Source organism: Apodemus sylvaticus, chromosome 2 (genome assembly GCF_947179515.1).
Source record: "Apodemus sylvaticus chromosome 2, mApoSyl1.1, whole genome shotgun sequence".
Lineage (NCBI taxonomy): Eukaryota > Metazoa > Chordata > Mammalia > Rodentia > Muridae > Apodemus > Apodemus sylvaticus.
Genome location: NC_067473.1, coordinates 157,571,836 through 157,643,924, shown reverse-complemented (window position 1 = coordinate 157,643,924; position 72,089 = coordinate 157,571,836). Strand labels below are relative to the sequence as shown.

General features: G+C 37.5%; 1 protein-coding gene across 1 annotated transcript; it reads left to right on the top strand.

Annotated features, from left to right (window-relative positions):
* The first annotated feature begins 32,199 nt into the window (after positions 1–32,199).
* Positions 32,200–66,244, top strand: LOC127677641 (vomeronasal type-2 receptor 26-like). The gene is made up of 6 exons (XM_052172680.1): positions 32,200–32,414; positions 33,549–33,846; positions 40,352–41,161; positions 51,117–51,341; positions 54,585–54,708; positions 65,352–66,244. The coding sequence occupies exons 1-6, from the start codon at positions 32,200–32,202 to the stop codon at positions 66,242–66,244; spliced, it is 2,565 nt and encodes an 854-aa protein (XP_052028640.1).
* Positions 66,245–72,089: the final 5,845 nt, after the last annotated feature.

Sequence of the window (72,089 nt, the reverse complement as noted above, 5' to 3'; positions counted from 1 at the left end):
ATACAGGGGAACATGAATAAGTTAGAAGCCCTTACAATGGAAACAGAAAAATCACTTAAGGAGATTCAGAAGAATATGGTTGAACAGCCAGAAGCCAATATAGAGGAAATGCAAAAGTCACTTAATGAAATTCAGGATAAATTGAGTCAACAGGCAGAAGTCATGAAAGGGGAAACACTAAAATATATTAAAGAATTACAGGAAAACACAAACAAGTGAAGGAACTGAGCAAAACCATGTAGGATCTAAAAACAGAAGTAGAAACGACTAAGAAATCACAAAGGGAGACAACTTTGGAGATAGAAAACCTTGGGAAGAAATCAGGGGCCATAGATGCAAATATTAACAACAGAATACAAGAGATGGAAAAATCTCAGATGTGGAAGATACCATAGAAACCATTGAGTCAACTGTGAAAGCAAATACAAAAAGCAAAAAGCTTATAACCCAAAACATTCCAGAAAATCCAGGACACAAGAGAAGGCCAAACCTAAGGATTATAGGTATAGATGAGAGTGAAGATTTACAAATAATAGGGCCAGCAATTATCCTCAACAAAATTATGGAAGAAAACTTCCCTAACCTAAAGAGAGAGTTGCCCATGAACATACAAGAAGCCTACAGAACTCCAAAGAGCATGGACCAGAAAAGAAATGCCTCCTGTCACATAATAATCAAAACCCCGAGTCCAGAGGCCTCTGGCAGTAGCCCTCAGACCTATCTGCTTCCAGATCCACATCAGCCTGGGCGGCAACACCACATCTCAAGGTCCTGCAAGAGGCAAGAGGGGCTTCTGGGCAGTCATCGGGGAGAAGTAGGTGTGCTCCAGTGAATCCAGCAGGCCCCAGCAGGAGCTTTCAGGTGCCTGCTTTGGGATCTGAAAGGCCTGGGCCACAGCACTCGGTCTCCAGGAAGTGCGGGAGACCTGGTGTGCACCCAGAGGCAGTCTGGGAGCTCACAGCACAGCGTGCTCCTGTGGCGCGGAGCTTGGGTTCTAGTCCTGAGGCCTCTGGTGGTAGCCCTCAGACCTCTCTGCTTCCGCATCCAGATCAGCCTGGGCAGCAACACCACATCTCCACGTCCTACAAGAGGCAAGAGGGGATTCCTGGTGGCCAGCGGGGAGAAGTCGGTGTGCTCCGGTGGTGAATCCATCAGGCCCCAGTGGGAGCCTTCAGGTGTCTGCTTCAGGATCTGAACAGCCTGGGCAACAGCACCCTGTCTCCAGGCAGTGCAGGAGGTAAGCTGTGCACCAGTGGCCACCTGGGAAGGGGCAACTTGCACTGGTGAGTCCAGCATTGACAAGACCAACTAACACCTGTGAGAACTAGATGGCAAAAGGTAAACGCAGGAAAGTCACTAACAGAAATCAAGGCAATATGGCAACATCTGAACCCAATTCTCCTTTACCAGCATGTCCTGGATACTCCATCACACCAGTAAAACAAGATTTGGATTTAAAATCACTGGTCATGATGCTGGTACAGGAACACATGAAGGACATACTTAAAGAAATTCAGGAGAAAATGGATCAAAAGTTAGAAGCCCTTGCAAGGGAAACACAAAAATCATTGAAAGAAATCCAGGAGAATACAAAAGCCAATAATGAGGAAATGCAAAAAACACTTAAAGAAATACAGGAGAACTTTGGTCAACAGGCTGAGGTCATGAAAGAGGAAACACAAAAATCTCTTAAAGAATTACAGGAAAGCACAAACAAGCAAGTGAAGGAGCTAAGCAAAACCATCCAGGATCTAAAATCAGAAGTAGAAACAACTAAGAAAACTCAAAGGGAGACAACTGGGAGATAGAAAGCCTTGGGAAGAAATCAGGGGACAGAGATGCAAATATCAACAACAGAATACAAGAGATAGAAGAAAGAATCTCAGATGCTGAAGATACCATAGAAACCATGGACTCAACAGTTAAAGAAAATGCAAAATGCAAAAAGCTTGTAACCCAAAATATCCAGGAAATCCAGGGACACAATGAGGAGACCAAACCTAAGGATTATAGGCATAGATGAGAGTGAAGATTTACAACTTAAAGGGCCAGCAAATATCTTCAATAAAATTATGGAAGAAAACTTCCCTAACCTAAAGAGTGAGAGATGCCCATGAATATACAAGAAGCCTACAGAACTTCAAACAGACTGGACCAGAACAGAAATACTTTCCGTCACATGATAATCAAAACACCAAATGTACTAAACAAAGAAAGAATATTAAAGGCAGTAAGAGAAAAAGGCCAAGTAACATATAAAGGAAGACCTATCAGAATCACAGCAGACTTTTCACCTGAGACTATGAAGGCTAGAAGATCCTGGGCAGATCTCATACAGACTCTAAGAGAGCACAAATGCCAGCCAAAACTACTATATCCACCAAAAACTCTCAATCACCGTAGATGGAGAAACTAAGATATTCCATGACAAAACCAAGTTTACCCAATATCTATTCACAAACCCAGCCGTACAAAGGATAATAGGAGGAAAACACCAATACAAGTAGGGAAATTCACCCTGGAAAAAGGAAGATAGTATCCTTTCATCAAACCCAAAAGAAGTTAACCAATAAAATTAAAAAAAAAAACGTCAAAAATGACAGGAAGTAACAATCACTATTCCTTAATATCTCTTAACATCAATGGACTGAATGCCCCAATAAAAAGATAAAGACTAATTGACTGGATACGTAAACAGGACCCTACATTTTGCTGCTTACAGGAAACACACCTCAGGGCCAAAGACAAACACTACCTCAGAGTAAAAGGCTGGAAAACAATTTTACAAGCCAATGGTCTCAGGAAACAAGCCGGAGTAGCCATTCTAACATTGGCTTTCAACCTAAAGTCATCAAAAGAGACAGGGATGGACATTTCCTATTGGTCAAAGGAAAAATCCACCAAGAAGAACTCTCCATTCTGAAAATCTATGCTCCAAATGCAAGTGTACCCTCATTTGTCATAGGAACTTTACTAAAGCTCAGAGCACACATTGCTTCTACCACAATAATTGTGGGTGACTACAATGCTCCACTCTCCCCAAAGGACAGATCAAGAAAAGAGAAACTAAGCAGGGACACAGTGAAACTAATTGAAGCATTGGACCAATTGGCTTTAACATATATATATATATTCAAATTAATTCAAATTTATTCAAATTTATTCAAATTAATTTGAATTCAAAATTCAAATTAATATATATATATATATATATATATATATATATATATATATATATATATATATATAAATTTCAACCTAAAGCAAAAGAATATACCTTTTTCTCAGCACCTCATGGTACCTTCTCCAAAATCAACCATATAATTGGTCACAAGACATACCTGAACAAATATAAAAGGATCAAAATACTCCCTTGTCTCCTTTCAGATCATTATGGAATAAGAGTATTCTTCAATAGCAATAAGAACATCAGAAAGCCCACATACCCATACCCAGTTGGAGGCTGACCAACACTCTACTCAATGATACATTGACCAAAGAAGAAATAAAGAAAGAAATCAAAAACTTTTTAGAATTTAATGAAAATGAAGGTACAACATACCAAAATTTATGGGACACAATGTAAGCAGTGCTAAGAGGAAAGTTTATAGCTCTGAGTGCCGGCAAAACGAAACTAGAGAGAGCATACACTAGCAGCTTAATGGCATACCTGAAAGCCCTGGAACAAAAAGAAGCTAGTTCACCCAGGAGGAGTAGAAGACAGGAAATCATCAAACTCGGGACTGAAATCAATCAAGGGGAAGCAAAAAGAACCATACAAAGAATCAACAAAACCAGGAGCTGGTTCATTGAGAAAATCAACAAGATAGATAAACTCTTATCCAGACTAACCAAAGGGCACAAAGATAGCATCTGAATTAACAAAATTAGAAATGAAAAGGAAGATAATAACAACAGAAAGTGAGGAAATTCAAAAAATCCTCAGATCCTACCTCAAAAGTATATACTCAACACAACTGGTAAATCTGGAGGAAATACTTAATTTCCTAGACAGATACCAAATACCAAACTTAAATCAGGATCAAGTAGATCAACTAAAAACAGTTCCATAACCCCTCAAGAAATAAAAGGGGTCATAGAAAGTCTTCCAATGAAAAAAAGCACAGTATCTGATGGTTTTAGTGCAGAATTCTATCAGGTCTTCAAAGAAGATATAACACCAATACTCTTCAAATTATTCCACAAAATAGAAAGAGAAAGAACACTACCCAACTTGTTTTATGAAGCCACAAATAATTTCATCTCAAAACCACACAAAGATCCAACAACGAAGGAAAACTACAGGCCAATATCCCTTATGAATATCGATGCAAAAATACTCAATAAAATTCTTGCCAATCAAATCTAAGAACACATCAAAATGATTATTCATTATGATCAAGTAGGCTTCATCCCAGGGATGCAGGGATGGTTCAATATATGGAAATCCATCAATGTGATCCACTACATAAACAAACTCAAAGAAAAAAATAACTGGTCAGTTCATTAGATGCTGAAAAAGCATTTGACAAAATTCAGCATCCTTTCATGCTAAAAGTCTTGGAAAGGACAGGAATTCAAGGCCCATATCTAAACATAGTAAAAGCAATATACAGCAAACAGGTAGCCAACATCAAACTAAATGGAGAGAAACTTGAAGCAATCCCACTAAAATCAGGGACTAGACAAGGCTGCCCCCTCTCTCCATATCTTTTTAATAGAGTATTTGAAGTTCTAGCTAGAGCAATTAGACAACATAAGGAGGTTAAAGGGATACAAATTGGAAAGGAAGAATTCAAACCATCACTATTTGCAGATGATATGATAGTATACTTACACAACCCAAAAAACTACACCAGAGAACTCCTACAGCTGATAAGTTCAGCAAAGTGGCTGGTTATAAAATAAACTCAAACAAATCAGTAGCCTTCCTATACTCAAAGGATAAGCAGGCTAAGAAAGAAATGACACCCTTCCCAATAGCCACAAACAATATAAAGTATTTTGGGGTGACTCTAACAAAGCAAGTGAAAGATCTGTATGAGATGAATTTCCTGTCTGTGAAGAAGGAAATTGAAGACCTAGAAAATGGACAAATCTTCCATTCTCGTTGCAGGAGATTGGCAGGATTAATATAGTAAAAATGGCCATCTTTTTTTTGGCCAATCTACAGATCTACAGATTCAATGCTATCCCCATCAAAATCCCAACTAATTTCTTCATCCAGTTAAAAAGAGCAATTTCCAAATTCATCTGTAATAACAAAAAACCAAGGATAGCAAAAACTATTCTCAACAGTAAAAGAACTTCCCAGGGAATCAGGATACAGGACCTCAAGCAGTACTATAGAGCAATATTGTTAAAAATTGCATGGTATTGGTACAGTGACAGGCAGGTAGATCATTGCCATAGCATTGAAGATGCAGAAATGGACCCACACACCTATGGTCACTTGATCTTTGCCAAAGGACCTGAAACTTTCCAGTGGAAAAAGGATAGCCTTTTCAACAGATGATGCTGGCTCAATTGGACGTCAGCTTTCAGAAGAATGTGAATTGATCCATTCTTATCTCCTCGTACTACACTCAACTCCAAGTGGATCAAGGACCTCCACATAAAATAAGATACACTGAAACTAATGGAAAAGAACCTGGGGAAGACCCTCGGGGACATGGGAACAGGGGAAAAGTTCCTGAATAGAACACCAAGAGTTATGCTCTAAGATTAAGAATTGACAAATGGGACCTCATAAAATTACAAAGTTTCTGTAAGGCGAATAACACTGTCAAGTAGACAAAACGGCAACCAACAAATTGGGAAAGGATCTTCACCAACCCTACATGTGACAGAGGGCTAATATCCAATATATACAAAGAACTGAAGAAGTTAGAGGCCAGAGAACCAAATAACCGTATTAAAAATGGGGTACAGAGCTAAACAAAGAATTTTCACATGAAGAACTTCAAATGGATGAGAAGTACCTTAAAAAATGTTCAACATCATTAGTCATTAGGGAAATACAAATCAAAACAACCCAGAGATTTCACCTTACACCAGTCAGAAAGGCTAACATTAAAAATTCAGGAGACAGTAGGTGTTGGGCTGGATGTGGAGAAAGAGGAACACTCCTCCACTGCTGTTGGCAATGAAATTTGGTACAGCCACTCTGGAAATCAGTCTGACTGTTCCTCAGAAAACTTGGCATAACACCTCCTGAGGACCCTGCATTACCACTCCTAGAATATCAGAGTTGTTTTGATTTGCATTTCCCAGATGATTTTAAACCCAGTGGATTCCCTGGCATGCAATAAGTACACATGCTCCACTATGTTCGTAGCAGCACTGATTATATTAGCCCAGAAGCTGGAAAGAACCCAGATGTCCCTAAATGGAGGTATGGATTCAGTAAATGTGGTATATTTACACAATGGATTACTACTCAGCATTAAAAAGCAATGAATTCATGAAATTCTTAGGCAAATGGTTGGATCTGGGAAAAATCATCTTAAGTGAGGTAACCCAATCAGAAAACACACATGGAATACAGTCACGGATAAGTGGATATTAGCTCAGAAATTCTGAATATCCAAGACACAATTCAAGTGTCAAATGATGCCCAAGAAGAAGGAAGGAAAAGTCCCATATCATGAAAAGGCTTGTTCCAGCATTGTAGGGGAGTACCAGGACAGAGAAGTAGGAGGGGGTGATGTGAGAATGGGGGAAAGGAAGAGGGCTTAGGGAACGTATTGGGAGGGGGGAACCAGGAAAAGGAAAATCATTTGGAACATAGAATATAGAAAATAAAAAATTATAATAAAAATAAATAAAAATAAAAAAAAGAAATAAACCGTCACAAATATGGACACAGGAGTTTTGATAAAAAAAAAAATGTCAAAACCATACAATGGAAAAAAAAGCATCTTGAACAAATGCTCTAACTTAATGTTTCCATGTTGAGGATGAAAATAGATCCAGGTTTATCATACTTCAGAAAACTCAAGTCCAATTGAATGAAGGATCTTCACATAAAACTGGGTAAATGAAATTCGATAGAAGTGATATACCCTTAAAGCAATGGTACAGTAGACAATTTTTTGAGTAGAACACTAATGACTCTCGCTCTAAGATCACCAAATGACTATTATAAGAAGGTTGCTATGAACATAGTGGAGCATGTGTCCTTATTACCCGTTGCAGTGTATTCTTGATATATGCCAAGAAGTGGTATAGCTGGGTGTTTGGGTAGTACTTTGTTTAATTTTGGGGGAATTACCAAACTGATTTCCAGAGCAGTTTTTTCCAGCTTGCAATCCCACCAACAATGGAGGAGTGTTACTCTTTGTCCACATCCTTACCAGCACTTGCTTTCACCTGAGTTTTTGTTCTTAGTCATTCTGACTGGTGTGAGTTAGAATATCAGAGTTGTTTTGATTTGCATTTCCCAGATGATTTTAAACATTTCATTAGGTACTTTTTAGCCTTTCCTAATTTCTCAGTTGAGAATTCTTTGTTATGCTTCTTACCCCATTTTTAATAGGGTAAGTTTGTTCTCTGGAGTCTAACTTCTTGGATTCTTTATATATACTGAATATTAGACCTTGATCCGAGTTAGCATTGGTACATATCTTTTCGTGATATGTTGGTTGCTGTTTTGCCCTATTGACAGTGTCATTTGCCTTACAGAAGCTTTGTGATTTTTTGAGGTCCCATTTGTTAGTTCTTGATTTTAGAGCACAAGCTATTGGTATTCTGTTCCAGAAAATTTCCCCTGTTCCCATGTGTTCAAAGCTCTTTGCCAATTTCTATGTTCATTGCAGCTTTATTTATAATAATCAGAAGCTGGAAAGAACTCAGATGTCCCTCAACAGAGAAATAGATACAGAAACTGTAGTACATTTACACAATGGAATATTACTCAGCTATTAAAAACAATGAATTCACAATGAAATACTACTCACTTATTAAAAACATTGAATCCATGAAATTCTTAGGCAAATGGATGGAAATAGAAATATCATCCTGAGTGAAGTAACCCAATCAAAAAATAGCACACATGGTATACACTCACTAATAAGTGGACACTAGCCCAGAAGTTCAGAATTCCCAAGCTACAAATGAAAGACCAAACGAGGCTCAAGAAGAAGGAAGAAAAAGTTATGGATACTTTGGTCCTTCTTAGAGTGGGTACAAATACCCATGGGATGAGACATGCACAGTGTGTATTCAGTTATAAGTAGATATTAGGTATAAAATACAGGTACCATGCTATACTTGTTTGCATCAGAAGCTGTTTACAATTAGCCTCAGAATCAGTTGATATTGACTGGGTTGTGTCTGTTACCATGGCAACTGCCTCTCTTTCCTGGGCACTATTGACCCCCATCATGGGTGTATGGTAGTCTGCACCTATACCTGTGACATATATCTATGTCACAGCCCAAATAAAACACAGAGACTTGCTCTCTTTTTACTCTTCTTTGCTTCTCCCTTTTGGTAAAGAATGGGAATTGTGCTGGCCTGGTGCTCCAGCTAAAAAATATTTCATAGACTTGAAGAAGCTAAAATTATAAGAAGGTACAAGAAAATATGCATGAGTTTCATTTAGAAATGTGAATAATAGTCATGAGAGACAGATCATCAACGAGTATGGGAAGGAGCAGGATGTGGTGGACAATGAGGAACTTTAGGAACAGGTATGGGGAGTGACAGGAGAGAAGGTTAGATGGCCACAAAACTGTGTGAAAATATGTGACTTATATGGATGAGGTGGTAGTGGGAATTTTCTGGTGATGACATAGAACTGGTATAAGAAAGGTGCCCAACTATCAATGGTAGTGAAGTTGCCTTTGATTAACAACACTAAGAATATGGAAACTGAAGAGGCTACCTATTGTAGCCAGGCAGGATTTCTAATGAAATAATAAAGACACCAACCATCCACAAAATTTTCAACCTTTAATTTAGCCTGTCTACATTTAATTCAGGCATGGGGAATGAAGCAAAGCCTGCTGGAATGACCAAACATTAATCATTCCATCTTTACACCCAAGCCATGGGCAAAGACTAATCCCTGACATTGTTAATGAAACACTTTTCTGCATTCATGGAAGAGTCTAGCAAGGCTATCCTCTAAGAGACATGGCTTCCTAAATTGTGGGTCATTAGTGTCTAAGACAATTATGTTTCTCTCTCTTCATTACTCCTTCTTCCCTCCCACTCTTCCTCCTTCCCACCATCCTTTATTCCCTCCCTCCCTCTTCTACTGCTACCCTTCCCCTCTTCTACTGCTACACTTCCCCTCTTCTGTGTACAATGCTGGAGTAACTGGCAGTATTCATGTAAAAAGAATGGAAATTGATCCAGTTTTATACCCTTGTAGAAAGCTCAAGTCCAAGTGGATCAAGGACCTCCACATAAAAACAAATATACTGAAACTAATAGAAAAAAAATGGGTAAGAGCCTCAAAACACAGCCACAGGGGAAATTTTCCTGAACAGAACATCAATGGCTCAGACTCTAAGATCAACAAATGACAAAGGGGACCTCTTGAATCTGAAAAGCATCTCTAAGGCAAAGGACACTGTCAATAGGACCAAAAGGCTAACTACAGATTGGGCAAAGATCTTTACTAACCCTACATCTGAAAAAGGGGTAATATCCAAAATATACAAGAACTCAAGATGTTAGACTTCAGAAAACCAAATAACCCAATTAAAAATGGGGTACAGAGCTAAACAGAAAAATATCTACTGATGCATTGTGAATGGCTGAGTAGCATCTAAAGCAATGTTTAACATCCTTTAGTCATCAGGTAAATTCAAATCAAAACAAGGCTGAGATCCAATTTTACACCAATCATAATTTCTACGATCAAAAACTCAAGCTAGTGAGTATGTGGATTAAGAGAAACACTCTTCCTTTTCTGGTAGATTTGAAACCTGGTAGAACCATTTTGTAAATCAATCTGACAGTTTCTCAGAAAGTTGAAAATAGTTCAACCTGAAGACCTAGGAATGTAACACCTGAGCTTATACCCAAAAGGTGCTATAACATATGACAAGGACACATGGTCCTCTATATTCTTAGAAATATTTATAATAGGCAGAAGCTAGACACAACCAAGATGTTCCTCAAAAGAAGATTGGATACAGGAAATATGGTACATTGACACAATGAAATACAAATCGGCTATTAAAAAACGAGCACATCACAAAATTTGCAGGCCGATAGGTGGAACTATAAAAATAGACCTGAGTAAGGTAACCCATAGCTTATAGAACATACATGGTATGTACTTTCTGATAAGTGGTTATTAGGCAAAAAGTACAGAATACCCATGATACAAATAAAAGACCACATGAAACTTGACAGGAAGGAAGACACAAGTCTGGATGTTTCAATGCCATTTTCAAGGGGGGACCAAATAATCACAAGAGGAAGAGGGAGAGAAGGACCTTAGTGGGAGGAAGAGTAAGAAGCAACAAAAAAGGACAGATCAGGTATGGAGTGTGTTGGGGGACAGTAGAGAGTCCCAGAACACCATGAGATTAAATAGAAATATGTAGGATTATGGACTGAGGAATGAGAGAAACTACTAGATCACACCAGACATCAGGAATGAGGGAGGCTCCCAGGACCCAATAGAGATTTCCTTAGCCAAAATGCCTAACAGCAGAAAGAGTACCTGTAGAGACCACTTCCAATAGATAAACATGGCTACCAGTTGAGGGATGGGGCTACCCACTCATCTTCAAGATTTTTAACCCAGAACTGTTCTTTTTCTAAGTGAAATGCAGGAGCAAGAAATGGAGGAGAGACCGAGGAAAGACCAACCAGACACAACTCTCCACTGGAACAGACACTGTTTCATCCCAGCACAGACACCAAACCCAGACACTATTGCAGATGCCAAAATGTGCTTGCAGTCTGAGCCTGGCATTTCTGTCCTGTGAGGGGCTCTAACAGCAACTGCCTAAGACACAAGCGGATACTTACAGCCAGCCATTGTACTGAACTCAATTATTCTAATAGAGGAGTTAGGGGAGGGACTGAAGGGGTTGAAGGGGATAGCAATTGTGTAGGAAGAACAACAGTGTCAAGTAATTGGACCGCTGAGAGCTGGCAGGGACTAAGCCACCAACCAAGTATTATACCCGTTCAGGTCTGTGGTCCCAGAAGCATATGTAACAGAGGACTGACTTGTAAGGCCTCACTGGGAGGGGATACACTTAGTCCTGTAGAGGATTGATGCCTCCAGAGAAATGAATGGTAGACTGATGAGATAGGATTGTGGGTGGGGAAACATCCTCTTTGAGGCGAAAAGTACAAGGGATTAGGTGGTAGGGCTCATGAATGGGAGAAACTATGAAGGGGGACAATATTTGCAAGGTAAATAAATAAAAGAGATAATAAAAAGAATATTTGTATACACATCAGAGCTGTCTCTCCCAAGGAACGATTCATGAGACCAACCTTGAGCCATTTTATATTCCCTTTATATTTATTGGGCAATACCACATCATTGGAGATCCTTTCATGTAAGTCTGCTTACAGAAGCAAGACCAGGCAGTTAGTATTTTAAAAAGCAGTTAAGGAATATTTTCTGGAGTGTTTGTTACAGAACATTTCATGTTTACAGTGTAGGGTGCAGCTCAAATTCCCAAACAACCTTTGTTATTGCCCAGACAGTAGGTTGCTCTCCACAAACATTGACAGCAGACCACACTCACACAACTCATTGAGCACAGAGAAGATAATCAGGTGCCTACAGAAAGCAGTACCTTTTTGGCAAATTCTCAAAAGGGAATCCAAACTCGCCACAAACCCATTTACTCTACAGTGGTGTCTTACATGTAAGATATGTAAGGGCAATATTGGAACAAAACTTGTTGGTGTGACTAAGAAAGATTTGATTTAAGGTCTCCACTCCAAGATGAAATCCATACCTAACACTGCTTGTGTGACCAAATTTCTGAGACTAGATGGCCCAGGGGACTAAAGAAAAACAAAACCAAATAACAGTGCTCTAAACAAACAAGAGGCAAAAATCACTATTCCTTAATGTCTCTTAACATCAACGGAATCAGTCCCCCAATAAAAAGTCATAGACTAACACAAAAGTCATAGACTAACATAGACTGGATACATAAACAGATTCCAGCATTTTTCTGCCTGCAGAAAAAGCCCCTCAGTGTTAAAGACAAATACTACTGCCAGGAGGCATCCTCACTTAGATCTCAGTGCCAAGAGCTCTCCATCCCAGTAGCCATCCTCACCTAGATCTCAATGCCAGGAGATCTTGATACGAGGAGTCATTCTCACTTATATCTTCTTGCCAGGAATCATTCTTATGTAGATCTCAAAACCCTGTCCTTTTGAAGTTCATCTGTGGATAGATTACCAAAGCAACTCCTTTCCACTTCACCTCCTCATGACACCCTTTTATCATGCCAAAATTCCAGCAGTAATAACTAGCTTTACCCAGAAATTATGAGAAACTGTTCCTTAGACATGATGCCAACCCCTTGAGCTTGTTCCCCCTTTACCTTTCCCAAACCTTGTAAGCTTCTCTTTATATTGACTTGTGTAAAATAAAAATTTGACAGCTTGATCAGAATCAGATTTGCTGTCCGTTGTCTCGTGTCTCTTGCCCTCTCGCCTTCTTCTTAGGTACTTCGAGGAAACCTGCTGACTGTCCTGCGGGTCAGAACAATCTGGTGCCCAACAGTTAGGTACCTATGATGCGAATAAGAAGAAGGATGCCATAGGAAAGGAGGGCCCTTCGCATACAGTTCCTGGAGCAGATTTGGTCAGAGCATGGTTGACCTGTTGATGTGCTTGGCCAGGGGAAAATCTCCATGGCAACAATGTCTCTAGGAAGGTGAGACCCCATGGGACAAGAATTTATTCAGCCTGTTTTAAGGCTCAAGACACAAGGGACAGGGTTAAGAAAAAGAGATCTAATATACTTCTTTGAGAAGTACTTAGGGTCTTAAGTATTATGTTGGATAAATTGTCCTGGTTCCCAGAGGAAGGAACCATAGATAAGAAAACATGGTCTTGAGTAAGTAATTGTTTTGGAGATTAATATGCAACTTTTGGTCCGGGGGGGGGAGAGGGGGGAAAAGTTCCAATTACTGTCTTTAACTACTGGTCTCTGATTAATGACATTGTTCAGAATTTTTCCCACTTTCAGGATCTAGGTCTCTGAAAAACCATTTATCTGGACACTGTCTCTGTGCTCTCTTATCCATCCTGCCTCTGATAGTTATGGAGAAGGGATATTTAAAATGGTCTCTGTCTATGTCTGCTCGTTTCCCTAATTTCTCAAAAAGACCAAAGTCTATCCTTCTTTACAAACTCTGAAATCTAGTCATAATCATGTGCTGACACTATCTCTTCGGGAGGAAGCCAACTTGGAGGAGAAAGCTGCCAGCAGGAGAGCCACTGAAAAAAGTTCTTCTCTTTGCCAAATGATTGCTGCAGGGAGCAAATAGCCCTCTTAAAGGAGCTATGAGACTAAGAGGTACAAATGGACACTCTAACTTCAGTATTTATTTCAAAGACAAATACCTAGAAAAATCCAGAGCCAAAACAAGCCCCTTGCCTTTAAAATTTTAGAAAAAGTAAAGTCCACAGTCACAGCCTATGGGCAGAGTGCTCCCTTCCCTTTGGCACTTAAAATCTTCCAAGTGCTGGCTCACACCGGAGGAATTTATCCAGCTTTATTCTATACCATGTCTGTGTGTGTCTACCTAGGCAACCCCTTCCTCACATTCTCTAAACATTTCTCTTTTTATGAACCCAACAGTGGTTAAAAAAGCAGGTCGTTGAGGTGTAACTATCAGGAACTACCAGTGGATGCCACTGTGCTTCCCCTCCCTTCTCTGGCAGAAATCCCAGAAGAAAAAGAAGATAAGGAGTTAAACCTTAAACAAGAGAATAAAACAGATTTCAGAAAAGCAATTTTTCCATTTGCAGGACTTGGTATCAAAAAAAGAAAAAATTGTTAAAAGCTATTCCAAAACTTTCCCGGGTAAGAGAGGAAAATGTGAGACTTCTTGGTTCCTCTCTGAATCCTACTGGAGATATCCTTAATTCTGGTTAAGATATTTGGATCTCTTTGAGACATCACATTCCCTCTCTGTCTGGTGTCCACCTTTGGTGCACCAAAACCTGTCCATATGTGTGTCAATTTATGTTTGCCTATTGTTTTCATTGGGTAAATGATTGTTTTTATGTTTCATGTTGAAAAGAAAAAAATGGTAAAAAAATTTGTTATCTGCTGGCCGGCCTGCCAGTTGCAGTTTACACAGGGGGGGCTGATTTAAGGTGCCTCACATTCTTAACTAGGAGTCAAACACAGCTGGAGAAAAAAACTGCTTCTTAAAGGGCCAGCAGTTCTGAGGTAAATGGACTAACAGATATTTCTCCTAATTTTTTTTTTTTTCTACAACAGTGAAGATTGGGTTCCAAAAATTTCTTCCATTGGGGGAAAATGTATTTGTTTTAAATTTATGAGATTCGTGTGATCGCTTCATCTTTATTTCTAATTGGTCTTAAAGGTATAAATGTTTTACATGTCTTGACTATAGAGTATTGGCTCACAAGTCATTGGACATGATTTAAAAAATATAATGATGGTAACAAAAGGTAAGTTTCAAACTGATAATTCAGAGTTACAGCTATCTTAAGCAGCACGTGACATGACACAACCCAAGAAAAACAGACATCTAAGACATTTCTAAATTGGCATAATGTTTTATGTTGTTCTTATCCTAAAAATTAGACTTATAAAAATAAGATTTAAAATAATGTCTCTTCAGTAAGTTACACTGTCATGCATTCAAACATACAAGATGCTGGACAAACTTTGCAATGTGACAGTAATGTGTTTGCCATTAATTTTAGAAGAAAAGATTGTTTAAAATTGGGTTTTGCATTTAAAAATTGTAGTTATGCTTTAATGTTGCAGGTTCCTTTTATTATTTGACCTTCATACAATGGGGTCTTGTTATATGCTACTCCTTCCAGGACCAGTGGGTGTAGGTCCAGCCTTAGAGATAATAGACTCAGATGAAAAGACTTACATCTGAGTTAATGCAAAGCTCAGAGTTGTCTCAGCAGAGACTTGTGAGATACAGCTTTCTTCTTGCAGGACTCACCTAGAGAGTTTCTGGCCAAAAGAACATTTTTAACAGATTCATACAGATGTGGTTCAAAATACAGTTCAAACTTAAAGCTGTGAAAGGTTAATAAGGCTATGTAGAAATTATGAAGGCATTAAAAATTTGCCTTACTACTACAAACAAATCTATTATAGATTTAAAGCGTTGTTTTTTGCTTTGTGGATCCTGATAATTATAAAAGCATTTACTTCTAACTTTAAAAGAGCATAAGCTAACTTTAAAATCCAATAAAATAATTTCATTAGAAAGTTCTTCCTCAAGAAATGGCTTTCTCTTAACAATGGGCTTTTAAAATTTTTAAGAAAATGATTGCCAAAATGTGTTAAGATGAATTTTTTGGCTAAGACACTGCTTTAAGCTTGCCATAAGAGGATTTAAGCCTCTGATGTTCTCAAGATAGATGCAAAATAAATATTGAGATACATAACTTGGAGAAAGCTACCGTAAGTATTTGTCAACAGTTTATGATATTCTCCCATTACTTGACAAAGAGAACATTAATGTAAAACCTCTACAAATAAAGTTTTAACATCTCCAATAATGATTTGGTGTAATAATAAAGTGTTGCAAAATAAAATCATAAAAATATTTTTAAAAGGAATGTTTTAAGAACCTGATGAAACGTTTGTTCCTTGTTTCAAGCTGCAGTTAAATTAGCTATTGTTAATGGTTAATTAACTACATGACAAGCCTTTTTGACAAGATTAATAATTGTTATCTAAAAGATAAATTGTTAAAAATTTGCCTCCATACAGGTTTTTATATTTTTTATTGATTTATACATGCATCCTATAAAAATGCATCTACTGTGGGAGTAAAGCTCGTGTAATTAGATCACATACTTATTCTTTTGAGAGTCCCTTTGCTTCAGCACAAATAATTGAATTGCGTGCTGTAGATGCTCTTTTTAAAATGTTAAAAATTAAACTTTTCATTTATATATATATATATACATACATATATGTATATATATATATATATATATATATATCTTATAGCTTACAATTGCTTAAATTTTTTTTCTAAATTCTAATTCTTAAATTTTACAATAGTTTATACGAAAAAATTTAATAAAATTAATTAAAAATATGCATATGACTATTAACAGGTTTTCAAGCTTTCTAGTTATAACTGTTTTAACATAAGAAACAAAAAAATTAAAATAAAATTAGTCATTACATATGTTGTTTTTCATTACTGAATGGTCCAAATCATATTAAGACAAATATTATAACTGATTATTATAGTCATTATTATTGTCAGTTATTTGAGATGTTTTATTAACAATTTGATATGAGTCATATTACTGAGATTCCTCATAATTCTCCAAGACAAGATATTGTGGAACAGGCCCATAAAACTTTACAACAATATTTTTATAAATAAAAGAGTGGAAAATCACATGTCTATATCACAAAAAAAAATTAAAAATTTTAATGCCAGGGAACTCTCTGAGTGTGGAGACGCGGGCATGTTTGTTTGTTTTTTTCTACAGGATGCTGAAGGAACATGCTAGCTGCCAGAGTATGCTTATGCTGAGACAAAGAATGATGCTGATTATAATTGTTGAAAATGGCCACAATCCTCAATACCTTTGGATGCCTCCTACTAATGCTGACACCACGGACATCTATAGACTCAACATCCCTCTTTGCATGGCAATTTGATTTAGCCAAAAATTGGACAAATTACATACAGATAGAAGGGGAGATATTGGCTACTGCTGATTGCCCCCCTTCAGGGTGTCAAAAGGCCATATATTTAAATTTTACAGATTTCAAGTGTAGACCAGATAGAATGTGGCCTGTCATTTGTCTTCTTTAAGACATCCGCAGGATTTACTTTGGATGTTTGGGAACCTTGGGAAAGCCTCTAGACTTTTCCTTGTGGGATTACATCTAAGTAAAACACAATGTTACACCCCAGGTAGTTTTCTAACAGATGATGAGTCCTGCAAAGCCTCTAATCCCTCTACAAAGGGATGGTGCACACCTTTACAAATTAAGTTTACCATTTATACAAAATAACCTAATCTACATTGGCAAATATGCTACGATGGGGTCCTCGCCTCTATGTACTTGGCTTTGATGCAGGTATTATTTTCTCTATTAAGCTCCTTAAAGAGCCTTTATATAATGCCCAGCCAGTCCTAATGGGGCCTAATCCTGCTTAGGTACCTTGCCCTGTTCCTCCTAAAGGAATTGACCAGGGCACCACCTGTGCTCCCTCTCTTAAAGGCACCTTGCTACCTTTTGTATTTCCCCTCCAGCCACCAGTTAAGCCATCAGCCACTACACAGCCTGTAAGGCCAGCTCCCAGTAAAAATCTTGTACTTTCTTTAGTTAATCAGACTTTTCTCACCTTAAATGAAACTTCCCAAGAACTTGCTGAAGATTGCTGACTGTGCTACCATTTCCAACCACCCTTTTATGAACGAATTGCAATTCTTGGTGATCCTCCCTCATCCTCGTGATCCACAGTGCAGCTGTTGGCAAAAGGGCGCTTGGCCAGGACTTTCATTAAACCAAATATCTGGCCTGGGACTTTGTGTGATCTCTAGTGGAACAAATGTCCCCTCAGTTTATTTATTTATTTATTTATTTTATATTTTTTTGTTTTTTGTGTTTTTAATTTATTGATATATTTATTTACATTTCAAATGATTTCCCCTTTTCTGGACCCCCACTCCCCGAAAGTCCCATCAGTCCCCTTCCCTCCCCCTGTTTTTCCACCCAACCCTTCCCACTTCCCTGTTCTGATTTTGTTCAATACTGCTTCACTGAGGCTTTTCAGAACAAGGGGCCATTCCTCCGTTCTTCTTTTACCTCATTTGATGTGTGGATTATGTTTTGGGTATTCCAGTTTTCTAGGCTAATATCCATTTATTAGTGAGTGCATACCATGATTCATCGTTTGAGTCTGGGTTACCTCACTTAGTATGATGTTTTCCAGCTCCATCCATTTGCCTAAGAATTTCAAGAACTCATTGTTTCTAATGGCTGAAAAGTACTCCATTGTGTATATATACTACATTTTTTTGCATCCACTCTTCTGTTGAGGGATACCTGGGTTCTTTCCAACTTCTGGCAATTATAAATAGGGCTGCTATGACCATAGTAGAATATGTATCCTTATTACATGCTGGGGAATCTTTTGGGTACATGCCCAGGAGTGGTATAGCAGGATCTTCTGGAAGTGAGGCGCCCAGTTTTCGGAGGAACCGCCAGACTGATTTCCTGAGTGGTTGTACCAATTTGCAACCCCACCAGCAGTGGAGGAATGTTCCTCTTTCTCCACGTCCTCGCTAACACCTGCTGTCTCCTGAATTTTTAATCTTAGCCATTCTGACTGGTGTAAGGTGAAATCTCAGGGTTGTTTTGATTTGCATTTCCCTAATGACTAATGAAGTTGAGCATTTTTTAAGATGTTTCTCCACCATCCGAAATTCTTCAGGTGAAAATACTTTGTTTAACTCTGTACCCCATTTTTAATAGGGTTGTTTGGTTTTCTGGAGGCTAACTTCTTGAGTTCTTTATATATATTGGATATTAGCCCTCTATCTGATGTAGGATTGGTGAAGATCTTTTCCCAACTGGTTGGTTGCTGATCTGTCCTTTTGATGGTGTCCTTTGCCTTACAGAAACTTTGTAATTTTATGAGGTCCCATTTGTCAATTCTTAATCTTAGAGCATATGCTATTGGTGTTCTGTTCAGAAACTTTTTCCCTGTACCGATGTCCTCAAGGGTCTTCCCCAGTTTCTTTTCTGTTCGCTTCAGAGTATCTGGCTTTATGTGGAGGCCCTTGATCCATTTGGATTTGAGCTTAGTACAAGGAGACAAGGATGGATCAATTTGCATTCTTCTGCATGCTGACCTCCAGTTGAACCAGCACCATTTGTTGAAAAGGCTATCTTTTTTCCATTGGATGTTTTCAGCCCCTTTGTCGAGGATCAAGTTGCCATAGGTTTGTGGGTTCATTTCTGGATCTTCAATCCTGTTCCACTGATCTGCCTCCTTGTCACTCTACAAATACCATGCAGTTTTTAACACTATTGCTCTGTAGTATTGCTTGAGGTCAGGGATACTGAATCCCCCAGAATTTCTTTTGTTGCTGAGAATAGTTTTAGCTATCCTGTTTTTTTTTTTTTTTTTTTTTTTTTTTGTTATTCCAGATGAATTTGATAATTGCTCTTTCTAACTCTGTGAAGAATTGAGTTGGGATTTTGATAGGTATTGCATTGAATCTGTATGTTGCTTTTGGTAAAATGGCCATTTTAACTATATTGATCCTGCCTATCCATGAGCATGGGAGGTTTTCCCATTTTTTTAGGTCTTCTTCCATTTCCTTCTTCAGAGTCTTGAAGTTCTTGTCATACAGATCTTTCACATGTTTGGTAAGAGTCACCCCAAGATACTTTATACTGTTTGTGGCTATAGTGATGGTGGTCATTTCCCTAATTTCTTTCTCAGCCTGCTTATGCTGTGAGTATAGGAAGGCCACTGATTTGCTTGAGTTGATTTTATAACCTGCCACTTTGCTGAAGTTGTTTATCAGCTGTAGGAGTTCTCTAGTGGAGTTTATTGGGTCACTTAGGTAGACTATCATGTCATCTGCAAATAATGATAGTTTGACTTATTCCTTTCCAAATTGTATCCCTTAGAGTTCCTTATGTTGTCAAATTGCCCGAGCTCGTACCTCAAGTACAATATTGAAAAGATAAGGAGAAAGGGGCAGCACTGTCTCCTCCCTGATTTTAGAGGGATTGCTTCAAGTTTCTCTCCATTTAGTTTGATGCTGGTTACCGGTTTGATGTATAGTGCTTTTACTATGTTTAGGTATGGGCCTTGAATTCCAGGAGAATACAAAAGCCAATAATGAGGAAACACAAAAAAACACTTAAAGAAATACAGGAGAACTTTGGTCAACAGGCTGAGGTCATGAAAGATGAAACACAAAAATCTCTTAAAGAATTACAGGAAAACACAAACAAGACAGAGATGCAAATATCAACAACAGAATACAAGAGATAGAAAAAAAGAATCTCAGATGCTGAAGATTCCATAGAAACCATGGACTCAACAGTTAAAGAAAATGCAAAATGTAAAAAGCTTGTAACCCAAAATATCCAGGACACAATGAGAAGACCAAACCTAAGGATTATAGGCATAGTTGAGAGTAAAGATTTACAACTTAAAGGGCCAGCAAATATCTTCAATAAAATTATGGAAGAAAACTTCCCTAACCTAAAGAGAGAGATGCCCATGAATATACAAGAAGCCTACAGGACTCCAAACAGACTGGATCAGAACAGAAATAGTTCCCGTCACATAATAATCAAAACACCAAATGTTCTAAACAAAGAAAGAATATTAAACGTAGTAAGAGAAAAAGGCCAAGTAACATATAAAGAAGACCTGTCAGAATCACAGCAGACTTTTCACCTGAGACTATGAAGGCTAGAAGGTCCTGGGCAGATCTCATGCAGACTCTAAGAGAACACAAATGCCAACCAAAACTACTATATCCATCAAAACTCTCAATCACCATAGATGGAGAAACTAAGATATTTCATGACAAAACCAAGTTTACCCAATATCTATCCACAAACCCAGCCCTACAAAGGATAATAGGAGGACAACACCAATACAAGGAGGGAAACTTCACCCTGGAAAAAGCAAGATAGTAACCTTTCATCAAAGCCAAAAGAAGTTAAGCAATCAAATTTAAAAAATATTGTCAAAAATGATAGGAAGTAACAATCACTATTCCTTAATATCTCTTAACATCAATGGACTTAATGCCCCAATAAAAAGACACAGACTAACTGACTGGATATGTAAACAGGACCCTACATTTTGCTGCTTACAGGAAACACACCTCAGGGTCAAAGACAAACACTACCTTAGAGTAAAAGGCTGGAAGACAATTTTACAAGCAAATGGTCTCAGGAAACAAGCTGGAGTAGCCATTTTAATATCAGATAAAATTGACTTTCAACCCAAAGTCATCAAAAGAGACTCTGAGGGACACTTCTTGCTGGTCAAAGGAAAAATACAACAAGAAGAACTTTCAATCCTGAACATCTATGCTCCATATGCAAGGGCACCCTCTTTCATAAAAGAAACTTTATTAAAACTCAAAGCACACATTGCACCTAACACAATAATTGTGGGTGACTTCAACACTGCACTTTCCTCAATGGACCGATCAGGAAAACAGAATCTAAACAGAGACACAATGAAACTAATTGAAGCTTTGGACCAATTAGATTTAACAGATATATATATAGAACATTCTATCCTAAAACCTTTTTCTCAGCACCTCATGGTACCTTCTCCAAAATCGACCATATAATTGGTCACAAGACAGACCTCAACAAATATAAGAATATCGAACTAATCCCATGCCTCCTATCTGATCACTATGGAGTAAAAGTGGTCTTCAATAGCAACAGCAACAACAGAAAACCCACATACACGTGGAAACCGAACAATACTCTACTCAATGATACCTTAGTCAAGGAAGAAATAAAAAAAGAAATTAAAGACTTTTTATAACACAATGAAAATGAAAACACAACATACCCAAATCTATGGGACACAATGAAAGCAGTGCTAAGAGGAAAACTCATAGCCCTGAGTGCCTCCAAAAAGAAAATGGAGAGAGCATACATTACCAGCTTAATGACACACCTGAAAGCCCTGGAACAAAAAGAAGCTATTTCACCTAGGAGGAGTAGAAGGCAGGAAATCATCAAACTCAGGGCCGAAATCAATCAAGTAGAAACAAAGAGAACCATACAAAAAAATCAACAAAACCAGGAGCTGGTTCTTTGAGAAAATCAACAAGATAGATAAACCCTTAGCCAGACTGACCAAAGGGCACAGAGAAAGTATCCAAATTAACAAACTTAGAAATGAAAAGGGAGATATAACAATGGAAACTGAGGAAATCCAAATAATCATCAGATCCTACTACAAGAGACTGTACTCAACACAACTGGAGAATCTGGAGGAAATGAACAATTTCCTTGACAGATACCAAATACCAAAATTAAATCAGGACCAACTAGACCGTCTAAACAGTCCCATAATGCCTAAAGAAATAGAAGGAGTCATAGAAAGTCTTCCAACCAAAAAAAGCACAGGACCAGATGGTTTCAGTGCAGAATTCTATCAGACCTTCAAAGAAGAGTTAACACCAATACTCTTCAAACTATTCCACAAAATAGAAACAGAAAGAACAGTACCCAATTCCTTCTACGAAGCCACAATTATGCTGATACCAAAACCACACAAAGATCCAACAAAGAAAGAGAACTTCAGAACAATTTCCCTTATGAACATCGATACAAAAATACTCAATAAAATTCTTGCCAACCGAATCCAAGAACACATCAAAACGATCATCCACCATCATCAAGTAGGCTTTATCCCGGGAATGCTGGGTTGGTTCAATATATGGAAATCCATCAATAAAATACACTACATAAACAAACTCAAAGAACAAAACCACATGGTCATTTCATTGGATGCTGAAAAAGCATTTGACAAAATTCAGCATCGTTTCATGCTTAAAGTCTTGGATAGAACAGGAATTCAAGGCCCATACCTAAACATAGTAAAAGCAATATACAGCAAACCGGTAGCCAGCATAAAACTAAATGGAGAGAAACTTGAAGCAATCCCACTGAAATCAGGGACCAGACAAGGCTGCCCCCTTTCTCCTTATCTTTTCAATATTGTACTTGAGGTACTAGCTCGGGCAATTCGAAAACATAAGGAGGTCAAAGGGATACAAATTGGAAAGGAAGAAGTCAAACTATCATTATTTGCAGACGATATGATAGTCTACCTAAGTGACCCAAAAAACTCCACTAGAGAACTCCTACAGCTGATAAACAACTTCAGCAAAGTGGCAGGTTATAAAATCAACTCAAGCAAATCAGTGGTCTTCCTATACTCAAAGGATAAGCAGGCTGAGAAAGAAATTAAGGAAATGACCCCCTTCACAATAGCCACAAACAGTATAAAGTATCTAGGGGTGACTCTTACCAAACACGTGAAATATCTCTATGACAAGTACTTCAAGACTCTGAAGAAGAAAATGGAAGAAGACCTCAAAAAATGGGAAAACCTCCCATGCTCGTGGATTGGTAGAATCAATATAGTTAAAATGGCCATTTTGCCAAAAGCAATATACAGATTCAATGCAATACCCATCAAAATCCCAACTCAATTCTTCACAGAGTTAGAAAGAGCAATTATCAAATTCATCTGGAACAACAAAAAACCCAGGATAGCTAAAACTATTCTCAGCAACAAAAGAAAATCTGGGGGAATCAGTATCCCTGACCTCAAGCAATACAACAAAGTAATAGTGTTAAAAACCGCATGGTATTGGTACAGTGACAGGCAGGAGGATCAATGGAACAGGATTGAAGATCCAGAAATGAACCCACACACCTATGGCCACTTGATCCTCGACAAAGAGGCTGAAAACATCCAATGGAAAAAAGATAGCCTTTTCAACAAATGGTGCTGGTTCAACTGGAGGTCAGCATGCAGAAGAATGCAAATTGATCCATCCTTGTCTCCTTGTACTAAGCTCAAATCCAAATGGATCAAGGAACTCCACATAAAGCCAGACACTCTGAAGCTAATAGAAAAGAAACTGGGGAACACCCTTGAGTACATCGGTACAGGGAGAAAGTTTCTGAACAGAACACCAATAGCGTATGCTCTAAGAGCAAGAATTGACAAATGGGACCTCATAAAATTACAAAGTTTCTGTAAGGCAAAGGACACCATCAAGAGGACAAATCGGCAACCAACCAATTGGGAAAAGATCTTCACCAATCCTACATCAGATAGAGGGCTAATGTCCAATATATATAAAGAACTCAATAAGTTAGACTCCAGAAAACTGAATAACCCTATTAAAAAATGGGGTACAGAGTTAAACAAGGAATTCTCACCTGAAGAAATTCGGATGGCTGAGAAGCATCTTAAAAAATGCTCAACTTCATTAATCATTAGGGAAATGCAAATCAAAACAACCCTGAGATTTCATCTTACACCAGTCAGAATGGCTAAGATTAAAAATTCAGGAGACAGCAGGTGTTGGAGAGGGTGTGGAGAAAGAGGAACAATCCTCCACTGCTGGTGGGGTTGCAAATTGGTACAACCACTATGGAAATCAGTCTGGTGGTTCCCCCGAAAACTGGGCACCTCACTTCCAGAAGATCCTGCTATACCACTCCTGGACATATACCCAGAAGATTCCCCACTATGTAATAAGGATACATGTTCTACTATGTTCATAGCAGCCCTATTTATAATTGCCAGATGCTGGAAAGAACCCAGGTATCCCTCAACAGAAGAGTGGATGCAAAAAATGTGGTATATCTACACAAGGGAGTACTATTCGGCCATTAGAAACAATGAATTCATGAAATTCTTAGGCAAATGGATGGAGCTAGAGAACATCATACTAAGTGAGGTAACCCAGACTCAAAAGGTGAATCATGGTATGCACTCACTAATAAGTGGTTATTAACCTTGAAAACTGGAATACCCAAAACATAATCCGCACATCAAATGAGGTACAAGAAAAAAGGAGGAGTGGCCCCTGGTTCTGGAAAGACTCAGTGAAACAGAGAAAAAAACAGAACGGGGAAGTGGGAAGGGGTGGGTGGGAGGACAGGGGAAGAAAGGGGGCTTAAGGGACTTTCGGGGAGTAGGGGGCTAGAAAAGGGAAAATCATTTGAAATGTAAATAAATTATATCGAATTAAAAAAAACTAGAAAAAAAAGAAATGGGACCTCATAAAATTACATTTGGAATGTAAACAAAGAATATAGAAAATAAAAATATTAAAAAAAAAAAAGAAACTGGACAGAACATACACTAGCAGCAGGAAATCATCAAATTCAGGACTGAAATCAATCAAGTGGAAACAAAGAGAACCATACAAAGAATCACCAAGTCCAGGAGCTGATTTTTTGAGAAAATCAACAAGAGAGATAAACCCTTAGCCAGACTGACCAAAGGGCACAGAGAAAGTATCCAAATTAACAAAATTAGAAATGAAAAAGGGGATATAACAACAGAAACTGAGGAAATTAAAAAAATCATCAGATCCCACTACAAAAGCCTATACTCAACACAACTGGGGAATCTGAAGAAAATGGACAATTTCTTAGACAGATACCAAATACCAAAATTAAATCAGGACCAAATAGATCATCTAAACTGTCCCATAACCCCTAATGAAATAGAAGGGGTCATAGAAAGTCTTCCAAACAAAAAAGGTACAGGACCAGATGGTTTCAGAGCAGAATTCTATCAGATCTTTAAAGACCTAACACCAATACTCGTAAAACTATTCCACATAATAGAAACAAAAGGAACACTACCAAATTCCTCCTACAAAACTACAATTACACTGATACCAAAACCACACAAAGATCCAACAAAGAAAGAGAACTTCAGACCAATTTCCCTTATGAACATCGATGCAAAAATACTCAACAAAATTCTTGCTAAGCGAATCGAAGAACACATAAAAATCGATCATCCACCCTGATCAAGTAGGCTTTATCCCAGGGATGCAGGTTGGTTCAATATACAGAAATCCATCAATGCAATCCACTGCATAAACAAACTCAAAGAAAAAAAACACATGTTCATTTTATTGGATGCTGAAAAGGCATTTGATAAAATTCAGCATCCTTTCATGCTTAAAGTCTTGGAAAGAACAGGAATTCAATGCCCATACTTAAACATAGTAAAAGCAAATACAGCAAACTGGTAGCCAGCATCAAACTAAATGGAGAGAAACTTGAAGTAATCCCACTAAATTCTGTTTTCTAAACCATCCTGCTAGTCTCCTTTTTTTTTAGTTGGACATTTGAGACCATTTAACTTTTAGTGATAGTAGTCCATAGTAGTTTATGTTCTTCTCATTTTTTTTTTATTTCGTATTGTTTTCTTGGACCTTTTATTAGTAACTCTGCTGATAGTGTTCATTTATCTTTGGAGGCCTATTGTGTATGCTAATCATTCCATTCAGATTTAAGCTTTACTTCAGGAATCCTGTAGAGAGATATTTAGGTAACATAAATTCTTGACTATTTTTATCATGGAATATTTGTACATTTCCTTCAAATAAAAGGCATAGCTTTACTATGCAAAATACTCAGGTTGGCAGTTGTGATCTTTCAGAATTTGGAATTCATCTTCCAGACTCTTCTCTTTTAAGTGTTTCTACTTAATATATACTCTGTTGTTTTTCAGATGAACATGTCTTTATAAGTGACTTTACGTGTAATTGTTACAGCTTTTTAATGCTCTTTATTTTATATTTCAAGTATTTTAGTTATAGTATGTCATGTGAAGTTTCGTTTCTGGTCCTGTCTGTTTTCTGTAAGCCTCTTCTACGTAATTGAACATCTCATTCTGTAGATTCTGGGAATTTTCAACTATTACATTATTGATAATTATTGCTACCCTTTTGTTTTGGTATTGCTCTCCTTCTTTGCATCTAAAATATGCGGATTGGGTGTTTTAATTGTGTTACAAAGCTCTCCTCTTTCTATATTAGTATAGAAATGGGAGTGCAGTGGTGTGGTGTGTGGGAGGGGAGACTGAGATCTGGGGAAAGTGTCTAGTCCATGTCCAGAGGGAGAAAAGGGGGTTCTCATTCCTAGTAGAAGGCTTTGTTTTTACCTTTGCAGACACAGGCTTGGTGGTTATTTGTGGCTAGAAGTGCAGAGAGGCCTTCTAATGGAGATTAGGCTGCTGATCTGTAGGCAAAGGTCTTCATGTCTCCCACAGCAGATCTTGGTGAAAATAGACAATTCCTGATTCTAATCAGTTTATTCTCATGTGGAAAATGCATTTATAAAACCATACCTGACTTCTCAGGGTGAGCCTGAGATTAAATACTTGTGGCAGGGAGGAATATCTGGTAGTGGAAACTTATTGGCTAAGCCCTCTGTGCCTCTAGGTAACTCATTAGCATGGAGAACACTATCTTGAGCCTACCTGACCATAGGTCACTTTTTTCTATGTGAGAACCATGTCACATGTTACAAGCCAAGAGTCTGGCAGAGGCTGGGAGTCACCTAAGTCTCAGATGTGTGCCCACTGAGTCTCCCAGCCCCGATCTGCTCTACCTTAATAAACTTCTGGCATGATTTATTGTCCCACATGCTCCCATAATTTTAATCATTCTTGTAAATATTAGTTTATATTCTTTCAAATCATTCTCATTGAGAGCAGTTTCTCTAGAATATTTTTGTTGGTGATTCTTTAAACCAACTTTTTAGTTTTCAGCCAGACATTTACAATGTTTAGGAAGTTCAGAGAGTTTATTTAAAATTGAGATTTCCTTTCCCTCCCTGGGAATTGTATTTAAGGATCCAAACTCTACCCCTAAGTTCTCTCTGAAGTCAGCTACTTTCTTGTGTCAGTTCTACCCTCACCCCTGGTTCATAGTTTTTAACATTAATTATGGGTGTCCTCATGCCTGTGTATCTCCGCTGTTTCAGCTCTCATCTTCACCATTGTCCACAGCCTCTGCTCTGATTTGTGAATCACCATGAATCTGTGACCTATACTTGGGTCAACTTCTCCTTTCTCCTTGGGTCCACAATTTATGCTGTATGTTATAGAACTCCACAGCCCTATATGTACTTCTCCAAGACAGCCTCACTTTCCTCCCTGGTTCTGCACTCAATTGAATTGTAGACCTTACCATACCTCTGAAGTATTCGCACTTGAACTACTCATTATCCTCTGGGTCCATTGCTTTTTCTACCAATTTCAATCTCATCATACCGAGATGCCTTACTCTGGCTTAGTTTACTTCTCCTCCCTAGGTTTGTAACTACTGCCATGTGTTACTGAATCCCCCAACTCTGACACCTCCTTTCTTTACCTTAGGTCAGCACCCTTTCCTTACTTGCGGCCATGGCTTCTGCCTCACACTGTGGAGGTGCCCTCACATGACTCATCTATCCTGCATCAGCACTGAATTCTCTTTGAGTTGTGGAACATTCTCACCTGAGTCTTTGCCCTAGATGGTCTCTGGTCAATTCCCAGTCACTATAACTTCTTCAAAATTATGTTCATTGTATCTTATAGATTCTGGTACATTCCATGTTCTTTCCATCTAGTTATCTTTATTGTATTCCTTTTCATGTTCTGTACTCATTTAATTATTTATTTCAGCTTCCTATTGTTGCCCTTATTAATTTCTTTGGGCACACTTATAATCCTTTCTTAGCATTCCTGGTATACAATTTTGTCTAAGTCATTCTCACCTTATTGGTGCTTTTGCATTGGGATTTTTGCATCTGGATAGGGCCTTTTTTGCCATCTTTCATCATCTAGTGGCAGTTTGCAATACTTTTCAATGAGAGTTATAGAGCTGAAGAAAAAAGGAAAGCCCTAGCCTTAGGAAGAAAAATCAAACTATCTTTATTTGCAGATGGCTTTATCTCATATCAAAAAGACCCTAAGTTTCCACAAAAACTAACAAGCAAACAAACAAACAAAAAATAAAGCCTTTAAGATCTGATAACCCATTAAGGTCTTAAGTCAGCATCCATATCAGTACCTTGTCAACTATAAGAATATTTGAGAGAGAAGTAAGGAAAACAAATTTACTCATAATTGTTTCAAAATAAACATGGCAAAATTTTTGTTATAAAGGTACTAGAAGCAATAAAAAGCTGTAGATTTTGTGTTTAATCAATTTATTAAATATTCTACATCAATTTCTCATCTCTTGTCTCCTTCGAATTTATTCCAACCACTAACTGACTCCACTCCTTCATTTTTATTAGAAAATGGCAGGCACTCCATGGTTATTAACAAGTCATGTCATATGATGTACAGTAAGTATAGATACCTCCTTTTTTACTAAGGCTACACAAGACAATTCAGTAGAGGAAAGGGTCCTATTTGTAGAGTCTGAGACATCTCCTGCTTCCAATGTTAGGAGTCCAAGGATAATGAAACTACAGAAATGGAACATATGTAGGTTGCTTAGTTAATTGTTCAGTCTCTGTGAACCTATGTTAGTTTATTCTGTGAGTTTTTTATTATGGTATTTTTGTTCCCTCTAACTTGCCACCTTTCCTTCCCATCTTCTGCAGGATTCATCAAGCTCCTTTTAGGATTGGATGTAGATCTCTGCATGTGTTTCCATTAGTTGCAAGGTAAAACCTCTCCCATAACAAATGAGATGTACATCTATCTGTCTGTCTGTCTATCTATCTATCTATCTATCTATCTATCTATCTATCTATCTATCTATTTATCTCTATCTTCTATCTATCTATCTATCTATCTATCTATCCATATACATATATAGTGAGTTATCATTAGGAATCATTTTATTGTCTTTGGGTTTCTTTTATTTATTGGATTTGTTGTTGGGTTTTTTTTGTCATTTATATTTGTTTTTATTTTTTGTCTCTGGGCTCTTTAGTTTCTAGATTCCATCTCTCTAAGACGTGTCGGGAATGGGCTCACTTTCTTGGCATAGGTCTTACCCTGGACCAGTCATTGGTTGACCTCTCCCATAGTTTCCCTGCTACCCTTATCCCAACCCATCTTTTAGGCAGGATAAATTGTTGTTCAAAATGCATGTGACTGTGTTGGTGTTCCAATCCCTCCTTTGGAAGGCTTGTCTGGTTACAGGAGATGTCCAGTTTAGGCTTCATATCTCCCTTGCTAGGAGACTTAGCCAGGGTCACCCTCATTGATTCCTGGGATTTTCCACTGCTCTTGATTTCTTGCTTGTTTCAGAGATATCCCTCCCATCATTTTTACTTTCTGTTTTACTTTCTCTCTCTCTGCCCTCCTAACATATGGTCTTCTTATACACCTTAAACAGCAAATTATTAAATCCATTTAATATATCCAGTAAAATACTAATAGGTGAAGGAAATTAGTAAGACTTTTCAAAACCTGAAAATGGATATAAAACAATAAAAAACTCATGCAGTGAAAGAATCCTTGAAATGGAAAATATTATAAGAAAACAGGAATTACAGATGCAATTCTCACCAATAGAATTCAACAAACCAAAGAGAGAATCTGAAGTATAGAAGATATGATAGAAAAATGGTACATTGGTCAAAGAAAATGGTGAACATAAAATGTTTCTCACACAAAACTTCCAGGAAATCTGGGACAGAATGAAAAGACAAAACCTAAGAATAATAGGAAGAGAACATGGAGAGATTCACAGATAAAATGTTCAGAAAATATTTACAATAAAATCATGGAAGAAAATTCAGCTTACCTAAAGAAAGAGTTGTCTAAAAAGGTAAAAGAAGCTTACAGAACACCAAATAGTTTGAGCCAGAAATTAAAATCTCCTTATCACTTAATAATGAAAATATTAAATATACAGAAGAAACAATATTAAAAGCTACAAAGGAAAATGATCATGTAACTTATAAATTCCAACCTATTTGAAATATACTTTTCATCTTTACAGAGGTTCTAAAGCACAGAATGGCCTGGACCAATGTCATTGAGACTCTTAGAGACTACAGCTGGTAGTCAAGGCTCCTATACCCAGCATAACTTTCAATCACCATAGATGGAGAAAAGAAAATATTTCATGAGAAATCTCAAACTAAACATCCTTCCACAAATCCATCCTTACAGAGTGTACAAGAACAAAAACTCTAATCCAAGGACATTAACTACATGCACAGAAATACAGGAAATAAAACATTGCATAGTAGCTAAGCCAAAAAAAACCATGAAAGTACACACACACACACACACACACACAGAAACACATACACCCCATACACAAACCTACACATTATCACCACATATATCAAAACAAGTATTAGCAATTGGAAACCAAATGCAGACACTATTGTGGATGCCATTAAGTTCATGCTGACAGGATCCTGATATAGCTGTTTCCTGATAGTCTCTGCCAGAGCCTGGCATGTACAGAGGTGGATACTCACAGCCATCCATTGAACAGATCATGGTGTCCCTAATGGAGGAGTTAGAGAAAGGAATGAAGGAGCTGAAGGGGTTTGCAACCCCTTAGGAAGAAACAACAATAAAAATCAAGCAGACTCCCCAGAGCTCTCAGGGACAAAACCATCCAGCAAAGAATCCATGTGGAGGGACGCATTGCTCCAGCTGCATATGTAGCAGATGATGCCATTGTCTGGCATCAATGTGGGAAAAGGCCCTTGTTTCCATGAATGCTTGATTGCCCAGTGTAGGAAAATGACAGGTCAGTGAGGTGGGAATAGGTAGGTGGGTGGGGTAGCACACTCATAGAAGTATGGGGTGAGGGAATAGGATAGGACAGATCTGGAGAGGAATCCGGGACAGGGGATAACATTTGAAATGTAAATACATAAAATATCCAATAAAAAATAGGAGTTGATATTTGACCCAATATAGTAACCAGAAATAATATTTTCTAATGTAACACTGTTTCTTTTCCTTTCAGAAATACTCTAAAATGATATTGATGTTAAATAATTCAGAGTCTAGTTCTTGCCTAACAAACACTGAGCCCTTTGATGCCTCCTTCAGATGACTCTTCATGACTTAATGTTTTTTCCACTTGTTAGTCTCAGCTCAGTGAGTGTATACACCCCACAGGTGTTTTAGTGGACTTCACACTTTTTCTTAATTGTGTGTTTTCCTACTGAGAATCAGGATTTCCAGGTGCCAAGTGAGAGATTTATGAGCCCTTGGAGACTCACAGTGACTCTGTGAATGGTACATAATCTGGGACTAAAACGTTATAAAACAGATTGGACTCCAGGGAACTGAGGGAGTGTTTGGATACTGGTGGGCCTGAACCAGGACAAAACAATGCTTCATAACCTTGATCCACATGAATCAACCAGACATCTTTTACCAGTTTGTTGATGTGCTCCCAGGGATGAATAGTCCAAGATTCTCAACTGAACAGATATCTGGGTTTTATCAATTATTTAACAATGTTATGAAATTATTCATTGCTTTCTCTCTCCTGATTGTTTTCATTGAGTTCCAGGAACAAATTTCTTGTTTCTCCTTAAGTATTCTTGCTTCTCCTGGCTACTATCAAGATGGGCATTTTGTTATCGGAGGACTCTTTTCCCTCAGAGTGACTGCTAGAGACAAAAGAATTAAATTTGGCTTTAATGATACAATGGCTATACCAGAAGCTGTTATTGTGTAAGTGTTTGACTTCTCTCTTAAAAAAAAATAGAGTTTCAGGATTTCACACATATAAACAAGATATATTGATCTGACGGTATTCTGCTGTTTCCCTTGCAATGTCTCCTGCCTTCAACTTTATGGCTTCTCTCTGTCTGTCTGTCTTTCTTTCTCTCAGTCTCTCTCCAATTTTAACGTATTGAGTTCATTTAGGCATGCCAGTACTGCAGGAGTATAGGGCATTATCTAGAGTCTAGGCAAGCTACTAGACAAACCTCCTAATGAAACTGACTGTCCCTTTCTCAGAAGCCACCAAATGCAAATAGCTACTCAGCCATGACTCTGTGTGTCTCTCCCCTACACATGCTGAATTCTCTTAAATATGTAAGAAGATTTTGAAAGCACTTTGCTGTCAAAACCAATCTGTCCTTTTAGTTATATATTGTAGTGCATTGAGAAGATTTTAGTTTTCCTGTTTAAATTCACACTTGACACTATTTTTTTCAGTTGCTATTGGTGATTAAGTACTGTGTCTTATACTGAGGTTTATCTTATTCTTCGAAGACTGCATAAAAACTAAGTTTTAATATTTGCTATTTCCCACATGCTTTACACTTCCATTATATTTCTCAGACACAAATTGTACAATAAATATTGAAAAATGTACACTTGATAGTATGTGGTGGTGCAAAATATAATCCCAAAACTTGAGAAGCAGAGGCAGGTGGATCTTTGTGAGCCTGAGTTTAACCTAGACTACATAAGGAGTTTAAATTAAACCTTGGTTAATAAGCAAGATGCTGTCTCAAAAAAATTCAAAAGCAAAATAATCGATTTAATAACAAGTTGTACTACTCTAATATTGAATAGACTGCCTGTGTCTTGGAATAGCCTGTACAATTTTTATATGAATTAAGTTCTTATAACTAAAAATGCAGAATTTGAGTGGAAGAATGGGAGGAGCTACATATAGAAAAGAGAGGGAGGTAAAGAATGTAGTTTTATTTTATTTATTATATTAAATATATAAATTCATATAAATAATTGTATTTTATAAATTAATATAAAACACAAATATTTAAAATAATTGATACATATTATTAATTTATATAAAAATAACACAAAAATGATCTTTCCAATTTTTCCTCCCAGGAATCTCACCAAAAATTATCAGCACATATTGGCAATGGTTTTTGCTATAGAAAAAATCAACAAGGACACAAATATTCTATTGAATATGTCCCTGGGATTCTATCTCTTCAATGATGACTTTTCTGAAACAAAGGCCATGGAAAGTTCTATGGCTTTGCTCTCAGGAGAGAGCCCCCCAATTCCTAACTACAGCTGCAGGCCTGAGAAGACTGATAAGCTGGTTGCAGTGATAGGAGGCATTTCAACAGGAATATCAGCTCAGATCTCCAGAGTTCTAAGTCTCTACAATGTCCCACAGGTACACAAAGCATCTTGCTTCCTAGGTTAAAGATAGTAAGATAGTAATAAATGCTAATTAATCCAGTTATTGATTATTGATGAGGTATGGGACTGCTTAATAATTCACTATTTTGTTATCAATTTTACCTCTTAAGTGTAATATTTTCTTAACATAAAATGTGAGTAAAATAAATTTAATTTGGAAATCTTTAACATTGAAAACAATATAAGTAAAAGTAATGACAACCTGAATTCTTTCCACTCCAAGAAAATTTCTTTTGCTATTTACCATTTTTAATACTGTCTTTCTTTTGTATCCAGGTTTAGAGCATCACAAATCATGAGGGCTATAATAATTCTATGCACATATGTTCACAGTAACTACTATGAACATATTTCTGATTATTTTACTGTGGTATCATCTAAGATTGCTATATAACATTCATTTATACTCACTGGGTCAGACTTACTATGGATGGACATTTAGGCTGTTTGTAATTTTCTCCTGTTGATAAGAAAGTGTTTACTTTTGCCTTTGTTTAAAAATCATTCTATTGATCAGTAATTATTTCTTATAAACAATGCTAGAGAGGTAGCATTTATAAGACAATTGCATCTTAATTAGTCATAAACTTAGAAAGGTTTACTTAGAAAGTTTGCAAATAACAGGGATCCAGTATTTAATGTTTCTTTCTATCCTCAGTGAAGTAACATAAATGTTAGTAAAATGAATGAGGCTGCCATGCTGTTTCATATTTATTATCAATTTTTACCTATTTTTTTGAGCATATTTTTTATTCAATATATTTTTTATTTAAATTTCAAATGATTTCTGCTTTTCTGACCCCCCACTCCCCGAAAATCCCGTACATCCCCTTCCCTCACCCTGTTCTCCCACCTACCCCTTCCCACTTCCCTGTTCTGTATGGCATTACATTGCTACACTGAGTCTTTCCAGAACAAGGGGTCTATTTTAACACACATTCTCACTATGCAAATTTGAGCAGTGTTGAACTTCCTCTGCAGCCCAAGATAGCATTAGGGAGATCCTCATGCCTTTGCCTGCCCAGGGCTATGATTTTAATCATACTCTATCATGCTTGACTAAATTTTTATTTTTATAAGATTTTATGAGATAGTTTTTAAAAATATTTGTCATTTTACTTATTTACATTTCAAATATTGCCTCCTTTCTCAGTCTAACCTCCCCAAATCCTGCATCCCACCCCCCTTCCCCTTTGACTCTAAGAGGGTAATTCTGCAAATAACAACCCATTCTGGCCTCACTCCTCTAGCTTCCTCCTTTACTAGGACAATAAGCCTCCACAGGATCAAGTGCCTCTCCTTCCTTTGGTGCCAGATAAGGCATTCCTCTGATACATATACAGTAGGAGTCATGGAACCACCCATGTATATAGCTGTGTCCAGGGGATCTCTGACTTGTCCAGTTAATTGATACTGTTCTTCATAAGGTGTTGCCATCCCTTTCAGCTCCTTCAGTCCTTCCCCTAACTCTTCCACTGGGGTCCCCAGGTTCAATCCAATGGTTGGCAGTGAGATTCTGCCTCTGTCTTCTCTAGGTGCTGGCAGAACCTCTCAGAGGACATCTGTACTAGCTTGAGGATAGTTCAGTGATGCCATCCCTCTACTTGGGACCCTGTCTCTTTGGCTAATTCCAATTCAAAGGAATCTGTACTTTTTTGGCTAGTATCTACTTATCACTGAGTATATACTTTTTGAGTATGTCCTCTTGGGTCTGGGTTACCTCAACCAGGGTGATATTTTGTAGTTCTATCCATCTTCCTGTGAAATTCATGTTATCCTCCTTTTTAAGAGTTGAAATTCAAATTTTTCTCTTTCACCTATGGCTAGCTGGCTGCCTGTGGCTACTGAATCTTACACACATAGCCTAACACAAGTTCAATACACTCACAATGTCCTGAAACATTTTTATCATTTCTTTTAGTAATCCCCTCACACTTCTTAAGCACGAACTGTGGAGCTGGCAGTGCTGTATTGTAGACCATATTCTATTCATGTTTCTTTGGTTTTATCATGTTGACATTTTTGTTAGCTTTTTTTCTGTGTAGAATAAGTACACCATTTCTAGTGTATGTAAATGAATCCCTAATATATGCAAATCATTCCAACTTTACCTGTGACAGATAACCCCTTCTTTCAATTTCTTTTGTTTTTAATTTTATTCGATATATTTTTCATTTACATTTCAAATGATTTCCCATTTTCTGGTCCCATACTCCCCAAAAGTCACATAGGCCCCCTTCCCACCCTCTGTTCTCCCACCCATCCATTCCCACTTCCCTGTTCTGGTTTTGTCTTATACTGCTACACTGAGTCTTTCCAGAACTAGGGGCCACTCCTGTGTTCTTCTTGTACCTCATTTGATGTGTGGATTATGTTTTGGTTACTCCAGTTTTCCAGGCTAATATCCACTTATTAGTGAGTGCATACCATGATTGATCTTTTGAGACTGGGTTACCTCACTTGGTATGATGTTCTCCAGCTCCATCCATTTGCCTAAGAATTTCATGAATTCATTGTTTCTAATGGCTGAATAGTACTCCATTGTGTATATATACCACTTTTTTTTTGCGCCCATTTCTCTGTTGAGGGATACCTGGGTTCTTTCCAGCTTCTGGCTATTATAAATAGGGCTGCTATGTACATAGTGGAGCATATATCCTTATTACATGCTGGGGAATCCTCTGGGTATATGCCCAGGAGTGGGATAGCAGGATCTTTCGGAATTGACATGCCCAGTTTTCTGAGGAACCCCCAGACTGATTTCCAGAGTGGTTGTACTAATTTGCAACCCCACCAGCAGTGAAGGAGTGTTCCTCTTTCTCCACATCCTCACCAACACCTGCTGTCTCCTGAGTTTTTAATCTTAGCCATTCTCACTGGTGTAAGGTAAAATCTCAGGGTTGTTTTGATTTGCATTTCCCTGATGACTAGTGAAGTTGAGCATTTTTTAAGATGTTTCTCCACCATCCGAAGTTCTTCAGGTGAGAATTCTTTAACTCTGTACTTCATTTTTAATAGGGTTATTTGGTTTTCTGGGGTCTAACTTCTTGAGTTCTTTGTATATATTGAATATTAGCCCTCTATCTGATGCAGGGTTGGTGAAGATCTTTTCCCAATTTGTTGGTTGCCAATTTGTCCTTTTGATGGTGTCCTTTGCTTTACAGAAACTTTGTAATTTTATGAGGTCCCATTTGTCAATTCTTGATCTTAGAGCATAAGCTATTGGTGTTCTGTTCAGGAAATTTCCCCATGTACTGATGTCCTCAAGGGTCTTCCCCAGTTTCTTTTCTATTAGCTTCAGAGTGTCTGGCTTTATATGCAGGTCCTTGATCCATTTGGAGTTGAACTTAGTACAAGGAGACAAGGATGGATCAATTCACATTCTTCTGCATGTTGACCTCCAGTTGAAACAGCACCATTTGTTGAAAAGGCTATCTTTTTTTATTGGATGTTTTCAACCCCTTTGTCAAGGATCAAGTGGCCATAGGTGTGTGGGTTCATTTATGGACCTTCTATCCTATTCCATTTATCCACCTGACTGTCACTGTACCAATACCATGCAATTTTTAACACTATTGCTTGTTTATATTGCTTGAGGTCAAGGATACTGATTGCCCCAGAATTTTTTTTGAGAATAGTTTTTGTTGTTGAGAATAGTTTTAGCTATCCTGGGGTTTTTGTTATTCCAGATGAATTTAAGAATTGCTCTTTCTCACTCTATGAAGAATTGAGTTGGGATTTTGATGGGTATTGCATTGAATCTGTATATTGCTTTTGGCAAAATGGCCATTTTAACTACATTAATCCTGCCGATTCATGGGCATGGGAGGTTTTTATATTTTTTGAGGTTTTCCTCTATTTCCTTCTTCAGAGTCTTGAAGTTCTTGTCATACAGATCTTTCACATGTTTGATAAGAGTCACCCCAAGGTACTTTATACTGTTTGTGGCTATTGTAAAGGGTGTCATTTCCCTAATTTCTTTCTCAGTCTGCTTATCCTTTGAGTATAGGAAGGGTACTGATTTCCTTGAGTTGATTTTATAAACTGCCACTTTGCTGAAGTTGTTTATCAGCTGTAGGAGTTCTCTAGTGGAGTTTTTTGGGTCACTTAGTTAGACTATCATATCATCTGCAAATAATGATAGTTTGACTTCTTCCTTTCCAAATTGTATTCCTTTGACTATCTTATGTTTTCTAATTGCCCGATCTCAAGTACAATATTGAAAAGATAATGAGAAAAGGGGGCAGCTCTGTCTAGTCCCTGATTTTAGTGGGATTGCTTCAAGTTCCTCTCCATTTAGTTTGATGCTGGCTACCGGTTTGCTGTATATTTCTTTTACTATGTTTAGGTATGCGCCTCGAATTCCTGTTCTTTCCAAGACTTTAAGCATGAAAGGATGCTGAATTTTGTCAAATTCTTTTTTGAATCCAATGAAATTACCATGTGGTTTTTTTATTCGAGTTTGTTTATGTAGTGGATTGCATTGATGATTTCCATATAGTGAACCAACCCTGCATCCCTGGAATAATGCCTACTTGATAATGGTGGATTATCGTTTTTATGTGTTCTTGTTTTCGGTTGGCAATAATTTTATTGAATGTTTTTGCATCGATATTCATAAGGGAAATTAGTCTGAGGTTCTCTTTCTTTGTTGGATCTTTGTGTGGTTTTGGTATCAGCGTAATTGTGGCTTCATAGAAGGAATTGGGTAGTGTTCCTTCGGTTTCTATTTTGTGGAATAGTTTCAAGAGTATTGGTGGTAGGTCTTCTTTCCTTCTTTCAATTTCTTGTCTTCTCCAGCCTAAGTTCTGTATGTCTGTTCTCAAATAGTCCTGTGTGTTTGTTCCTCTGTATGCCAAGTCTTACATCTTTCTTCCTTGATTAATTTTCACATTTTCAGAGCACATTTTGAGTTGAAAATTTACATAGGTTGTTCTCTTGTGGGTTTTCATTTGACTTACTTGGATAGTAATTTTCAGTAGGTTTATTTAGTCATCTATATTTACTTTCAGTTCTTTTCTCCACATTTTAAAATTTCTCCACCTAATGCCTGTTCTATTTAGATTCAGAATTGATTCTCTTTTTGCATGCCCCTGCTTATGTGCTCAATGTTTATGATTTTTTGTTATTATTGGTAACTCTATGCAGCATATGTAACTCATGCCATTTTCCTTATTCTCTTTGATTTCTAATACTGAGGAATCATGACCTGATGGAGGTGCCATAGTTGTTTTTTCTGTCTCTCTCTGAGTCTCCCTCTCCCCCTTTCTGTCTCTATCTCAGTGTCTGTCCCTCTCTCTCTTTTACAGTGTGTGTGCCTGTGTGTTTGTGTGTGTATTCATGAGTGCTTCCTTGTGTTTGACCATGTGTGTGTGAGTGTGTGTGTGTGTATGTGTGTGAGTCTGTGTGTGTGGGTGTGTGGGTGTGTGGGTGTGTGCACACTCTTGTGGGTGTACATGAGTGTATGTGTGTTTGTGTGATATGTGTCTCACATATCATGTATATCAGGAGTGTGTAGGTAGGCATATCAGGACAAATGATATTCTTTCTTCATCACTTTCTTCACTGTTGTTTGAAATCAGAGTACTGAATCAGAAGCTTGAGATTTTGAGCTGATTGGCCAGAAAAATCTAGGGCTTTATCTGTCTCCACCCTGCTATGTTAGGGTACAAGCACACACAGCCATGTCTGACTTGTTATGGGGATTCTGAGGATTCTACTTTAGGCCCTTCTGCTTGTAAAGCAAGCATTTCATATCCAGTGAGCTGAGCCACGGATTTGTCAGAACATCTTCATGCATGTATAGCATTATACATTGTTCTTCAGTCTCCTCAGCCCGGGATTTGACCTACTGTACTCTACAGTTATAATTTGATGTTGAGTTTAGCTTCTAGACACCAAAACAGTAAACTAAATCTTCCTCCATAAACTACCTGAGCCAAACCTCTTCTTACCTAACTATTCAGTTTATTGCCATTGTGACCTTCCATTTTGACCCCTTCCTCTGAGGCAAACTCATCCAGGCCTGTTCAATTTCCTGCAGACTCTGTGAGGTGTTATCATTCCACATACTCTTTTACATTGCTCCATAGATTCCGTTTTGTTTGTTTGTTGGATTTGTGACATCAAGTAAATAGGCCTTTAGTGTTAATTGTTCTCCATTTCTATTATCAGGAAGAATAAAGTTTTGAAGTGAGAGATTTGCAAATGGTTGTGTTTGATTGGTATTACCTGAGTGTAGATCAGGAGATAGATACTCTGTGGACTTTTTTCATTTGTTCTATAAAAGGGACAAAGGAAAAGGTACATTTTGTGTATGCAGTGAAGAGCAAATGACATAGGTAACAAATTGGTATTACTTAGTAAAGTGATTTAACTGTTCAATTTCTCCTAGAGTACATAAGCAGAAGAGGTAAACCAAATCATTTTTAAATAAATCTAATTGTCATGACTTATATAGTAACTTTCTTTCTGTTCAGATCAGCTATGCTCCTTTTGATGCGAGTCTTGGGACCAGAATCCAGCTCCAGTCTCCTTACGAGTTTCCTGTGCACACTGCAGCTCTGTATCAGGGAATTATTCAACTGCTGCTCTACTTCACTTGGGTCTGGGTTGGTCTGGTGGTTCCAGCTGATATGAGGGGAGAACTCTTCAGTAATGAAATCACAGAGGAGATGATCAACCATGGAATTTGTGTTGCATTTGCAGAAAAGGTTCCAGTATTTCCTCTTTTTGGTGACATAGGGTGGTACCAATTAATGACACGTCTCCAATTGACATGTGTTGTTGTTGCTTTTGGTGACACTCATGATTTTCTGACACTTGTCTCTCTCATCATTTCTGTCGCTAGTTTTGGTAATGTCTGGATCACAACTTCTGATTGGTATACTTTCACATTACCCTTTAAACAAAATCCAATTTATGCATACTTTGGTGGAGCATTATCATTTTCAGTTCGCAAGGATGAAATTCTGGGATTCAAGGATTTTCAAAGAAGTGTTCACCCTAGAAAATACCCTCATGATATCTTTATCCAGTGTGTGTGGTCAAATTTATTTGAATGTTCACATTTCTATGAGCATGGAGTCAAGAAACTAAGTCAATGTGAGCAAAATGGCAGCCTGAGCACACGATCTCTAGATGTTTGGGATATGAATACCTCACCCTTGAGTTACAAAGTCCATGCAGCTGTGTATGCCATTGCCCAGGCACTTCATGAGGAGCTGTTACTCAGAGCAAATGGAGACTCATTGGATCAAGGTGGACTCCAGGCTCCTCTCCCATGGAAGGTAAAAATAGTATGTTTGTGCTTTCCTAGGGTATTGGGCCTTGGCTTTTAATTATTGCATTTTGGTTAATAATCTGACATAGTGTTAGAAAAACATTTCGTATGGTAGCACACTTCTTTATATTACTATCTTCTTCACAAAGTATTGATGTTTATTCTGTAGCATAAAGTAGCATAAATAAATAGTTAGAAAAAAACATGTCGTCGTGTTTAAAGTTGAGCTAACATTTCTATCAGGAAACAATATGTGCATGCTGTTGAGAAAATGATATTCCTAGTTTAAACAAATTAAAACAATAATATTTAGGTTATTTAATTTTCACATCTTTTATTACTCCTTTTAATGTTCTGTGAAGTAATGATAATACACAACGAGGAGATTTGTACAAGTATAAATGTGGCATATTTTAAGGCTTTTAGGTACATTTGATATCAAAAGTTTGTATTGTTTTCATAAAAAGACCCTCGAAGAAGACATAGCTTTTATGAGACTACACAGTATCATCCATGACTGTTCTCCAGCCTACTTCTTTGACTTGGTTCTGTTGTTGTGTTCTATTGTACTTGGTTCTACCTTTGTTCTCCTCACCACACAGCCTCATATACCTTGCAATCTCTCTCTGTGTCTCTCTGACCATACCCTCTCCCTGCGTACTGCCCTTCACATTTTTTCCCTTCTTGTTCCTATCTCCACATACCCTCTAACCTACGCAACAAGTCTTTTGCATTTCCAGGGACATTCATTTGACCAGTCTACCCCCAACCCCAAGAACTCACTTGTTACTTATACTCTCCAGAGTAGTATTCCATTAAGTAAATGTACCACAATCTCTTTATCCATTCTTCCATTGAGAAACATCTACTTTGCTTCTAGTTTCCTGATATTTTAAACAAAGACACTATGAACTAATTGAGCAAGTGTTCTTTTGGTAAGATGTAATGTTCTTTGGTTATATGCTCAAGAGTGGTATACATGGGTCATGTGGTAGATAGGTTTTCTGAGAACCCTTCATATTTATTTCTGTAGTTGCTTTACAAATCTTTACTCCCTTCATCAATGTAATTGTGTTCTTCTTACTCCATTTCCTTGCCTTTATGAGCTGTAACTTTTAACATTGATTTTAGCCATAATGACATGTGTACACAAGAAGCTCAAATTAGTTTTGATTTGCATTTCCCTAATGGATAAGGATGTTGAATATTATTTTTGTATCATTCTCACCCCTTTGAGATTTCTCTATTGAGAATTCTCTGTTTAACTCCATACCTAATTGTAAAAATTAGATTTGTGGTTTGTTGATGCCTTGTGTCTTCAGTTCTTTTTATATTTTGTGTATTATATCTCTGTCAGATTTAGAGTTGGTAAAAAGTCCATTTCCATTTTGTTGACTGCAATTTTGTCCTATTGATGTCTTTTGCCTCTCAGAAGCTTTTTGTTGTCATGAGGTCCTAACTCTGCTCTGTTTAGAAAGTTTCTCCTGTGCTAGGATGTATAGAGTTAAATACATTTTGGCAGCACATTCCACACTATGTTCCCTAAGATCTGGGTTCTCAAATGAAAAACACACACTCAGTCTTTATAATTTAATATGCTTTAAACAGCTCAATGGTTGGGCCACTTGCTAACCTCCATTTGTCTAATCCACCTCCTTCTGATAATCCAGAGCTATCATGTTCACTACTTTTTCTTCTATCAAAGGTTGGTTTCCAGCAGCTATGTGCATGTAAGTTTTCTCATTTAAAGAGATTTTTTTCAGGAACAAAATTACCATTAATATTATAAGAATTTATAAATATTTTCAATGCTAATCCCTATTTATCTTCCATAAAGTTCAGTGTTCCATCAAGTGTGTTTTTATGTTGCGATCATCATTTCACCTTGATTTTTGAACAGGTCTAATATGGATCTAGGAGTATTGTCCAACATGAAGATAGCCAGTTAAATCAGCACCGTTTTCGAATATTCTTTTTTTCTATTGTGGGTTTATGGATCCTTTTTAAAAAAATAAGGTGTCCATATATGTGTGGATTTATTTCTGGGTTTACAATTCGATTTCATTGCTCACCATATTTGTTTTTATGAGAATACTTTGTGGTTTTCATTACTATAGCACTGTGGTAGACTTTAAAATTAGGGATGGTGTTACCTCTGGAAGTTCTTTTACTGTTTATTATGTTATTCTCCTGATCGATGAGGGCGGGAGTTCTTTTTTTTTTTTTTTTTCTTACAAGGGAAAACATTTAATTAGGGCTGGGTTACAGTTTCAGAGGTTCAGTCCATTGCCATCATGATTGAAAACATGGCATTGTCCAGACAGACATGGTGCTGGAGGAGCCAAGATGCAAAGGTGGCGACAGGAGACTGTCTTTTGCAGGCAAACAGGAGGAAGCGCTCATTCCACACTGGGAGACAACTGAGCATAGAGACCTCAAAGCCTACCCTCATGGTGACACACCTACTCCAACAAGGCTACACCCTCTAATAGTACCACTCCCATTAGCCAGGCATATTCACCCTACTTGTTTTATTCAATATATTTTTAATTTACATTTCAAATGATTTCCCCTTTTCAGGCCGCCTCCCATTCCCCAAAAGTACACAAATGCCTCCTTCCCTCTCCCTGTTCTCCCATCCACCCCTTCCCACTTCCCTGTTCTGGTTTTGCCCTATACTGCTACACTGAGTCTTTCTAGAACCAGGGGCCACTCCTCTGTTCTTCTTGTACCTCATTTGATGTGTGGATTATGTTTTGGATATTCTAATATTCTAGGCTAATATCCACTTATTAGTGAGTGCATAAAATGATTGATCTTTTGAAACTCGGTAACCTTACTTAGTATGATGTTCTATAACAGCATCCATTTGTCTAAGAATTTCATGAATACATTGCTTCTCATGGCTGAATAGTATTCCATTTTGTATATTTACCACATTTTTTGCATCCATTCTTCTGTTGAGGGATGGATATCTGGGTTCTTTCCAGCTTCTGGCTATTATAAACAGGGCTGCTATGAACATAGTAGAGTACTTATTCTTATTATATGCTGATGAATCCTCTGGGTATATGCCCAGAGAGTGGTATAGCAGGATCCCCTGTAAGTGAAGTGCCCAGTTTTCTGAGGAACCGCCAGACTGTTTTCCAGAGTGGTTGTACCAGTTTGCAACCCCACCAGCAGTGAAGGAGTGTTCCTCTTTCTCCACATCCTTGCCAACACCTACTGTCTCCTGAATTTCTAATCTTAGCCATTCTGATTGGTGTAAGGTGAAATCTCAGGGTTGTTTTGATTTGCATTTCCCTAATAACTAATGAAGTTGAGCAATTTTTAAGATGCTTTTCAGCCATCTGAAGTTCTTCAGGTGAAAATTCTTTGTTTAGCTCTGTACCCCATTTTTTAATAGTTTTATTTAGTTTTCTGGGGTCTAACTTTATGAGTTCTTTGTATATATTGGATATTAGCCCTCTATCTGATGTAGGGTTGGTGAGATCTTTTCCCAATTTGTTGGTTGCTGATTTGTCCTTTTGATGGTGTTCTTCGGCATCTGAGATTCTTTCTTTCATAACTTGTATTCTGTTGTTTATATTTGTATCTATGGCCCCTGATTTCTTCCCAAGGTTTTCTATCTCCAAAGTTGTCTCCCTTTGTGATTTCTTAATTGTTTCTACTTCTGTTTTTAGATCCTGGATGGTTTTGCTCAGTTCCTTCATTTGTTTGTTTGTGTTTTCCTTTAATTCTTTAAGAGATTTTTGTGTTTCCTCTTTCATGATTTCTGCCATTTGACTCACTCTCTCCTGTATTTCAGTCTTTTTTGTGTTTCTTCTCTATGGCCTTTTGTCTCTTGAGCCTTATTCTCCTGAATTTCTTTAAGTGATTTTTGTGTTTCCTTTATACTGGTTTCTAGCTTATTCATGTTCCCTTGTATTTCTTCAGGAGATTCATTAATGTCCTTTTTGTGTTCTTCTAGCAGCATCATGACCAGTGATTTTAAATCCAAATCTTGTTTTTCTGGAGTGTTGGTGTATCCATGACTTGCTGATGTTGGACAGTTTGGTTCTGACGCTGCTATATTGCCTAGATTTCTGTTAGTAGAGTTCCTACATTTGCCCTTTGCCATCTTGTTATCTCTGAAGTTAGTTGGTCTTGTCTCTGGCTGATGTTTGAACCTCCTGTGAGGCTGTAGGGCTATTTCAGCAACACTGGATTGCTGGGTATCTCCTGTCACAGATTGCTGATGTACTGCCCTCCTCTTGGTTGCCCTTGGAGCCCTAGTGTGGCTTGCCCCAGATTGTGAGCCACGTGGTGCCTGTTTGCTCCTTCAGGGAGTGCTAATGGTATATGCTTCGGGACCTTTTCTGCAGGAATCAGCAGAGTGCTTATCATTGCTGGGCAGCTGCTCCCCAATCAGGGTGGTGCACACAAGGATAGCCTAGCTGCTCAGGCCCTGAGTCTAGGCAAAAGCCTGGCAGGCTTAGGCATGAGCAATGTTTGCCTTGGGCTATGACTGTGAACTGGTTCTGTCTGGTAGCCATGCGCACTCCCTGAAAGTGCTGGGAGAGTCTGCCCAGCAAACAACCTCCTGGCCGGGTTGGCACACAGATGGCCCACCAGACAACCCAGGGCATGGGTGCAATCCAAAGCCTGAGGGGCTTAAACACCAGACATAGGGGCATAGTCCGCTATGTTAGCCTCGGCCTATGACTGTTAGCTGGCTTTGCCTGCTAGAACTCTCTGGTGTCCTGTAATCAAAATGGCAGCATATGTGCGGGGACAGACTGCCAGGCAAAGAGCCTCCTGACTGGGTTAGCTCACTGATGGCCCCCAGAATAGCCCAGAGCCTGGGCGAAGGCCAACACCTGTGGGGCTTAGACTCCAGCAATGTTGGCCTCAGGCTAAGTCTACTTCCCTAGGGACTTTCGGTGTTCTCTGGTGATGGTCAGTGATGTGGGCACAGGGCCTGCCAGGACCCTGTATCCTTGGTTCCACTGCTGATGGCCCTTCAGCTGGATAAGATGCTGCTGCTGCTGCCACCACCTCCTCTCTCCCTGGGAGTCCTTTTTTTCTTCTGTTATGTTCCTTGTTTTCTAGTCTTTTGCTTTCTTGATTTGGCTACCCCAAAGTACTTTATATTTTATGGTTATTGGGAAGAGTGTTGTTTCCCTGATTTATATCTCAGTCTGTCATTTGTATATAGGAAGGCTACTAATTATTTCTTTGAGTTAGTCTTGAATTCAGGCACACTGCTGAAAGTGATCTCAGCCATACAAGTTCCCTGTAGAATTTTGGGGTTTGTTTATGTATACTATCACATTATTTGTAATAATGATGTCTGGAATTTTTATTTTCTTGTCTGCATCCTTTGATCTTCTTTGGCTAACTTACTATGTAAGGTCCAATTTATTAATAACATTTCTTAGCTTCAGTATTTATTGAGCTTTTATCAGGTTGACTCATGCATTATCGATAGTGGGTGGGGTATTATAGTCTCCAACTACCAATATGTGAAATATATGTGTGATTTGAGATTTCCTGGTGTTTCTTTAACAGTCTTTGGTTTAGATGTTTGTGGTATAGTTGTTGAGAATTGGGATGTCATATTGGTAGATTTATCCTTTGATGAATATGAATGTTCTTTCCCATCTCTTTTGAGTAATTTTCTTTTGAAGTCTATTTTATCAGATGTTAGAATATGTATTGTACATTGACTTTTAGGTCCATTTGCTTAGAAATCATTTCCCCAAACCTTTAATCTGATGTATCTACTATGTTGATTTTGAGATGTGTTTCATATTTGCTTTGAAAGCTTGGATCTTGTTTTCAGATCCGTTCTGTTAGCCTGTATCTTTTTATTGAGGAATTAAGTCCATTGATATTGAGAGATATCAATGATGCTTCTTGTTTTTATCGGGTGCCAGAAGTGGTTGTATATGTGAGTATGAGTGTATGTATCTTAGTTTTTCTTCATAGTTCCCTCTTTTGGTTTTTCAGCTGTGAGGTTATGAATTTCTTATGTTTTCATTGGTATATTTTACCTTCTAGGGTTGGAGTTTTCATTTTAGCACCATCTGTAGCAATGAATTTGTGGACAGATATCGTTTAAATTTGTGTTTATTGCAGAATATCTTGTTTGCTCCAGCAATGGTGACAGAAAGTTTGGCTGGGTATAGCGATCTGGGCATCTGTGGTATCGTAGAGTCTACAATGTAATTACCTATGCATTTCTAGTTTTAGTGTCTCCATTGAGACGATTGTGCAATTTGAATGCGTCTACCTGTATATGTTTCCTCTTTCGTGTCCTCATCCTGTTGACCAAAGTTCTCCTGTATTTCTTTAAGTGATTTTTGCATTTCCTCCTTATTGGCTTCTGTATTCTCCTGAATTTCTTTCAATGATTTTTGTGTTTCCCTTGTAAGGACTTCTAACTTTTGATCTATTTTCTCCTGAATTTCTTTAAGAGTTTTTTCTTTATGTCCTTCATGTGATCCTGTAACAGCATCATGACCAGTGATTTTAATTCTAAATCTTGTTTTTCTGGTGTGTTGTGGTATCCAGAACAAGCTGTTAATGGAGAGTTGGCTTCAGATGCTGCCATATTGCCTTGATTTCAGTTAGGAACATTCCTACGTTTGCCTTTTTCCATCTAGTTCTCACTGGTGTTAGTTGGACTTGTTATCAATGCTGGACTCACTAGTGCAAGCTTCTTCTTCCAAGTTGGCCTCTGGGTGCACAGCTGACCCTGTGCATTGCCTAGAGATGAGGTGCTGTGGCCCAGGCTGTTCCAGATCCCTACGTAGAGACAGGAAGGATCCAGCCAGAGGCCTCAGGACTGGATCCTCTGCTCTGCAGGGCCAGACACACCAAAGCATGCTGCTTCCTCCTAGCCAGCCTCTGGGTGAACAGCTGGCCTCTGGCATGGCCTGGTGACCGGGTGCTGTGGCCCAGGCTGTTCCCAATCCCAAGGCAGAGACAGGAAGGCTGCTGCCTGAGGCCTCAGGACTGGATCCTCAACTCTGCAGGGCCGGACACAACAGAACATGCTGCTTCTTCCCAGCCAGGCTCCAGGTGCACAGCTGGCCTCTTGCAAGGCCTGGATACAGGATGCTGTGTGTTGTTTCTGTTTTAAATTCATGCATTTAGTGTACTCATTTTAAATTCACTATTAATCTTTTTAATAATGTCTATCATGTGAGAATTTTCTATATGGGGCAGTTGACCCCTTTTTGTTCATTTTTTTATCTGACTTCATTAGATTCAATTGAATATGTTCCATTTGAATTTTCTCTAAGCATATCAGTTATACTTAAAATATTCTGTTGTTTTTCAAACATGTTTAAGGCACATTAGCAAGTACTGCTTATCAGCAATGTTTACACATTTGTGAACTCTTCTTCTTTCTCTTTTCTATCGGTTGTAGCAGTGTTGTCAAATGTTTCATTTATCTAAAGATATACCCAGGTGGTATTTCATTCACTTTGTAGTTTTGAGCAGATTATTGCCTAGCACAAAGATAAAGAAGATACAATGCTCAATTTAACTGTGCTATTCTGCTTCTTTGCTGTTCTTGACTGTATGTCAGTTTCGTTTTCTAGATAACAAAATTTTCCTTTTCTGTGAAAGTTTCCCTTAACTTTTCTACAAGGCAGGAATATGAATAAAATTTAACTCTCGAGTATTTTTAAATGTGATTATATTCATTTTCCCTTCACTTTAAGAGGAGAGAATTTTGCTGATTAAACCTTAAAAGTAAAACATTCTCCTCTCTAAGGAAGGGATATTTTTCACTTAATTCTTCAGAGAATTGGATTTTTTGTTTGTTTTTAGTTTAAATTATAAGGTCAGATATATTTTTTTGTATATCTATCCTATAAAGTCTATTAAAATAATGTATTCTTTGACAGGTACAACAAGCATACAAATAGAAAATGCTTTTCTTCACATCAATTTCTCTAAGTCTCTTAGCTCTCTGCATTCTCACAGATCCTCCAGTCTCCCACTATCTCTCTATTCTATATTCATGTCTTTTGATTTGTGTTTTCTTTCATGACCCACTAGATTTATGACCTACAGGGCCTTCCATATGGGCATGTATATGCAGTTATCTAATGAGGCAGAAGGGAATAAAAAATGTTGGTATTTCTAACGACAATGACTTCCCCTCCTTTAGAATCTTTTAAATAATTACATTGCTCATGTGATGGGCATGACCCTATAAACGTCCTCCCTCATCTGAAGTTAATCATTTTTATGGGCTAGATCTTGTTCTGTTTCTATACAGGCAGACTTAACTACCATAAGCTCCTGAGAGCCATGACCATGTCATACCTAAAAGACAGTAGTTCATGGACCTCCTAACCAGCATCTGATTTGTTCATTATCTCAATCTCCTTTTTCCCAATGGTTTCTATGATTTTGGAATCCTCTCATGGCTGTCTTATTTCACTATGAACAATCAATATTCGTGGCATAGAGAAATTATCTGATATAATCTGACAGTAGCAGGATTCTATTCTTCTAAATATTTAGTAGGAAATTCAATAAAGTGTATTCTTAGCCAAACAGAAGTAGTAGGCACACCCATATGATTTCTGATCTCGCAAGATATTGATCTTAAATACATTTGTAGTAACAGGTATGAGTCTTTCTTGTAAGGACATCCTCAAATACCATGAGCAAGAAGTTGTTTATTCCCATAACAGTTGTGCCAGTATTTCCCCAGTATGCATATCATGTCTGGAAAGTGGGTATTATAGAATGCAAGGTCTACAGCTGGGAAAAACCTTTGCTGACTTTACTTCCTCAGAAGCTTGTAGTTTAGCTTCTACCAGAGTGAAATGTGCCAGACAGACAAGCAGAATAGACAACAGGGAGAAAGTTTTCACATTAGTTCTGGCCTCATTGCTGTGTCCTGCAGCAAAGTGTGTGGTGTCTTGAGTAGTAGTGTCTTACCATGTGGTTTGTATGCGTAACCAAAGGCAAGGATCATAACCTGCATTGTCTTGGGGTCTTTTGGGGGCTTCTTATCTGCCACAAGGATATTTTATATGTAATAAACTGTAATATCTCTGTTTAAATTCTTTTTAAATTGCCTTTTACTTTGTAACTAGCTTAAAGTTGTAGCTATATATGACTTTTTCATAATCTTCAGGTTTGGTTAACTTACCCTAATCTATTCTCTCTGACTCTGATCCATCTTTGCAGGTCTCCATCAAATGTTCCTATACATTTCTGTACCGCAGATCTTCTTCTTTTGCCTCCTTCCTTATTTGCAAATTTCATATTTTAAAATCTTAAAATTTTATTTTATTTGAACTTTCTTGAGTTATGTATGGTGGTGAAAAATTATTGCTTTTTTGAAAACCTCTTATGCAAATTTAAACAACCTCATTCAAATTGTTTTTATTTTTCATAATTTTTCAAATTGTTAATCTCAAAATTTAGAATCTGTCTGCCAGAGACATCACTGAGTGACAGAGAAAATTTCAGAAATAAAACCTGAATAGTGGTGATAGTTTTGCTGGAAAGCATATAACTATGTTAATGTCTTGGTATCATCATACATGTTCTAACCTTATGATAAATAATTGATAAATGATATAAAAATCAAAGCCACAGGAACATACAGTTTGTGAAAGAGAGTGCACTTATACTAACCAGGTTTATTTGCATCTCAGTGAGTTATACTGCAATTTCTGACAGTTCTTTTCTTTTTGTTTCTTTTTTTCTTTTTTCTTTTTTTCTTTTTTTCTTTTTTCTTTTTTTCTTTTTTTTCTTTTCTTTTTTTTTTTTTTTTGGTTTTTTTCGAGACAGGGTTTCTCTGTGTAGCCCTGGCTGTTCTGGGACTCACTCTGTAGACCAGGCTGGCCTCAAACTCAGAAATCCGCCTGCCTCTGCCTCCCAGAGTGCTGGGATTACAGGTGTGTGCCACCACCGCCCGGCCTGACAGTTATTTTCTCTTTTAGCTCCATCCATTCTTAGAAAAGGGCAAACTTGGAAGAAACATCAATGAGGAGAACATTGTGACCCAGGAAATTTCAACAACCAAGATTGACATCTTTAATTACCAGTCTCTGCAGAGTGGTACCGAAGCTCAAGTGAAAGTTGGAGAGTTTGTCTTTGGATCTCACAGTGTTCAGAATCTTTTCCTAAATGACACACTCATAAATTTGGGTATATACAACAATCAGGTGAGTATCTTTAAAGTCAGCACTTGTGGGGGAAAAAAGGAGGAGAGTGTGCCTGTGATGGTGGCAGGAGGTCCTTCATAGGAGAGCTCTGGCATGCAGATACTGAGGGGATGGGAACACCAGCAGGATCAAACATACTGAAGGCCCACAGACAGGAGCTGCAGGGCTAATGGGTGGGGCCATTAGCACAGCCCTGAATACCTGTTATAGGTGAAGCTGTTTAGCTGTGATGGAAGCTCAGCAGGCTGAGAGGAGTCTGGCTTGGATCCTTTCCCATGTCAGCTGGAAATGCTGAGGCTTGCTCTGTGCTTTTATACAGCAGGTTTAATAAAAGAGACAGTTCATAGTTTTATGATTTATTATTAAAAGACTAAAAGGAGAAAAGGAGAAAGAGAAGATAGAGAGATGAGGAACAAACATGACCACTTGAAATAGAGAATGAGCGAGAGAGAGATGTGTATGTGTGTGTGAGAGAGAGATGTGTGAGAGAGAGAGAATGAGAGAAAGAGAGAGGAGAAGGATAAAAGAGAACTGGGGTGGGGAGTATCCATTTATATTAAGCTGGGTTACCTAGTATTGCCAGGTAACCAAGGGGCAGGGAAAGCCAGGTTAGTGCAGAGGTAGAGTCCAGCTAGAACACTAGGGAGTGGGGCATGTCACATGTGACTGATGGCCACAGGATTATGGAGTTGAGTCTCCAGAGTGGCCTTGCCCAACCAAGCTACATACACCATGGCCACATAAGCACTGTATGTTGTTCTCAGAGTGGAATTCCTCAGAGAACAGGGTTAAGAGAATGTTGAGTGCCATCAGGCTGAGAGTGCCCTTATTTTGTCCTTTCTAATGGTGAATACCAGAACTTTCTGCCTACGAATCACTGTAAGAATTACTGATTCATTTTGGATTAATTCTTCAGATGGTTTCATTCTTGTAATGATCAGATGCACCCATGGTTTACCTAGAAAGAAAAAAGAAAAAAAAGAAAAAGAAACAACATCTTGTACAGCTATTTGGATTAGCCATAGTGGTCAAGGCTTTAGTGGAAGTAACTGCCTTCAGTAAATAAATAAAATAAACGCATGTGGATGAAACCAGTCTCCCCAATTATTTGGACTTATAAATATAACTTTGATTTTATGAAGTTAATTGCCATCTCTGAGGCTTACTGCCTCCACCTGCTTTCCTAATTCTACTTCAGGATGCTTCTAGACTCCTATAGCCTATTCTAGTTCTAGAACATTTACAGTCTTTGAGACTTAAAGCTGAAGAAGCTCCCCATTGCTTCCTCCTTCTGAGTTCTGGCTATCTGGTTCAACTCAGGCATTCTGGCTCAATGTCTTCTTCAAGCTGATTGTTTCAATCTGACTTCTCTCAGTTTCTGACTGAATTTGCTCTGCTTTGCTTCATAGTAAGTTTGGCAATATGTATTAATCTTTTGGCTCCTTCTCAAGTTCTCCTGGTTCTGTCATTCAACTGTGTCTAACTTGTACTCTCTACAACCTGTCTCTGTACAAGTTGTGCAAGTAAAACTCATTGCCCCCCAACCCTCATGCACTATTCTTTTATGTTTCTAACAGAAGCCATCTAGGAAATGCTATGACAAGTTAGTAAAATTTCTGGAGATATTCCACAGTTTTGAGTGGTTGTAGTGGGTGCACTCTGAGAGTATCTGGGTGCACACAGATACTTTGACTTAGATATTCCTCCTCATTCCTCACAGTATGATGTAGCGTAATTTCCTGTGTATTTATTCATTTTATTGGGTACATTTCCTTCAGAATCAATATGAAATATACTTTGATGTAATAAAGCTGTTTTGATGTATTGATGATTTTCTAATTGCTGATCGTGATTTTAAAGAGCTCCTAAATTCATACAAGTATTCTCAAGGACCCTATAAAATAAAAGTTGCAAATAGAGCTCTTTATACCTTCATGTTTCCTGGATTAATTGTGCTAGGGAAAAAACAGATTGGAAAAAATTAATTATCAATGAGAAAACATTTATTCAATTATAGATCTAAGAAATATCCCATAGGTGTACACTGTGGAAAACCACGACCATATGAAACTGTTGCTTTTAACTAATAATGAACTGATACAAAGAAAAACTGCTTTGAATTTATATCCTTTCTGCTGTGATTCCTTTTTTTTTAACATTTTGTATATGAGACAATTTTTTAACATAGATTTTTGTAACAGAAAACCTATAAAATCACTGAAAGCAATAATAAATACTTGGAGTAGCCTCTTTCTGCTTCTGCCAATGTGTGCTTTTTTTTTTCTGTGCGCTTACTTTGACTTTCTTAATTTCTTCTCTTTTCTTCCTTTCCTTTTCTCTTTTCTTTTCTTCCTTCCTTCATCAATTCTTTCCTACCTTCCTTCCTTCCTTTTCCTTCATTTCTTCCTTCATTCCTTCTTCCCCTTCATCCCTCTTTCCCTCTGTCTGTTCTTTCTTTGTTTCTTTGTTTCTTTGTTTCTTTGTTTCTTTGTTTCTTTGTTTCTTTGTTTCTTTGTTTCTTTGTTTCTTTGTTTCTTTGTTTCTTTCTTTCTTTCTTTCTTTCTTTCTTCCTTCCTTCCTTCCTTCCTTCCTTCCTTCCTTTCTTTCTTTCTTTCTTTCTTTCTTTCTTTCTTTCTTTCTTTCTTTCTTTCTTTCTTTCTTTCTTTCCTTTTTTCTGCTGCAGTACGAGTAAACTGCAAGAAGACATCAGCTTTTGGCCCAGGAAAAGCAAAACCAAGTTAATTATCCAAAGCCATCAGATCCTACCACCAGAATAGAGATAATTAAATAGTCAGAAGACAACTTTTATTTGGTTACAGTTTTGTTTTTATTTCTTTTGCTTATAGTGCTGTTGTATTTTATTTTCAAGGTTTGATGCTTAGTTGAGTTTTGGGGACTTCAGTCTGTTTTTTTTTGAGAAAGAACTCAAATTTGGGCAGGTTGAGAGAAGGAGAGTTCTTGGACAGAGATGGGAGAAGAGAAGGACATGATCAAAATATATGAAATAAATAAAATGAAATAAATGAAAGCAAGAAAATCAATCAAACAATGAAATAAAATAAAGCAGCAGTTCAAAAAGAGAATTAGGTATAGGGAGAAACTGGCAATTTGGCTTCATATTCTCTAAAAGTCTGATACTTCTTTCTTATAGTACACAGATGTCCTGCTGAAATTTACCATCTCGATGCTAATACTGAATGTCATGAGCTGACTGCCTTTGCTCCTCTCATGTCTCCTATACAGATTCCTTTTTCTATTTGCAAACAAAGTTGTCCTCTTGGATTTAGGAAAACACTAGATCATTTGCTTGCATTCTGTTGTTATTATTGTGCCCCATGTCCAGCTGGAGAGATTACAAATGAAACAGGTATTTATAAAATGGTTCTAAATGTGGAAATTTCTAGATATGGTTCTCAATGTGGAAATAATGCACCACTAGAGAGGGGTGAAAACACAACACCTGAAGACAGAGTTATATTTATGTAGCTGACTCTTAATACTTTAAAACAAGTTAATGCTGTGTTGAGGTGGCAAAGTTCTTAATGCCAACTCTCAGTATGCGGATATCTGAGTTCATGGCAATTCTGATCCACAGAGTGAGTTTCATGACAGCCAATGCTGAAGAGAGAAACCATGCCTTGAAAAACAAAACAAGTCTTGATCTTAGAGCATATTCTATTGGTGTTCTCTTCAGGAACTTTCCCCCTATACTGATGTCCTCAAGGGTCTTCCCTATTTCTTTTCTATTAGCTTCAGAGTGTCTGGCTTATGTGGCGGTCCTTGATCAATTTGGAGTTGATTTTAGTACAAGGAGAAAAGGATGTATCAATTCATATCCTTCTGCATGCTGACCTCCAGTTGAACCAGCACCATTTGTTGAAAAGGCTATCTTTTTTCCTCTGGATGTTTTCAGCTCCTTTGTCGAAGATCAAGTGGCCATAGGTGTGTGGGTTCATTTCTGGATCTTCAATCCTATTCCATTTATCCTCCTGCCTGTCACTGTACCAATACCATGTAGTTTTTAACACTATTGCTCTTTAGTATTGCTTGAGGTCAGGGGTATTATTCCCCCAAGATTTCTTTCATTGTTGAGAATAGTTTTAGCTATCCTGGGTTTTTTGTTATTCCAGCTGAATTTGAGAATTGCTCTTTCTAACTAACTCTATGAAAAACTGAGTTGGGATGTTGATGGTTATTGCATTGAATCTGCATATTTCTTTTGGCAAAATTGCCATTTTAGCTATATTAATCCTTCTAATCCATGAGCGTAGGAGATTTTTCCATTTTCTGTGGTCTTCTTCAGAGTTTTGAAGTTCTTGTGATACAGATCTTTCACTTGTTTGGTCAGAGTCACACCAAGGTACTTTATACTGTTTGTGGCTATTGTGAAGGGTGTCATTTCCCTAATTTCTTTCTCAGCCTGCTTATCCTTTGAGTATAGGAAGGCTACTCATTTGCTTGAGATGATTTTATAACCTGCCACTTTGCTGAAGTTGTTTATCAGCTATAGGAATTCTCTAGTGGAGTTTTTTGAGTCACTTAGGTAGACTATCATTTCATCTACAAATAGTGATAGTTTAACTTTTTCCTTTCCAATTTTTAACCCCTTGACATCCCTATGTTGTCTAAACGCCCGAGCTAGTACCTCAAGTACAATATTGAAAAGATAAGGAGAGAGGGGGCAGCCTTGTCTAGTCCCTGATATTAGTGGAATTGGTTCAAGTTTCTCTTCATTTAATGTGATGTTGTCTACCAGTTTGCTGTATATTGCTTTTTACTATGTTTAGGTATGGGCCTTGAATTCCTGTTCATTCCAAGACTTTAAGCATGAAAGGATGCTGAATTTTGTCAAATGCTTTTTCAGCATCCAATGAAATGACCATGTGATTTTTTTCTTTGAGTTTGTTTATGTAGTGGATTACATTGATGTATTTCTGTATATTGAACCATCTGTACATCCCTAGGATAAAACCTACTTGATCATGGTGGATGATCGCTTTTGATGTGTTCTTAGATTCGGTTGGCAAGAATTTTATCGAGTATTTTTGCATCGATGTTCATAAGGGAAATTGGTCTGAAGTTCTCTTTCTTTGTTGGATCTTTGTGTGGTTTCGGTATCAGCATAATTGTGGTTGCATAGAAGGAGTTGGGTAGTGTTTCTTCCATTTTTATTTTGTGGAATAGTTTGAAGAGTATTGGTGTTAGGTCTTCTTTGAAGGTCTGATAGAATTCTTCACTGAAACCATCTGGTCCTGTGGTTTTTTTTGGTTAGAAGACTTTCTATGACCCCTTCTATTTCTTTAGGGGTTATGGGACTATTTGGTCCTGATTTAATTTTGGTATTTGGTATCTGTCTAGGAAATTGTCCATTTCTTCCAGATTCTCCAGTTGTGTTGAGTATAGGTTGGTCAATCTTGCTAAGATTGTGCCCTTTGGTTTATCTATTTTGTTGATTTTCTCAAAGAACCAGCTCCTGGATTCATTGATTCTTTGTATGGTTCTCTTTGTTTCCACTTGATTGATTTCAGCCCTGAGTGGGATCTCATGAAATTACAGTTTCTGTAAGGTAAAGGACACCATCAAAAGGACAAATCGGGAACCAATAAATTGGGAAAAGATCTTCACCTACCCTACATCTGATAGAGGGCTAATATCCAATATATACTAAGAACTCAAGAAGTTAGACCCCCAAAAGCCAAGTAACCCTATTAAAAATGGGGTACAGAGCTAAACAAAGAATTTTCACCCGAAGGACTTCAGATAGCAGAGAGGCATCTTAAAAAATGATCAACTTCATTAGTCATTAGGGAAATGCAAATCAAACCAACCCTGAGATTTCACCTTATACCAGTCAGAATCGCTAAGATTAAAAATTCAGGATATAGCAGGTGTTGGCAAGGATGTGGAGAAAGAGGAACATCCTCTGGTGGTGGTCCATTTTGCTTGTGCATTGCTGGTGGCATTGCAAATTGGTACAACCCCTCTGAAAATCAGTCTGGTGGTTCCTCAGAAAACTGGGCAAATCACTTCCAGAGGATTCTGCTATACCACTCCTGGGCACATACCCAGAGGATTCCCCAGCAGGTAATGAGGATAAGTGCTCCACTATGTTCATAGTAGCCTTATTTATAATAGCCAGAACCTGGAAAGAACCTAGGTATCCCTCAACGGAAGAGTGAATGCAGAAAAATGTGGTATATATACACAATGGAGTACTATTCAGCCATTAGAAGCAATGAATTCATTCTTAGACAAATGGATGGAGCTGGAAAACATCATACTAAGTGAGGTAACTCAGTCTCAAAAGATTAATCATGGTATGCACTCACTAATTAGTGGATATTAGCCTAGAAATTTGGAATACCCAAAACATGATCCACACATTAAATGATGTATAAGATGAATGCGGGAGTGGCCTAGTTCTGGAAATACTCAATGTAGCAGTATAGGGCAAAACCAGAACAGGGAAGTGGGATGGGGTGGATGGGAGAACAGAGAGAGGGAAGAGGGCTTATGGGACTTTCAGGGAGTAAGGGCCAGAAAAGGGAAAATCATTTGAAATGTAAATAAAAATATATCGAATAAAAAAAGAAAAAAAAGAAAAAGAAAACAAAAACAAACAAAAACATTGATCTCAACCCAGTCATTTTTGTTACAGATATTTATCTTTTTGTTTTATTTGCTATATTGTGTGTATTGATCTCAAACTCCTGGGTTCCAGCAATCCTCCAGGCTGAGCCTCCTGGGTGACTATGACCACAGGAATATTCTCCTGTATCTGGTCCAGCTTTGTCTTCTGCACATCTGCTTTGAGTTTAAGTTTCATTTCTTTGGTTCCCTGCTTTTCACTACTAGTTCTATTACAGCTATAGCAGTATTAATGGGTAAGGTTGGTGCGCTGTGTATACAATAAACAGTTAATGCTCCCCGTATACCCTAAAGTATGAGATGCATTATAGAGCATGACCTTATGTTATACTTCCAATAAATATTAATATAAGCAATGTTTTTATTTACATTGAAATAAGACTTCTGAGAAACCATATAAAGTGCTAAGGTCATAAAACCTAGAGTCAGTTGAGACAAAATACAGACTTGTCAAATGAGAGCAACTGCTAAAAAGAATGCATCAGAGTGACATTGATGGCAGATACAGTAGTCCTTTTCTGGAACCCTGGGACACTGCGACACTGGGACACTTGGACACTGGGACCCAGAGTGTACATCCTATGGTGAATTGTAGAAACTCCATAACTATTTGTTTATGATTAAATAAGGTATTTCCTGTATGAACTAAAAGGTTCCCTTTGTAATACTTTGAGTCTTGAGGGAGCTGTCATTATGCATTCCTTGGATTGTAAGCCACCATCCGGAGTATACCCAAGCACTGAGAGATCAGAGAGGATGAATGATTTGTGGGGCTGTGAGTGATGGGCAGGGCTGTGAGTGATGTGTGGGGCTGTGAGTGATGTGCAGGGAGGACTGTGAGTGATTTGCAAGTTTACATTTACTGAAAATAAGGATTTTAATTGGGTGATATCTTTCTAGTTTACTAAAATTTCTGAGAATAATATGTCTACCATCATCATATTTTTAACACATTTTTGTGCTGGGAATAGAACCTAAAGCCTTATATGCAGCCCTAGACTCAACTGTATCTACAGATCATGCCATTGTCACCATAAATTTTTTTCTCGTGATAAACTCTAATCAGATTTTAATCCAGGATATTAAGGAACTTGTCCAAAACAAGAGTTTTTCTCCCTAAGCAAAACTATTCAACTAAAATATATTGGCTTCTGATTATTTCTTGCACAATGATACATGCTTGGATAATAAACAAAGTGAAAGAATTAAAAGAAAATATTACTGTTTCTAAACATAGATATCAGTAAATGCTAGAGAGTTTTAGTTTCTAGGTGTTCCTGTTAGAGACCTGATTTGACAGTCTAGTTCTCTCTTGGAGGTAGCTGAGGTGGTAAAGAGTTGAGTGGTGGTGGATGGAGAGCAAATCTTGGTCTTGTGAGATATTTATAGATGCTTTTCAATAATGAATCATTTACCTGACTTAAGTCTCAGTTACTTTGCAGTAGTACCTGGTCTGCCTCTCAGTTCTTCTAGGGGCCAGAAACTATAGCCTCTGGCATTTAGTATCTCATAATAAAACAGTTGGGGATTATGTAAAGTAGCCTTCCTTCTTATCTCTGCATGAACTTGGAGGCTAAGACTTACAGCCTGCTAAGGAAAGTATCTGGAAGAAAAAGGGGCACTTTGAAAAGCAATTTTAATATTTATTTCCAAGCTCTCCAAATAATTCTCTACTCCAAAAACTCTCTCATTTCTTCCCCATTTCTAAGTTCCTTTTTAATCTCTAAGTTCACTTATAATTTCTAAGTTTTTCTACTGTGCTGTTCTTCTCCTTCCCATCCTGTTCTCACCTCCTGCTTTGATGTAGTATTAGCCTTCCTAGCATTGTGCACTATTTCTTGGCAAATAAATACATGATTTTTTCAACTGAGTCCTGTTTTACAAAAGTTCATTAAAGTACAAACATAAATTAAAACTGTCCATTTGAATAAGAAGTTTACAAGAGAGATTGCTTACATATGTATCCTTTAAAATGCAACATATTTTATCTGTCTTTAGCACTATAGGTACATTGAAATGTAAAATGCATAATTTCTATTAGATATATTCTTTATTTTCATTTTCAATGTTGCCCCTTTCCTGTTTCCCCCCTCACCTGAAAATCCCATAAGCCATGCTCTCTTCCCCAATCAACCCTTCCCTGCTTTCCTGTCCTGGTATTCCTCTACACTACTGCATTAAAACTTTCCAGGAGCAAGAGCCTCTCCTCCCTTTGGTATCTAACAAGACCATCCTCTGCTGCCTACATCTAGAGTTGTGGGTAACTCCATTTGTATTCTTTGGTTGATGGCTATCTCCCTGGTTCCTCTGGGAGTACTGGATGACTCATGTTGTTATTCCTCCTGTGGCACTACAAACACCTTCAGGTCTTGGGTCCATTCTGTACCTCCCCCATTGGGGATCCTGTGCTCAATTCAATGGCTGGCTGAGAGTGTCCCTTTCTGTATTTGTCAGGCACTAGGTGAGCCTCCCAGGTAATAGGTATATCTTGCTCAGGTTAGCCAGCAATTGTGAGCAGCCACAATAATGTCTGGGTTGTGGATATAGGATGGATACCTGGGTGGGGTAGTCACTGGATAGTCTTTCCCTCAGCCAGCACTTGTGGGCAGCCAAAATAATGTCTGGTTGTGTATATAGGATTGATACCTGGGTAGGGTAGTCTCTGGATGGTCTTTCCTTCAGACTCTGCTCTAGTTTTTGTCTCTGTATCTCCTTCTGTGGGTATGTTTTCTTCTTTCTATAAAGGACCGAAAAATCCATATTTTGTTCTTCCTCCTTCTTGGGGATGATTTGATATGTGAAATGTGTCTTGGGTATACCAAATTTCTAGGCTAATATCCATTTATCAGTGAATGTATACCATGAGTGTTTTTTGTCATGGGGTTAAATCACTAAGGATGATATTTTCCAATTTCATACACTGGTTTAAGAATTTCATGAATTCATTGTTTTTAATGGCTGAATAGTACTCCATTGTGTATATATACCACACTTTCTATATCCATTCCTCTGTTGGGGGACAGCTTTGTTCTTTCCAGCTTCTGGCTATTATAAATAGGACTTCTATGAACATAGTGGAGCATGTGTTCTTATTACATGCTGTAGAATCCTCTGGGTATATGCCCTGGAATGGTATAGCAGGGTCCTCCAGTAGTATGATGCCTAGTATTTTGAGTAAATACCAAACTAATTTCCGGAGTGGTAATACCACCTTGCAATCCCACCAGCAGTGGAGGAGTGTTCCTTTTTCTCCACAACCTCTCCAGCACCTGCTGTCCCCTGAGTTTTTGATCTTAGCCATCCTGACCAGTGTGAGGTGAAATCTCAGTGCTGTTTTGATTTGCATTTCCCTGATGAATAGAGATGTTGAACATTTATTTAGGTGCTTCTCGGCCATACAATATTCCTCAGTTGAAAATACTTTGTTTAGCTCTTTACCCCATTTTTTACCAGTGTTATTTGGTTCTCTGAACTAACATCTTGAGTTCTTTGTATATATTGGATATTAGCCCTCTGTGGGATGTAAGGTTGGTAAAGATCTTTGTTAATTTGGATACTGTCTCTGTGTCCTCTGATTAGTCTGGCTTACCATTTATCGATCTTTGTTGATTTTTTTCAGAGTCAGCTCCTAGATTTGTTGATTCATTATATGGTTCTTTTTGCTTAAACATGGTTGATTTTAGTCCTGAGTTTGATGATTTCCTGCCTTCTACTCCTCTTCAGTGTATTAGCTTCTTTCTTTTCCAAATTTTTCAGGTGTGCCATTAAGAAAGCTAGTGTATACTCTCTACAGTTTCTTTTTGGAGGCTCTCAGGGTTATAGGTTTTCCTCTTAGCACTGCTTTCATTTTGTCCCATAAGTTTGGGAATGTTGTGCCTTCATTTTCATTAAATTCTGAAGAGTCTTTAATATCTAACCTTATTTTTTCATTGACCAAGGGATAATTGAGTAGAGCATTGTTCATCTTCCATGTTTGTATGGGCTGTCTGCTATATTTGTTGCTATTGAAGACCAGTCTTAATCTGTAGTTATCTGATAGGAGGCATGGAACTACTTCAGTCTTCTCATATCTGTTGAGGTCTGTTTTGTGACCAATTATATGATCAATTTTGAAGAAGATACCATGAGGTGGTGAGAACAAGATATATTCTTATGATTTAGGTTGAAATGTTCTATAGATATCTCTTAAATCCATTTGGTCCAAAACTTCAATTTGTTTTACTGTGTCTCTGATTAGTTTGTGTTCTCTGATTGGTCCATAGACGAGAGTGGAATGTTAAAATCACCCACAATCATTGTGTGAGGTGCAATGTGTGCTTTGGACTTTAGTAAAATTTCTTTTATGACTTAGTGTGCCCTTTTGAATATATATGTTCAGGACTGAGAGTTCTTCTTGGTAGATTTTCCTTTGATGAGCATAACGTGTCCTTCAGTGTCTTTTATGATGACTTTAGGTTAAAAGTTGATTTTATCCTGTATTAGAATGGCTACTCAAGCTTATTTCCTTGGACCATTTTCTTGGAAAATTATTTTCCAGCCTTCTACTCTGAGGTAGTGTTTTTCTTTGACAACATGGTAGGTTTCCTTTATGCCACAAAATTTGGGGTTCTGTTTAATTACGCAGTCTTTTAGTCTATGTCTTTTTATTGGGGAATTGAATCCATTGATTTTAAAAGATATTAAGGAATAGTGATTATGGCTTTCTGTTATTTTTGATGTTATTTTTATGTTTGTGTGTTTATCTTCTTTAGGGTTTGTTGAAAGAAGATTACTATCTTGCTTTTTGTAGGGTTTAGTTGGCCTCCTTGTATGGGCATTTTTAATCTATTATCCTTTTTAGGGCCGGATTTGTGGAAAGATATTGTGTAAATTTGGTTTTATCATGGAATATCTTGGTTTCTCCATCTATAGTGATTGAGAGTTTTGCTGGGTATAGTAGTCTGGGCTGGCATTTGTGTTCTTCTAGAGTCTGTGTGAGATCTGCTCAGGATCTTCTGGTTTTCATGGTTTCTGGCAAGAAGTCTGTAGTATTTACGATAGGTCTTCCTTTATGCTACTTGGCCTTTTCTCTTACTGCTTTTAATATTCTTTCTTTGTTTAGTATATTTGGGGTTTTGATTTTATGTGATGGGATTTTTTCTGTCCTTGTGCAGTCTGTTTCAAGTTCTGTAAGCTCCTTGTCTGCCCATGGGTTTCTCTTTCTTTAGATTAGGAAAGAGTTCTTTAATTTTGTTGAAGATTTTTTACTGGCCCTTTAAGTTGTAAATCTTCACTCTCTTCTATACCTATAATCCTTAGGTTTGGTCTTCTCATTGTGTCCTGGATTTCCTGGATGTTTTGGGTTACAAGCTTTTTACATTTTGCATTTTCTTTGACTGTTGAGTCAATGTTTTCTATGGGATCTTCAGCACTTCAGATTCTTTCCTCTTTCTCTTGTGTTCTATTGTTGATGTTTGCATCTATGGCACCTGATTTTTTTTCCAAGGTTTTGTATCTCTAAAGTTGTCTCCCTTTATCATTTCTTAGTTGTTTCTACTTCCTTTTTAGATCCTGGATGGTTTTTCATAGTTCCTTGATTTGTTTGTTTGCATTTTCCTCTAATTCTTTAAGGGATGTTTGTGTTTCCTCTATCAGGATTTCTGCCTATTAACCCATGTTCTCTTGTATGACTTTAAGTGATTTTTGTATTTCCTCTTTATGGGCTTCTAGCTATTGACACATTTTATTGTATTTCTTTAAGCGGTTTTGTGTTTCCTTTTAAAGGGCTTCTACCTGTTGACTCATGTTCTCTTGTTTTTTCTTTTTTTTCTTTTCTATATTCTTTGTTTACATTTCAAATGATTTCCTCTTTCTCTGTTCCCCCCTCCCCATATGTCCCATAAGGCATCTTCTCTCCAACCATTCTCCAATCACCTCTCTCCTTTTTCTCTGTCCTGGTACTCCCCTACAATGCTAGATGAAGCCTTTCCAGAATCAGGGCCCTCTCCTTATTTCTTCAGGGGATTCATTTGATATGCTAATTGTGTCTTGAGTATTCAGAGCTTTTGGGCTAATTAATATCCTCTTATCAGAGATTGCATTCCATGTGTATACTTTTGTGATTGGGTTACCTCACTTAGGATGATATTTTCCAGTTTCAACCATTTGCATAAAAATTTTATGAATTCATTGTTTTTAATTGTTGAGTAGTATTTCATTGTGTAAATATATCACAATTTCTGTATCCATTCCTCCACTGAGGGACACCTGGGTTCTTTCCAGCTTCTGGCTATTATAAATAGGACTTCTATGAACAGAGTGGAGCATGTGTTCCTATTATATGCTGTAGAATTCTGGGTATATGCCCAGGAGTGGTATAGCAGAGTAGTCCAGTAGTATTATGCCCAGTTTATTGAGTATCCAACAAACTAATTTCCAGAATGGTAATAACACCTTGCAATCCCACCAGCAGTGGAGGAGGAAGAGTGTTCCTTTTTCTCCACAACCTCTCCAACACCCGCTGTCCCCTGAGTTTTTGATCTTAGCCATCCTGACCAGTGTGAGGTGAAATCTCAGTGCTGTTTTGATTTGCATTTCACTAATGAATAAGGATATTGAACATTTATTTAGGTGCTTCTCAGCCATACAATATTCCTCAGTTGAAAATTCTTTGTTTAGCTCTTTACACCATTTTTTTAATAGGGTTATTTGACTCATGTTCTCCTGTACTTCTTTAATGGAGTTACTTATGTCCTTCTTGAAATGCTCTATCAGCATCATCTGTTTGTTTGTTTCAAATATGTGGTCCTGCTCATGCTATGGTTGATGGCTCTATATTGATATGCATACAGGTAGCATGAAGTAAACACAGTGGGGGAAAAAACCAAAATAGAAATAAAGTTGGTATAAAGAATTATTTGAGGGACAGAGAGAAGGAGTTGCAGGGGAAGGAATTGGGGTAGATTTGATTAAAATACATGATATGCATATATGATGTTCTCAAGTAATAAACAATATTTACTAAACAAATGGAACAAAGGAAAAATAGTAAACTCTCAAAGTCAACTTTTACTTTATTTCATAAACAAATATAATTTTCATATTGTCTGATTTCCCCTCAACATCAGTTCAACATTTCTCATTCTCTCATATTGTTCAAGTCCACTCATGTTCTGAATGTATTATGTGTATAGTATATCTGTATTTTTCTCTCAGAAAAAAATAACTTATTCATTAATTGTTTTTCAATATCATGTTTCAGTGAATATATCCACAGACATTTTCTAGAGAATTCAACTATTGCTCTGTGCAAGATATAGGTCTTATAGGTGTATTTGGAAATTTAAGGGTTGAGTGTAATAAAACAATCTCCCTCATTTTCAGGTATGGTTAAATGCTTCAAATGTCCTGAAGATCAGTATCCAAATAAGCAGAGGAATCAATGTCTCCCTAAAATTATAACATTTTTATCCCATGAAGATACTCTGGGAGTGGTTTTGGTCTCTGTGGCCATTAGTTTATCTGCATTTTCAACCATGATTTTAGGATTATTCATTTGCTATCGGGACACACCCATTGTCAGAGCAAATAACAGAAATCTCAGTTATGTCCTCCTTGTTTCTTTAATGCTCTGTTTCTTTTGTTCATTGATATTCATTGGGCAACCCAGAACACTCACTTGTGTCTTGAGACAAATGATTTTCGGGGTTGTATTTTCTGTTGCTGTTTCTGCTATCTTGGCAAAGACCTTCATTGTGGTAATGGCCTTCAAAACCATCAAACCAGGAAGCACCTTACAAATGTGGATGGTGACCCGACTCTCAAATGCTATAGTCTGCTGTGGTTCCATCATTCAAGTATGCATCTGTGCAGTCTGGATGGGAACATATCCTCCCTTCCCTGATATTGACATGCAGTCAGAGTCTGGGCAAATCATCCTCTTGTGTAATGAGGGTTCCACACTTGCATTCTATTGTGTTCTGGGGTATTTGGGCTTTCTGGCCAGTCTCAGCTTGCTTATTGCTTTTCTGGCTAGAAGGCTGCCTGACACCTTCAATGAGGCAAAAACAATCACATTCAGCATGATTGTTTTCTGTAGTGTGTGGATAGCTTTTATACCTACTTACCTGAGTACCACAGGAAAAACCATGGTAGCTGTGGAAATCTTTTCAATTCTGGCCTCCAGTGCTGGCTTACTAGGATGTATATTTCTTCCCAAATGCTATATGCTCCTACTGAGGTCAGGTAGCCATTTCAGAATGAAGGTCTTTAAATAAATTCTTTATACAAAGGAATTTATTGTGATTTGTGTAAAATGAATCATGTCAGAATATTCAAAGAGTGGTGTGAAGCCAATGCATTTCATCAAAGAATGGCATCTGAAATTTACTCACCTGTCCCTGCAATCCTTTGAGCTAACTAGATACCATGAAGCCAGCCCTCAAAGTCTAGATAGTTGCCTACTAGCATTGACTTTAGGTATGCTTACTAGATGTTTCTTTAAATCACAGGGTTTTTTTTTTTTAATTTTTTAAACAATGTAACAGGACTGGGAATGTTAATTTTAAGAATGAGAGCACATCATTTGTGTGGAATAAAAGTAAACGATTTTTTTAAAATGTTATTCTTCTCTGTTAGTCATATGCAACCTTACTCTTTATATTCAATACAGGTTAATTTCAATGTAATCATGAGTTCTATAACAGAAATTTCATGGTTGCTGTTTCTCAGTTTTGAAGGGCCTGACAAAGAACACATTTTACCATGTAAGTTTCACCATCTTGGGATATTTTTGATGTCTTCTCTATGCTCAGGTAAAACAACACGGATGCAGGATTAGGAAGAGTCCCAGGGGAAACACAGAGAGTTTTATCCTGAGGATATCCAAAAGATCAGTGGGTAGAGACTCCCGAGATAGTAAACAGTCACCATGGGAAGTGCTTTTCTCTTCCAGAGTTAGGAGTTTTACATTGTCTTCACAGAGTGAAAGCTGATATCATTTACAAACATTGGAATCTACTCTCAAGGAGAGACTTTCTCATGGTAAATGTGGGCATGGACAAGAGGTATAAGGCCAGGTATTCAACGGGACTTGGATAATCATACAATTTTATATCCTAGACCATGTAATTTTCAGGAATTTTTCTTTATCTAGCAAAAGATTTGTTTTAAACATGATTACGAGACCAAGACCTGTTCAAACTAAAGTTGGACCTTGCAACACTGCAGGGGATTATTGCTCAACCATCCTCAAAAACCAGCACAGAAAAGACTACTTGGCCAAAGTGGTATTCATTATGTTTTGGGACAAAGCTTATTTATGTCTTCCTTAGTTTTTAAATCAAGAGTGTGTTTGCACTCTGTAATGTTGGATACACTACCATCTTCAGATCAAGAAGAATTTAGAGTATTTCAAGTCTACCTTTTCTCTCAGTTATTGCTTATCTTTCACTTAGGCAAATTTATGTCATACTAGACTGAGTTGCTTTTATTTGGTCATAAAAGCAGCACAGAAGATCCCATGGGAATCTTGTTTGATAGTGGTATAGTAAAGTTTGTTCCAAGATATTACTTGATAGACATAGATACTTGGATTCAAATTGTCTGAAACTGTTCACTCTTGTGGTTTTACTTCCTTAAAGAGGAAGACACCCCACTCTAAAAAGCTGCCAGACACATGGACACCATAAGTGTAAAGAAATCCCTGTTTCCTAGAACCACTTCCTCTCTTGAAGCCATGTACCATAGTGTTGTAAGCCAAGCACAGCCCAGGGACATTTCCTAGTGGATGGCAGGAATCTCACATCCTGGTTGAAGTTATCTGAAAGAATATGTAATTGTTCATCAAATATATGTTGCTAACTAAATCTTTAGACATTCAACAATGTTGTAAATTGTTATATTGTGTCAATCACTGTATGGTCATTGGAGACTACTCATCATCCAGTAAATTCTTAAAACCAATATAAATTTACTGCTTGATTTTGACTTTTAAGTACATGGAGGGATAATGTATTAAAATCTCATAAAATTTTTTAGAGAATTTTCATTATATAAACAATCATTTCGCACCACTTTCCATAAGAAATATTATAATGATTACAGCCCACTTTTTCCTTTCTTCAAGCATGTTCCCTTACTTGCAGTTCTCTAGAGGGATGCCTTAGTGTAAGTTTTGGGTTGATTCCTTTGTTGTGCCTTAACCAGCTATTTTCATGTCTATGTTATACATTGTACAATTGTCAGTTTTCAGTTCACGAAAATGTGGCATACTTCATGTATTCTCTGATTTACAGATTTTCTTACGACAGCTTTAGGAGTTTACACATGTCATCGTCTATAATGTAGCTATATTCAGTCTTTTCCACTGAGGAGTATTAAATCTCTGTACATAAAATTACTTCAATAAGCAACAGATACTCTTCATGCTAGAAATTGGAACTTTTATCATTTTCCCATCACAAGTAATGTTTATTCTATTTCTCGAATAGTATATTGGTTTATACCCACACATATTATCTAGAATCATTGTTATAGTAGGAAATATTACCTTTCAAATTATTTTCTAAATTTTATTTGAATAATTCAGTCCTCAATAAAGTCTTTAAAAGATGCAATCCTTACTTAGTCATTGTTATAGTTAACTTCCTTCACATTGCAATGATAAAATGGTGTTACATTTTGTCTTAATTTATACTGAAACGCTGAACAATCAGAGTGCAATTTATAACTTTTTGGGAAATTCTCCAGGTGCACAATGATATAAAAATAGTTTTCTTTATTCATCCCATCTATGATTTTCGGGGCTTCCTCAGTATCTCAAATAGTGTTCTCTTTTCATGGCTGTTCTCTGACTTCATCCTTCAAAGTTTTCTTTTCCGTTCTATCTCCTACCTCACAGGGTATAACAATAAATATTATTATTCAATGCTTAATGTTTCTTAAATTATACTTTATATTTTGTTAGAGGGAAAGAGCGTGATTATCTCTGTGAATAACGTTAGCCCCCTAGTTTCTTAATACATTTGTATAATGAGTCCAAATAAAAGTGTTTGCAAAATATGACATGGTGTTTTTAAATGTCATCTTCTATTTTAGTGGGAAGCCATATGAATTACAGTTAGAGCTCATGTACTGGGCACATATGCTCTGTCTTTCCATTGATTTTTAACACTGAATTAGAGACAGGGTCCACTGCATCCATTCTGTTTTTCCTACATCAACATATAAGTACTTTCTCCATGTTGAACCTATTTTAATTTCTCCTCCCATAAGTACTTTAGTTTTGTTTTGGCAGGATATGACTTTACTTTCAAAATTTAGGTTTTATGATTACCAAACTATTAATTTATATACAATACTAATTTCTGTATTTTAATATTACTTTAATTTTAATGTTGTTTATTCTAATGATAAGCAGGATGCCACTGGAATTTGTATGGAGTTACACTAACCCTGTAGATTGCTTTTGCTACAATAATTTTTACAACAGTATTTCCTTGAATACATGAGTATAAGAGGTCTTTGCATATTCTGGTGCCTTCTTTAATTTCATTTTTTTCAATGCATTAAAGTATTTATTATTGAACTCATCCACTTTCTTGGCTAGGTACATTCCAAGAAATGTGTTTTTAGGAGTTTATTTTTAAGGAATGTTTTCCTGATTTACACTTTAGTATATTTGTTATTGGTTATAGGTGATATCAATTTTTATAATATTAGGTTTGTTTCTTGACACATTTCTAGACTTATTTTTCTATATTCTTTGTTTACATACCCAATGATTTCCCTTTTCCTGGTTCCCCCCATACCCATAATTCCCATAAGCCCTCTTACCTCTGCCCATTCCCCAGTCACCCCCCTCACATTTCTGTCCTGGTATTCCCATAAAATGCTACATCAAGCCTTTCCAGAACCAGGGCCTTCGCCTTCCTTCATTTTGGGAATCATTTGATATATTAATAGTGTCTTGAGTATTTAGATCTTCTGGGCTAACTAATATCCATTTATCAGTGACTGCATTCTATGTGTATTCTTTTGTGATTGTGTTACCTCATTTAGGATTATATTTTCCAATTCAAACCATTTGCCTAAAAATTTCATGAATTCATTATTTTAATTGTTGAGTAGTATTCCATCGTGTAAATGTTCCACATTTTCTATATCCATTCCTTCATTGAGGGACATCTTTTTTCTTTCCATCTTCTGGCTATTGTAAATAAGGCTCTTAGGAACACAGTGTAGCATGTGTCCTTATTGCATGCTGGGGAATTCTATGGTATATGCCCAGGAGTGGTATAACAGGGTACTCCAGAGATGTCATGCCCAGTTGTCTGAGGAACCACCAGACTGATTTACAGAGTGGTTGTACCAGCTTGCAATCCCACCAGAACTGGAGGAGTTTTCCTCTTTTATCACATCCTCTCCAACACCTGCAGTCTCCTTACTTTGAATCTTAGCCATTCTGACTGATGTGAGGTGAAATCTCAGAGTTGTTTTGATTTGCATTTTCCTAATGACTAATGATGTTGAACATTTATTAAGGTGGTCCTCAGCCATTCAAAATTCTTCAGGTGAAAATTTTCTGTTTAGCTTTGTACCCATTTTATAATAGGTTTAATTGGTCTCTTGAGTCTAACTTCTTGAGTTCTTTGTATATGTTGGATATTAGCCCTCTGTCAGATATAGAGTTTGTGAAGATCTTTTTCCAATTTGTTGGTTGCTGTTTTGTCTGCTTCACAGTGTCCTTTGCCTTACAGAACCTTTGTAATTTTATGAGGTCCCATTTGTCAATTCTTGATCTTAGAGCATAATTTATTTGTGTTCTGTTCAGGAACTTTTCCCCTTTGCCCATGTACTCAAGGGTCTTCCACAGTTCCTTTTCTATTAGTTTCAGTGCGTCTGATTTTATGGGGAGGTCCTTTATCCACTTGGATTTGAACATAGTACAAGGAGCTAAGGATTGATCTTTTCGCATTTTTCTGCATGCTGACCTCCAGTTGAACCAGGACCATTTCTTGAAAAGTCTATCTTTTTTCCACTGGATGGTTGTAGCTCCTTTGTTGAAGATTAAGCGATGATAGGTTTGTGGGTTCATTTCTGGGTCTTCAATTCTATTCCATTGATCTACATGCCAGTCACTGTAACAATACCATGCAGATATAACACCATTGCTCTGTAGTACTGCTTGAGGTCCTGTATACTGATTTCCCCCAGAAATTCTGTTACTGTTGAGAATAGTTTTAGCTATCCTGGGTTTTTTGTTATTCCAGATGAATCAGAGAATTGTACTTTCTAATTCTATAAAGAAATGAGCTGGGATTTTGATGGGGATTGCATTGAATTTGTATATTGCTTTTGAAAAGTTGACCAATTTTACTGTATAAATCCTGCAAATCCATGAGCACAGATTTTTCCATTTTTTGAGTTCTCCGATTTCCTTCTTCAGAGACCTCAAGTTCTCTTCATACAGATCTTTCATTTATTTTGTTAGAGTTGAACCGAGACACTTTATATTGTTCTTGGCTATTGTGAAAGGTGTCATTTCTCTAATTTATTTATCAGCCTGCTTATTTTTTGATTATAGAAAGGCTACTAATTTGCTTGAGTTGATTTTATAACCAGCCAGTTTTTTGAAGTTGTTCATCAGATGTAGGAGTTCTCTGGTAGATTTCTCTGGCGGACAGCCTATGGAACCTTGTGAAGTTGGATTGGATGTACTTTTTCATTATGATATAGATATAGTTACAAGCCTGTGGGAGCCAAGGAGTGGCCTGTGGTAGTTTAAATAAGAATGGCTGGCTGGCCTGAGGTGTAATCCCCTTTAATGTCAGCACTTGTGAGGCAGATGCAAGTGAAAATCTGAGTTCAAGGCTAGACTGGTCTAAGGAGTGAATTCCAGTAGAGCCAAGACTACACAGAGAAACACTGTCTCAAAAGACAAACAAACAACTAAAAAACAATGAAATCCCCAGCCATAGCCTAATATATTAAATGCTTAATCTTTTTGGGTCACTTAAGTATACAATCATATCATCTGCGAATAGTGATAGTTTCACTTCTTCCTTTCCAATTTGTATCCCTTTGACCTCCTTATGTTGTCTAATTGCTCTAGCTAGAACT

Excerpts from the sequence above, each read along its gene's own strand:
- LOC127677641 (XM_052172680.1), top strand. The coding sequence starts at position 32,200 with ATGAAATTATTCATTGCTTTCTCTCTCCTGATTGTTTTCATTGAGTTC. Across the intron at positions 32,415-33,548 it reads ATACCAGAAGCTGTTATTGT|GAATCTCACCAAAAATTATC; the intron begins GTAAGTGTTTGA and ends TTTTCCTCCCAG. Across the intron at positions 41,162-51,116 it reads AGGCTCCTCTCCCATGGAAG|CTCCATCCATTCTTAGAAAA; the intron begins GTAAAAATAGTA and ends TTTCTCTTTTAG.